At 37.0% G+C, this 72089-nt stretch overlaps 1 protein-coding gene across 2 annotated transcripts; it reads right to left on the bottom strand.

The window, feature by feature from the left end:
- Nucleotides 1–9282: 9282 nt before the first annotated feature.
- Nucleotides 9283–46012, bottom strand: MAP9 (microtubule associated protein 9). Of its 2 annotated transcripts, none has more exons than XM_044767066.2 (14): nt 45435–46012; nt 44466–44622; nt 43638–43722; nt 41928–42239; nt 35300–35529; nt 28688–28772; nt 26664–26911; nt 24493–24563; nt 23233–23401; nt 22385–22474; nt 20527–20688; nt 20255–20400; nt 19942–20074; nt 9283–13629 (listed from the first exon to the last, which is right to left on the bottom strand). In XM_044767066.2, exons 2-14 carry the CDS (start codon nt 44538–44540, stop codon nt 13507–13509), a joined length of 1929 nt encoding a protein of 642 aa, XP_044623001.2. In that variant the 5' UTR covers nt 44541–44622; nt 45435–46012; the 3' UTR covers nt 9283–13506. The 2 variants fall into 2 exon arrangements, with proteins under 2 accessions (XP_044623001.2, XP_014699439.3); XM_014843953.3 differs by having other exon boundaries at nt 35300–35532; nt 45435–45908.
- Nucleotides 46013–72089: the final 26077 nt, after the last annotated feature.

The raw sequence follows: 72089 nt of genomic DNA on the forward strand, positions 1-72089 counted from the left end.
ACCATCTCCACTCCCCTGACCCTGTGTCCAAGAGTTTTAAGTGAGTGAAGAATAAACTCCTACAGCATTGAGGCCACTGAAATTTGGGACCCCGCCTATTGGAACCAGCATTACTTTGACTAACATATTAGGATATACTGAATGCAAATATTGTGTCTATTGTGGAACATCAGCTTCACTTTTTTGCTGTGTGTATGAATAGCACAAGAGTGTGACAGTCAGAATTCTATTTGGTTCCAAGTAATAGAAAGTCTATTTCCTGCAGCTTTAAAACCCAGGGGTTTATTTTTCTCATGAGAACATAGATCCAGAAGTAGCAGTTATTGCCTTATTTTGGCAGCCAATATATCCTGGAATCTCTTGCTTTTCCTCATGACTGCTGCAGCTCCCACCATCATGTCTATATTCGAGGCAGGAAGAAGATAGAAAAGCTCACTGCGTCTGTCTCTAGTTATCAGTTATAAACTTCTCAGCAGATATCAACTCCAGTCTCACAGGCAGAAGTGTGTCATCTAGTCACCACCAGCCACAGGAAGGATGGAAGTCAGTATTTACCTGGGCACCTTGTTACTCCAGACATACTATGATTCTGTTATCAAGGAAGAATCGAGGAATAAATATTGGCTAGGTAAGTGGCATTGTCTGTAACTTATACGGGTAACAATGAACTCTAACTTGTCTGATTTTGGTTCTAGGTATTTGTCTATACAGGGGATACAAAAACTCAGAAAAAGTCAGAAAGAAGTCTACTTATACCAAATGCCGAAAGGTAACAAAAATAATCATATCTCTGGAAAGATTATATATTGTCACATGTTTGTAACTTCTGCTTCCATGTGGAAGACCACTTGCCACTGAAAACTCAGCTCTGTTCAAGTGCTTTGTTCCTGTTCTTCATACAATGAGAAAGTGATAAAAACAAATATGTGTACAAATGCTTTTAAAATGGTGGTGGAAGGAAAAGAAAAAGTACACATGAAAGTGTTCTGGGATAAAGCCTCGAAATCTCCTATGTATCTGTTCATTTAATCAAATTTTCCATTTTAATTTAACTTAATTTTAATTTTTAACTGATCAGTTAATAATCTTCCTGGTTACTTCGGGTGCATAATGGCAACAAAGAATACGCTAGCTTCTCTTTCAAATTTATCTTACCGGGAGTTTCCAATTAAGCAATTCTCCTGTATGATTCATAAATAAAACATACTTTTACCCAGTCAAAAACATCTGGAAGTAGCTTTTATATATTATATTTATGACAGATTTCACTTGCTTTCATGACTCATAGATGATAATTATCATTTATTTGAAAATTGACATTTTCTTTCTTTTTTTGATGTGGGGGTAGTTTAAGCTGAGACATTCAGCAACTAATGAAAATTTTAATGTAGTATGTATGAATACATAGTACTTATATATTCTATTTATTTTCCTTGTGTTTCTTTCAACATAAAAATTAATTGTGGATATATTTATTTAATACATTTTCTGTGATTACATGTTAATCTACAGTGAATTATAATTATTTAAATGAATTTCCAAATAGAAATATTTGTTACTTAGGGAATTTTATCAAAAGCTTTGCACTTTTTGTCTGTAAATATTTCAAGTAAACATTCAGTATTTCCAACTTTTATGGCTGATTAATATAAAAAAAGCAAGGACAGAAACGTGTAACATTGACTTGAAAGAACCTTGACAGACATCAAATCATTTCTATGATACACAGGCATTGCATTTTAATTTTATAACTCAAGATATTTTTTTTCTTATTAGATTGTGCTCGCTAAGGCGGAAAAATACTAACATTATTGTCAGAATGGCATGGATAATTTTTATGTAAATTAGTTGATTTCTACAATATGTACTGCCTGTAAAAGCACACGTCACAATTCTTTTCCATTTTTGTTAAATAATTGTTGCAAATAAGCTATAAATTCTCCATGATAAAAACAGATAAACCCAGGCTTGACCCCACATCCCCTTCAGTTAGGATGCTTCCTCCCATTTCTCTGGTCCTGGACACAGCAAAGCATACTCAAAGAGTGGTTTCTACTTCTAACCTAATGTCCTCTCTTCCCTCTTTTTTAGAAACATTCTAATCAGGTCTTCATCCCCATCACTCTGCTGACATCTTATTTTTTGGTCACACTGATTTCCCTTTTACAGGATAGGTCAATTGTCAGTCTCTTGATCCATCAGAAAGATTCGACGCTGCATCATTCCTCTTCTGGAAACATTTTACTCCATTGATTTCCAAGGAATCCACCTCTCCTGCATTTCCTCTTACCACTCTGGCCCGTCTTTCTCAGGCCCAGGTGCTGGACCTTTCTTCTTTCTGAGCTTGAAATGTTGGGTGGCCTTAGGGTCTAGTCTAGGACCTGCTTTTCTTTTTTATCTATACTCACTTTCTAGGTGATCTCACCTAATCCCATGACTCCACACCATACCATCTGTATGCTGATAATGCCCAAATGTACATTTCTGGAGCATCTCTCCTTTGATTTGAATAACCAAATCAAATAGCTACATGATCTCTCCTTTTGGAATTAACATTTACAGCAAAGAACTCTTCATTTCCCTCCCAAACTTGATTCTCCAGTGTTCCCATTTTGATAAATGGAAGCATCATTCACTCAGCTACTCAGCCCGTTCTTGATTCTTCTATCTTTTCCATATCCTCATCCAACTCGTCAGTAAATCCTGCAGCTTCTCCCTCTAAGCACATCTGGAATTTGATGACGTGGCACCTCTTTCAAGCACGATCATCTTTCTTCTGAACAATTGCAATAGCTTCCAAATTCTTCACTCTTCCCTCCTACAGTCCATTGTGCACCCAACTGTCTGAGGAAACTTTCCGTATCATAAGAACTTGTGAGGTCACTGTTATTAACTCTCCAATTTTATACCATGATACTTAATGTAAAACCAAAGTTGCTATCACGCCCAGTGAGTTCTTACGGGTCCAAATGCTGTTCCTCGAGGTACACACATGGTTTGTCATTCACTCCTTTTAGGTTTTTGCTCAGACTTCTCTTCAGACAGACCTCTGATAATCCTTCATAGCAGCCTCTATCACTCCTCTCCTTACCCTGCTGAGAGGTTATTGTACTTGGAACTGATGGATGTGACATTATATATGTACTTGTTTGTTCAGTGTTTCTCTATCCTATTATAATATAAACTACATGAGGTCACAAACTTTGCTTTGTCCATTCGGGTATACTCATTACCTAGACCAGCACTTGGCACATCCAGTCCACTTACTGGGCTTCCATATTATGTAGACTCATTAATATTACCCAAGACATCCCTATATCTCACAACAATGCTAATTTTTCCGTCTTTGTAATTTTTTATTGTTTGTCTATTACTCAGGGTGATTAAACATCTTCTCTTTCTTCTTTTAACAAAAAAAGTCACCATCGAAAACTTTGCCATCCACCTCTATAACTAGCATGGAGAAAATGAGTCGACCTGGACAGATCTTCTTTGTTCTAGAAGAATCACAACTCTGGTTATATATTTCTGAGACAAGAGACATCCAATCATGAAGAAGGGTAGAGCTGTGTTTCCCAAGATATTTCCTATGGCGTCAGAGACAACAGTATTATTATTCATGACCCTGAGTGTTTAAGGGTGCCTGTATCAGGTTTGGTTAACAAAATTAATTGTATTTTCTTTACATAAAAGTAAAAAATATAAATTAGAGAATAAATTAAATAATGAACTTGTATAAAGTTTCATAATAAAATGTTTTAAAATTTAAAATGAGAAACTTGAATTTGCTTTTGTCGACATGACTTTTTCCTGTCAGGTTTTATATTTGAGTTGTCCATATGCAATCCTTATGATGACATTTAAACAATCTCATCAAACTCTCAGTCATCCTTGTGGATGAGACATATTGTTAGCATAAATAGTTGATAAAATTTTTGAAAAGATATTTTGTGCCTTACAAATTGGTAATTATTTGTACTAATTTGATTGGTACATATCAAAATCTTACAATTGGAATTGTATTTAAAGCACCAAACTTCTTTTCGTTTTGAACAATTATAATGTTAAAATTTCTTGTTACAGAGTAAAGGGACTTCAAATCATATTGACTATTTTCATGTGAAATATAGTATATCAAAATAAACATGGAACTCTGGTTTGCAGAATGGCACCTGAGTGATTGGAATGGTCAGAGCCGTCACCCTGCAGTTAGATTGTACTAAAAGCTCACAGAAACTATGAAAGGGAGCATATAGTTGAAGACAGAACTGTGCCTCCAGGAGTCTCCAACTGGCCTCCAGGCACATCCAACTTCCATTGGTTCTACCTGGGCTGCCCACCATAGTTGTGCTTCTTGTGTACCCAAGATATGGTCTCCTCCAGCAGTTCATGGACTCTTGTCCATGGGAAGGGGCCTACTATGCAGCTGGCTACTGAAATAGATTCCATATGGCTGAAGATCTTTAGAGTTGAGACAGAGCAATGACTTCCACTGTTCCTCACTGTGTAGTAATCTGCAGGTACAGAATGGCATATCAGCAAACCCAAGTCATCTTGTGGCACCCTCCTAGAAGCCCATAGGAAGTAGTCTGCACTGGAGATGACTGCTCAACCAGTGTTCTGTCCCAAGACTCCGCTGACTGCCGTGACAAAGAGAGACAGACCTGCAGCATTCGTGCCACATCAGCGTGCTTTGGCTTATTCACATGTACCTTAACACACTAGTTTAGAATTTGGAAAGAAAACCACCAGAGCTCTTTCATTTGGACCTCACAGTGTTAATCAACTCTAAGAGTTTTGTTTGTTTAGTTGATGTAGTTGTTGATGTTGAAAAACACAAATTCATCAAATATGTAAAAATATGAATTCTGTTGCTGAGAAAGAGCCATGGTCCAAAAGTCACCTCATTAGCACAACAAAAGACATCTATGTTGCTCTCATCATTTAGTAAATCCAAGGGTTTTAGGAACTCTGTGGAAGAAATGTGAACTAAGACTGAATATGTATTTCTTATTATAAATCACAAATATCACATTTGTGAATTCAGTACTTTGTGAATCTATCAGCTATTAGCTCTGGAATAGGATGTTAAGTTTGTGTTTGTGTTTTGCTTGACAAACACTGATCTTCCCATATACTGATTGATATACAAAATTGGAAAGTTGCTGAAAAAAGTGAGAGTGAGAAAAATGCCACAGGGGCCAAGCAACTTTCTGGAAGTAAAAACATAGAGACACCATCTCTTTCATTACCCCTTGTCATGATACACTGAAGTGGCCCCTACTAAATATGGTGGGAGAAGACAGAAAAGGCTTACCAAACAGCAAGGGAAGTGGTGATTGGACTTATGATTGGGTTCAACACCAGGCATAGGTCGTCATGGGATGTGATGGCTCCCTGCACACATCATGGCCCAGGCTAGCAGTGCCCCTTGAACTGAACCTTCTGGAATTGTGAGTGTGTCATGGGGTTCTGCATGGTATGTAAAGAGCAAACAGAGTCAGCCATATACTCAGGTCAATCAACATCTCCTTCCCCTAATCTCTTCGCTAGACTCTGAGACTTCTAGGACTAATCCCCTCAAATCTGTTATCTGCTCCCCACTTTTGCACCCCAAAATCTGTCACCTTTAAGCCTATTTGAGTGAAGGACGTCACCATCCATCTATTCTCTCAGGCTATGATGAAACCTTGAAGTCATTGATGATTTCTCTTTCCTTCATATCTCATATTAAATCCATTGAGAAAGTTTGTTTTTCTATCTCCCAAATGTATCTCAAATCCAACCACTTCTCATTATCTTCACTGCCACAATCCCAGACCAGGACTCCATCAATCTTTACATGGACTGGTAAAGACGCCTCCCAACAAGCTATCCCCCACATAGTAACCTAAAAACTTTTAAAAGTATGAGTTAGATGACTTCCCTCCCTAACTACAACCCTCTCATTACACTTAGAATAAAATACAGACTCCTTAAAATGGCTTCCAACTTGCTACATAAGCTAGAGTCTACTTACCTCTCTGGCCTCATTTCCTTCCTCTCTGCTCCTTGTTCATCACCAAGCCACGGTGGCTTTTCCCTCCTTGAAGCCTTTGCACTAGATGTGCCTTCTGCTTGGACTGCTCTTCCAATGTGATCCCAGTGTTGTTTTTTCCTCATCATTTTAGGTCACAACTCAAATGTGATTTACTCAGAGAGGCCTTCTCTAATCTTAATGCTAAAAAAAACAATCTTCTACATGCCAATCATGCTATAACACATTAAACCATCTTATCTTCTTCATAAAATTTATCAGAGACTTAAATTATTTTATTTGCATGTTTGTTTAGTGATTTTTGTTTGTCTCCTCCCAAACTGATGTAAATTCCTTGAAGGCAGGGATTATGTCTATCTATTATTATTATTATTATTATTATTATATGGCAATCCATATCCATAAGGTTCATAGAAGAGCCTGGCACATGGCAGCTTGTTCACTGCTTGATGAACTAACAGTTTTGATATCGAACAATCAACGTCTAGCAGCATTTGTGGAAATCGCAATCACAAGCTTTAAAGGTATAATAACTCTGAGCTCAAGATCTAGTAATGAGATAACAGTAGCCACAGAGCGACCACGCTCTCCACTCACCAGGTTTGACACATCACAGCAGAGTCTGATTTCAGCATCCACACTTGGGCATATCTGAATTTCAGCTCTAGTCAAAAGATAATTCTACTTGGGATTCATTCTTTAGACTGAGCCGTGGGCTGGTCTCCTTTTTCCTTCCTTCCTTCTTTCCTTCCTTCCTCCCTTCCTTTCTCTTTCTTTCCTTTTCTCTCCTTCTTTCTTTTGTTCTTTCTCTCTGTGTCTTTTCTTTCTTTCTTTCTCTTTCTCTCTCTGTCTCCCCCCTCCCTTCTTTCCTTTTTTCTTCCTTTCTTCCTTCTTTCCTTAACTTTCTTGTTGCATAATACACCACAGAAAGAAGGACACTGAGAAAGAAAGAAAAGAGTTCTCTCAATAGGGCTCAATCTATTTAATTGCAAATATTAGAATATATGTGAGTTTTTCCAACTTAATGCAATCACACACAATTTTCCATTTAAAAAATTTTTGTTTTTGTTTAGGACTGAAAAAAATACGTAGTATTTAAAATAAAATTTTAAACTATTTGCAATAGTTATTATAATACTCAATTTGTAACACCATTCTTATAATTACATCAAATACTAGAGTCCTTGTTCATATACATACTATATAGTCATCACAAATACACGTGCACTCTTTCATATTCTATTTTTAACTTGCTCATTTATCAGCCACGGAATATTTATCCAGAGCCCACTGATAAACTAGAAATATCAAGATGTATAAAATACAGTTCTTGTCCTCATAAAGCTCTTATTTAAAATGAGGAAATACATACATACACCTACAAAGCTGAGGCATCCAATAAGTTATTTGGGGTGAGGACACAGTGTAGAAAAGAGAGTAACTAAGTTACTCTGGGCGAGTGTAGGATGGGCTGGGCTCACAGTAGACTTCCCCCAAAGGGAATCCATGACTACCACAGAGTTAATTATTTTAAAAAGTTAAACTGCTACACATACAAAAATATAAGTGAACTTAGCCTTTGGAAAGGGAGTGGTCTCATCCTACCTTTTTCAAACCAACAGATTTTCTTATTGTGCATGGTTACTGCAATTCTACTAAAAACCATAATTTTGCTTTAAAAGCTTAAAAAGAACTCTAAAGCTTATCTCAAAAATTAAGTGGGCAAGAATACCCAAGAAAAAAAACATTTGAAAGGAAGAGTTATTGAAAGCCTTAGTTGAATTGTTGCTTTCTTACTCAACATTCACTCTAGGTGTAAGCCATTAGCATATGATTCTTCCAGCAACTGTAACGGAATCAAAGATGTGTCATCTGTCTGAGCTGAGAAAATTGATCTGACAGACTAAAAGAAAAGACATATTCTATAATTAAGGGAGAAGTTTTCCCTGTATCCCTCCTATAGATGAATGAGTAAGCATTTTTGTTTGTTTTGCTGTGCAATTTTTTAAAATTGTGGTAAAATATACATAAGACAAAAGTTACCATCGTAACCATTTTTAAGGGTACTGTTCAGTAGTGTTAACTACATTGACACTGTTGTGCAGTCAATCTCCAGAACTCTTTTCATCTTGCAAAACTGAAATTCTATGCCCGTTAAATGACTCCCATTCCATGTCTTGTAGTTCTGGCAACTTAAAAAGGTTTCTAGTTTTATTTATGAAATTTCCCTTATTTATCTATGGCACTAATGTGATCTTACAAAGTGATCCACGACCTCTTTCTTCTCTTGCACACACATTGCAGCAAGAAGGTTAATCCTCAAAGTGTGAAACCTGCTGAGGGACTATCTCACAGCCTACGCTCCATAACCTGCTAGGTTTTCTGACATTCTAATACTAGATACAAGACTGTTAGTTAGTTAGTTAGGAGTTACTGTGACTAACTCCTTAAATATTATGAATTCTTTTTTCATTTTTGAGATTTAATGAGGTTCCTCACATCTTAAAACAAGCATACCGACTACAAGGATGATGAATGGATTGTTACTTACTATAGTAAACATTTGTAAGGAAACAAACTGCCCAAAAATAGGTTAGTTTCAGCATCAAAGATTATTAGAAAGGTATAATAACATGAAAATATGTTCAACATATATTGTTGAGTGGGAAATCTGGTTACCAAACATGTAGTTTGATCTCATTTTTATTTTAAAGAATAAAAATATATATGTTTGAATATATGTATATACGCACGTTTGTATTCTATATATACATCATATACACATGTATGCACACACACATATAGGTAGCATGGGAGAGACAGAGACAGAGACACAGAGACAGAGAGACAGAGAGAAAAATAGAGGGAGACGGAGTGAACTGTATCTCTATCCTTTTCACTCCCAGCTGAATTTGAGCTTCAGGGAAACATGCACTGGAAACTAAAAACTGGAAGAGTACATAATACATTAACTGTGATTGTCTTTGGGAGATGACAGGGCAGGTAATTTTTGCTATTTGCATTTTCTAATTATTTGATTGTTATATAATTACATTACCTTTGTAATCTGTGTACTGTTCTAGGCAAAAAAAAGTTTTATATTTAAATTTTCAGTCATTTCTACTAAAAGGTATATCAACAAAATATGATTATTTCATCTTTAGCCTACAAATAAAATTCATACCACATTTCCTATCATTATGAAATGAAATTTTGGCAGTCAATAAATAACTTCACCCAATAAATCCTGAATGGTTCACTTTAATTAAGCATTACATGAAAATATGCTACTAAAAAGCAGACATTAAGTATATCTCCTTGAATAATTCTTAAAACATCCTAAATTCAATTCCACGAATTTAGTTCACACAAGTTCACATTATACAATTACATGTAACATATATGTTTCAAAATAATCGAATCACATGACATTTTAAAGTAAAAAGAATTCAGAGAAGTCTCCAGTTAAGCATTTACATAGCATTTACTATTTTGTCAACGTACCTAGGAAGCAGGAAAGCTTGTAACATCTTTGCTTTGTGTAGAATGGAAGCCTATGGGTTTAAATACTTTTTAATATAACACTTGAAATCAGAGCCAAGATTGAATCAGGGAAATTTGTTTCCTGTACTACTTTATTCTTGGAAACTATTTTGACTAACATGCAATTTCTCCCATTTTGTGAAATTCCTTTTTTCTACTGTATTTTAGCCCATGACTCAGGATTTAAGAAACTTGAATATTTCCCCACACCTTAAGTAGGAGAGTAGGTGCCCAACCAGCTTAGATCCGTGGACAGTTATGGAGAAGGCAGTGGGAGAATAAGGAAACGTCTGAGAGGATAAAAATTAGCTGAAGTCAATAATGACCACAGTTACAAGAGCCGGGTGAAAGTTTTATCAGATTATCACATTTGTGGATGGTGGGCAGAGCACAACGGGGATGCCCGATGCCTGAGTTCTCACTCTTGATTTCTGATGCTAAGTCGTGTCTGAGCTTGAGCAAGTCAAAGGCTTTGGAAATCAGTTTCTTCAACTAAAAACAGAGTTTGGGGCAGGTTTGTTAAATTATTAAAATTCCTTTCTGATGCAGCGTTCTATCACTTTGAGGTACATACAACTGCGAACAACTATCAGGTCCTGCTTTGGCAACAGTGAAAAATAGCAGATTAGCGCTATTTAAAACAATGAGTGAACTACTCACATTTTCAAATGTGATGCGATACAAACCACTGGAATGTTGTTATCCCTGAACATTTCTTATTTTCTTTCATTAAGAAAACTTCAACCTTCTTTTGATCTAAAATGCCACAGTTTCTTTTTATTTACGTAACACTACTATTTTCTTCGTTATTATGGAACTTAAATTCTGTATAAAATTAATTTTTTTAGTATTAATATTTAAATTTCTAGGGAAATTGTTCTTTTCAGTAATAAAATACTCATTAAATTACTATTTCCTTTACTTTGAAGTGTCAGCATTCTTCAAGTTCAATACAATTTACAAAACTAGAAGTTTAATCTGAAAATCTATAGGTTTTTAGTGTCCTCAATTTGAATTAAAATTCCCTCATACTATAAATTAATGACAACTTAAAGAACAAATGTCTATATTGATATTTCATACTTTTTAAGGAAATATGGGGAAATCATAGCCCTTAAACAGAGAAATAGATTCAGAGAATATTATCAGGCTTGATTCTCCCCTTTGGATCCCAGAAAGTGAACAGTACTGCATTGTCACCCAGCTCTCAAAACTCAGTTTCCCTGCCAAAGGGGAAGAGATTTCATTCAATTACATAATTAAAGCAGCACAGGTTGCTGTAAACAGGAAATAAAATATTACTTATCATAGTAAGACAAAAATCCTCATTTGAGGGAAATGACTTGTTGGGTCTTTGCAAACACCTCAAATTCCCTTTTCATCCTTTCTCACAAGCAATGCTAAGAAACGAGTGTTTAGACTTCTTTTCAGGAAGTCTCTAATACAGGCAACCTCTCTATTCTCTTCTGAGTGCTACAGCCCAGATGGGCCAGAAAAGCAGAGATTTCTTCTTGCATGCTAAAAATGTGTAACATCAAATAACCCCATCATCAACCCCATCTATGTTTACCTTTTTTTCACACACATGAAAATGGGGAAATGTAGGGCTTATGGTGGTAAATAAGTGCAAACAATGAACATTTATCAAGTCATTACTATGTGCCATATGCTTTACGTTAATTAGCTAATTTCACTCAATTCTCACAAGTAAGAAGTGATAACGGTAAGCCACTAAATACAATAATGTAGAAGAAAATGATCAGAAGTTTAGGTAAATATTTACTGTGAAATTTATGATCTTACATCCCTAAAAGTAGTAGTACTTTCTTCCATTTTTCCTTTTACTTCCCTGGAATTTGAAAATGTCTTTTTAGCTCTGAATAGCTAATTGGATACAATCAGCATTGCGCTTGGCACTAAGGGGGACACACGGATGAATAAGAGAGGCCCTAAATCCCTTGCTGATAATACGTATTGTTGGTAATAATTACAATTTCATGAAGTATTCTAGTGTCAGCAATATAGAAAGGCTTCTAGTTTCATTTATGAAATTTCTATTATTTATCTATAGCACTAAGGTGATCTTACAAAGTGATCCATGACATCTTTCTTGCATACGCACTACAGCAAGAAGGTTAAACTCAGTGTGAAACCTCCTGAGCGGCCATCTCAAAGCCTCTGTTTCATGACCTCCTGGGTTTTCTGACGTTCTAATACTGGATACAAACTGTATGACTAGCTCCTTAAATAGTATAAATTCTTTTTTCATCTTTTAGATCTCATAAGGTTCACCATCTCTAATAACAAAAGCTATTTCTTTTTTTTTTCTTTTTGGTGAGGAAGACTGTCACTGAGCTAACATCTGTGCCAATCTTCCTCTATTTTATGTGGGATGCCGCCACAGCATGGCTTGATGAGTGGTGCACAGGTCTGCACCCGAGATCTGAACCTGCGAACACCAGGTCGCTGACGTGGAGCATGAACTTAACCACTACGCCAGTGGGCTGGCCCCACAAATGGCTATCTCTTAAGGGACAGATAATCTCCAGATAGAAAACATGATTTTAGGATCTGGGAGGTAAAATATGTTTGTAAGGTTGATATAACACAGAAGTCTGGACAGAACTTACAATTCTCTGAGGCCACATGAGAACATGAAAATGCACATATGGATTCTGGAGGGAGATAGACTTAATCAGTTCTAATCTCGACTCAGTCACATGCTAAATATGTGGCAAGTTATTTGATTTCTCTGAGTCTCAGTATTTTTAACCACAAAATGAGGCTAATAACACCTACTCTGAATAGTTGTTGTAAAGACGAGAAATAACACTTGTAAAGATCCAGCAGAGAGGATACAAGAGATGCTTAATAGTGACTGTGTATTCTCATCCATCATTGCATTGCAGCATTGGTTAAAGTAACTGTTTTACTCCGAGAGCACATGTTTGGTCTGTGCTAAACTAGCTGACCAGTTCAAGTATGAGTCCCATTAATACAAGGACATGCAGAGATCAAACAAATAAATGAAGATTCTTTGGATAATGTCTACAAATCACCTTCCCATACAACTGTCTTCTAAATATAAGCTATAAGACTCTGGATTAATTAAGAAGACAAAAATTGCCTTTATCACCTATTTATGGCTTTAGTCTGCAAAATAATAATAGTGATAATGATCTTGACTAATGCGAAGTATATTACTATCATGAAAAGGATATCTTTTGGTATCACTGAAATAATAAAGTGAGACAGAATTTAGAAAGACAAATTTCAGAGGTCTGCTCATTATATAGTGCCTATGATTGTCACGTAAGCCTGGAACAGATAAAATACACTCATATATAAAATGTAAGGCAAATTCTTAAACAAAATGCCTCTACAATTAGAGTTCTACTGAACTACTGCCTCAATTGACCAAAATTCTATCTTTCACAGTGCAAATGCAACTGCTTTGAGCTAAAGATCTGTTTTAGGAGAAATATACATGCATACTCCCCAGCAACTATTCATTTTAAAACCTGAAGCTAGATGCATAATTACTCCCAAATTCAATTATTTCTATAATTATGGTACCTAGATGGTTTCCTTTTTATTATTGGGAATAAACATACTTAAATAACATGCACAGCTTAGTGAAAGTGATCATGGATCATCCAACTGTAAGAATTATCAGGACATGATAAAGGTTATATATTAACGGTAAGAGCAATCTGATTATTAGCTTTTCATTTGAGGCAGTTTATCTACAGTTCAAAAAATGCTTTCAGTGATTAAACTCCAAAGCATCTTTTTCACTGTGAGCAGAAGTAGTTGGCATTTAATTAAAATAGACTCCTCTAACGGTAAATAATTGAATGAATAGTTTTAAACCTATGGCTAAAATTGGCAAATTGATAAATAACTAAATGTAAGAATTGGAATTATCAAAACACTTTTGAGAACACAGTTCTGCTTGGAGGGCTCCACGGGGGAAGTGCCTCATTTTCAAGAAAGGAATGACGTTTCTTTTGTTTCCGTTCAATTCTTCCCTGCCTTTCCTTCTTTTCCTAAAGAGAAAAATAGAAAACTATAAATTTATATACATATATGAACATTACTTTCAAATTAAGTTGCATGCTGAAGAATAAAATAATCTATTAGAGGATATTTAAATGTCATTTCCTAGTTTAATTGGTTATAAAGGAACAGCAGCTAGGGAATATGGCTAATTACCAAGTATACTACCAACAGGTATTAATGCACCGCTTAATTTTGTCAATATTAAAAGTGATATTTTAAAATAATTATGTAAAATAGAAACAAAAGACCTATAATTCCACACTGCAACAAAAATAATTATTAGAAGTTAGTGAGAACGTTCTGAGAACACATTCTCAGAATTTACTGAACGCAAAGCTTGAACATGCCACAGCAGCACGGGATACTACAAATTCTTTTACAAATAGTTGAAAATTGAGCTTCCTGTTTCTTTGCTTATTATTGAGCTTGAGCACATTTTCATTACTTTAGCCTTTTTGTGAAGTTTTTGCTCAATTATTTGGCTCATCTAACTGTATGTGTATGAGTGCTTTTACTTTTTAGCAATTTGAGTATTTTCATACAATAAATATTATTTTTGCAGGAAACATTTTATCTATATTACTTTTAGCCCTTAATTTTAACAATAAAATGAAATATTTCAGCCTAGACAACTGTTCAAAGAGTAATGTAATGAAAACCTGTGCACCCGCTGTCTGACTTATGAAATAAAATATCGCCGACACTTTCGAAGCTCCGCGTCCACTCCCTCATCGCACCTTCCTCTCTCCACCCTACTGAGGTAGCCATTACTCTGAAGTTGATGCTTATCATTGCAGTGCATCTCTTAATACTTTAGCTACACATGTATTCATCCTCAAACCACAAATAATTTTGTTTTGCAGGTTTTCAGAATTCGTACTAAAATGTATCATGCTATATATTCCTTGTAACGTTTGTCATCATCATATTTCTAACATCCATCTATATGGATCTGTAGCTCTAGCTTACTGATGTACTGAATTCCAGCATATCAACATACCACAATTTATTAATCTTTTTTTTTTGTTGAAGACCTGATATTCACATTTTTTTCCCCACACAAAGACAATGTCGCTATAAACATCCCTGTGTGACTCCTTGTGCTTAAAGGCCAAGATTTTCCCTTCATGTACATGCCTAGGAGTGAAATTCCCGGTTTGTAGGGTATGCATATGTTCAACGTCGCTGGACAATGATGATTTATTCTCCAAAGAGGCCACAGGAATTCACCCTTCAACCACCGCCTACACTGACTTTTTATTTTGCTATATGAGTGATTTTAAATTCAATATCTATTCATCTTTTCCTTTATTTCTTATAGCACTTCTAGGTTAGAATAGCATCTCATCCTCATGAGATTTGATAAATATTAAGTTTAATATTTTCGTTTGGTTCTTCCATTGCTTGGCATTTTATATTTAATGCTTTAATTTTTCTGGAGTTTCTATAGCTGAGGGTAATTCTTTGAGGTGATTTTATGTCCTAATGTCACACAAATAATCCCAACTGTTATTTCCTTGCACCCATTAATTTGTGTTACTTTATTATATAACACATCCTTACTTGTAATTGGTCCCGAGGTGTCCTGTGGGTCTATTATTCTACTGATACTATACTGTTTCAATTTCTGTTTACTCATCCGTCTGTTATGAGCTGAGATCCCACTCTGGGTCCAGCAGCATAGTGGGCGCCACGCATAAGGTGATTATAAAACCCAAACACACTGATACAGTCCCTGTCCCTTAGGGAACTTTCAAAATGGACAGTTGATAAAAAAGTAAATAAATAACAGATAATTTTAAATTGTGTGAATCGCTATGAAACATATAAACAAACTGTTGTGATTGATAACGAATAAAAGGGAGTACTTACTTTCAAAGAAAAGTGGACTCAGGGAAAGCCACTTTAAAGTGAGACATGATGGGTAAGAGAAGCCCCTCATGATATGCACTGAGGAGAGAGCATTTCAAGCAGAGAGAACAGTGTGGAGGGCTCTGACAAGTGGAAAAATCTTGGGATGTGAGAGGAAACAAGAGTGTCAGTGTGACTATAATCTGGTGGGAGATGGAAGAGGAGTACCACGGGAGACCAAAACGGTAGATGAGTAAGATTATATGGAGCCTTGCAGGCCACGGCAACATTTAGAACACAGGTAAAAGAAGAGACGTCGACAAGTGATTCAGAGAAGGAAGGGAGAGGGGTGAGAGAGAGGCTGCGGGAATATGACAGCCAGAGGAAAAACAGTTGCAAGCAGAAGGGAGTCAACTGTGCAGAATGCTCAGAAGTCGAGAAAAAGAGTAGAAAAGAATACATTTGATTGGCTAGAAGCCCTGACAAAACCATAACTTTCAAAGTATAGTTCTGGGAAAGAGACAAGACTGTAGTGCGTTGAGGATGAAAAGGATATGGAGAACCAAGAAAGTATAAGCAAAACTTTCTAGTTTAGCTATAAAAAGAGCTGCAAAATGTGAGACCATATCTGGAGGGAAAGAAGGAATTGAGAGGGGTTATTTTTATTTAAGATAACGTATCCTGGGACGTGATGGGAATAATGCAGGAGGGTAGAAGAATTCTGATTCACAGAGTGTGAGATGGTTAAGTTCATATTTTATTGTTTGATAGGAACAGTCTTGCTTCATATTATTTTGAAAATATTATCTTCCAAATTCTGACACTTTTATTATACCAGGTGAATTTCAAACCATTTTCTTCCCCTGTACATACTCCCTTCAAAGAAATGAGTATCTGAGGACTCATATGAAATCTGAACGTTAATCTAGAGTACTTGAAACTTTAATAGCATTTGGCCTTTCCATCCTGCAGCTTGGATTATCTCTTCATTTCTTTAAGTCTCTGCTAAAACGATAGAGTGGTGTGGTTACCTCGTATTGGTGATTTCCTCATAATCCTCAAAGAGCAGCAGTATCAGGAAATCTTGGACAGCCCTGCCTCTGCAGGCTGGATGACTTGGGAGGGGTGGTATTCTGGTAAATTATTAGGTGGCTGTGCTTCTTTCATCAGTACATATACAGCATTGATCAATGTCACAAGGAGACTTTGACAATGCAAGGTTTCCATTAGCATACAATGCTTCACATACAACAAAAGGAGTGAAGAGAAGTATGAGATTTTTTTTCTGTCTTAACATTTTGCTCCGTGTCATGAGAATGTTTGCATGGTTGCTACTCTTACAAAGCAAAGAGGGGGCCTCCTTTCAAATTTCCTAATTGAGGAAATAAGAGCTGTAATTGGATCATTGTCCATCATTTTAGTATTTGAGACAGAGGCAGACTCTCTAGCTAGGTGGGGGAAAAGCACTGACCAGGCTGTGTCCACAGAAACTAACTGAACACACCTCTTTCTGTCCATTCCATTTAACATGGGGAAAGGAACTCAAAAACAAGTTTGATCTTACAAGCAGGTGCTAAAAAAGGACACGAAACAAACAATTAATTATCAACCTTAATATCAATTAACATGGATTAATAATGTTATTTGGGGTAAGAATTAAAAGAAACTTGTTGAAAAGTCCTTCTGACTGTTCTCTGTTGGGAACAGAACCTTTTTTTTAATTTTTTTATTTTTTAAGATTTTATTTTTTTCCTTTTTCTCCCCAAAGCCCCCCAGTATATAGTTGTATATTCTTCGTTGTGGGTCCTTCTAGTTGTGGCATGTGGGACGCTGCCTCAGCGTGGTCTGACGAGCAGTGCCGTGTCCGCGCCCAGGACTCGAACCAACGAAACACTGGGCCGCCTGCAGCGGAGCGCACGAACTTAACCACTCGGCCACGGGGCCAGCCCCAGGGATAGAACATTTTACTTATTTTCTTATTAAAGCTAACTCTGAATTACTCCGGGAACCAGCACGAAGAAGAGACTCTTACTGATCTTTGGCTACAACTTTCCCCCAAATCAATGACTCATCAAATGCTCACTACACAGGCTAGGTTGTCCACCAAAATTTTGAGATATTAGTTTACATGAAAATTGAAGTCATTAGACTTTCTTACAGGGGTATTTTTCCATCCTATCTGTAAACGAATTCCAACAAGAAATTGGTAAAAGGGAAGTAGACCTGTAACACGTTGCATATGGATGCTTTTATAGGTAGCACTATATTTGTAGAGGTGATACTCCATATTGAAACAAGCTATTTTCGTCTTATGTCTGACAAATTTTTGTTCTCCAGAAGATTGCTTAGAATGAAAAAGTGACTAAACACTATAATAAAACATAATGTACCTAACTGTCACTTAGTCATTAAGGAAATTCTATTCCATTTTTAAGAGTATGTGAAATTAAAACTGAAAACTTAAACATTTACATTTAATTACTCTAAGTGATGCTAGCAGAGTCAGTACACGTCTCCTTAATATTAGAAGACTTCATTTTTCTTAGAACAAAGTATTATCTAAGAGCTTAATCTAAGGAAATCATCATGAAATACTACTTTCCTCATTTGGATCCCCTTATTTTATTACTATTTTTCTGCATGGAATTAGCATATGGCAGCAGCAAAGTCAACACATAAACAACAATAAATTCTGTTGGTAATTTTATTAGGATTACATTAAATTTTTAAATTACTTCAGGGAGAATTGACATCTTTATAGCACCATTATAAGATCGAGTGTTTTATCCAAGAGCGGTTTTGATCCATTTTTCTCAAGTCTTCATTTGTGTCCTTCAGGGGTGTTCTATACTTTTCTTCATATTGGTCTTGCACATTTCTTAAGTTTATTCCTAAGTCTTTCATCTTTTTATCCTACCTTTAAATAGCCTGTTTTGGGTCCCATATATATGCCTCTCTAGCTACTGTTGATTCTAAAGTTTATGTGAAAAAGTAAACAGTAATAGTCAGAAATACTTTGAAAGAAGAGCTATGAAGGAAGATTAACTCAAACAGATATGAAGACATATCACGAAACAGCATGGTACTGGAACATGTACAATGAGACTGATCAATGGAACAGAAAGTCAAGAAGCAGACCCCAAAATCTGGGAATGTATATATAATAAAGGCAGTACCTGAAATCAGTGGGGAAAAGATGAGCTACTTTATAAAAGATGTATTTGGAAAAAATAAAGTTGGAACCGTATTTCCCACCATACATCAGGATAAATTCTAAGTAGATCAAATGTTAAGATATTAAAACCATAAAGTTACTAGAAGAAAAATGGGAGGACATCGTTTAACCTCAAGTTATGGAGAAGGTTTTTTCAACTATGCCTGAAAGTCAGAACCCAAGACTGATAAATTTGACATCATAAAATAAAATAAAACTCTTCATGGCATAAAACACTATACGCAAAGCTGAGAGACCAACAAAACAATGGGAAAAAAATTTGTAGCCCATATCAGAAAAGATAGGCTAATTTCCCTAGTACATAAACAAGCTTCTAAACATCAGTAAGAAAAAAACCAATAGAAAAATGTGCAAATTCCATGAATTGACAGCTTAAAGGAAAAAAAAAATAACTCTTATACAAATGAAAAGATGCTCAACCTCGATCCTAAGAAGAGAAATGCAACTACAAATATCCTGGATAGTATTTTTTAACTAGCAGATTGGCATGAATTCAAAAAGTGTTTGATAAATCCTATTGGAAAGAAACCCCAATGGATCCTAAACCCTGTGGAGAAATTTTACACTTTTGACTGCTGAAACCTGTGATATGTTAACTGCAGTATTTTGCTTGACATCAATGAAAAGTATACATATAAGTACTCTGAAACAAACAAAAAAACATAAAAAAACAAAAAGTCCAGCTAGATATTTTCCTTGCAAACTTCATACTTGCCTTCTTTCATTAAAAAGCACCTAAACAAGACCTTCTCCTTGAGGTCATCAGAAAGATCAAAAGAGAATAAAAAGTGAATAACTTTCTTACCATTAAATTCAGTGTTAGTGTGTGTCGTGACCAAGTTCCACCGAAAATGATCTGGTGGAATGAATCTGTGACAGTGGTGCAGTTATCAGCTTTCTATGATTTTTAGATATGAGAATTGTTAAGAGGAAGAACGGACATGACAGGTAAGTGACTAAATGTGGGGATGCAGGTGAGGAAGAATATTATGACTGAAGTTTTAAGCCTGAGTGCTTTCAGGAATAGTAGAAGCATTAATAGAAATGATGAAAGTAAAGAAAATATGATATATGTAGGAAGGACGAATTCAACAAGACAGCTTCCAGGTAGAAATGGACAGTAGGCTAGGACAAATAGAATTGGAATTAGGGACAGAAAAATCCCCCAAAAATACATTAAAAAGACACAAGTGTGTTAACAAATAATACCTACCAGCCATTTTTCATATTCATCAATAGCTTGTTTATCTTTATCTTTTTTCTCGGCTCTTTTCAGTTCTTCCTTTCTTTTCTCATTTATTTTCTCCTTTTCTTTTTCTTTGAAAAAAGCTTCCTTTTTTTCATTCCTATGTAGGATAGTACAAAAAACTGGGAAGTTAAAGGAGAATTTATAATACAGATTCCCTAATATATCTTTGCAATAACAAGATTGAGAAGCATTAGTAAATTTCAAGTAAATAAATATTATAAAAGCCTAAAGTGTTGTTAATTTTAAATCTTTCAAAATATTCCCTATTTTGGAGTACCATTTTTCAACAGCAGTTAAGTTATCTTTCCTTTTCTCAGCAACAGTTTCTTCTTCTTTCTGTTTCTTTGCTCTTTCATATTCTTTCTCCTTTTTATTTTTCTCTTTAAGGTATTCCATCTTTTTCTCTTTCCATCTTTCGAAAGCCTGAAAAAGTTCAGAATGATTTTCTTATTTACTGTGAACATTACAAAATAAGTGAAAACACAGTCACTAATTGAGATTCCAAGTATTTAAAAATAATTAAGAAAGACATTCAAAGCTGTTGAATACTTGTAGGGCTTCTCCTCTTCTCACTGCATTTTCTTCTTCAGTTTTCTTCTTGTTTTTTTCCTCAAGCCTTTTTTTTGCAGCTATTTTCTTTGCTTCCTTTTCTTTCATAGCCTTCCAGGCCTCAAATGACGCTAATGCTTCTTCTCTCTTAGCAGCTCTTTTCTATTTTGGAAAAGTAATAAACAGATATATGTATTATAAATAGCTAGACAAATATAGATAGATATCGATATACACCTATGTATTTATCTTTAATTCTCTTGAGACTCATCATATATAGAAATGAGGTTTCAAGGCAGATAATTTATTTAGAATGGTTTAGACCAGTTAATTTATAAAAAATGTTATCTGAATTATTCATTGCCATTTTCAAATGTCCTTTTCTGAAAGCACTTACTAGATATTGATATACTACTATCCATGGGAAGAAAGTCAACTTTCTTTTTGGAAATGTACTAAACAAATGTTAGCAAAATACACTGTAATAGGCTAAGCGGTACTGTAAAATGTTCATAATAAACTATTTCAGTAAAGGAAAAACGTGAGGAAAGTTACAGGCCTATAAAGTATGTCAGAGGAAGGTAAATTGACCAAGTCCCTCAGTAAGTCGTAGCTCTTTGCATTGAACCTGAGTTTTCTTGGCCATCAAAGCATGAAATTCTTACCAAACACATCCCAAATGTTGAAAAGGTGTGCCAGACTGGAAAATATGTAGGTGAGGGTGAGTATGTTATTACTTTACTTACTTCAATCTAATCCCATAATATCCTATGTTTGCTTTACAATATTACTTAACGTTAAATATTACAAAGCCTTATTATGGAGATACATAATTTAGAAGTAAAAATACTGCCTCCCTCACTGAGTGGTGGCGATCAGAGGGAAGGAGTCTGGCCCTGACCACAGCAGTATAACGCTGCAACACAGCCACAGGTGCACAGGCACTCCCCCTAGGGCGGCTCCATACAGTGCCACGCATTTGGGAAATATGTTTCATTCTAAATCAATTTCAGTACTGAACAGCACAAGAAGGCTTTTTTTCAGATGATTTAGGGGAAGATGAAGAGGCTAACAGGCGGGAGTTAAAGGCAGAGACTGAAAGTTCAGGAGGGACTAAAACAAGAGTCAGGCATCAGGAAGGATATGGGTCCAGAGCTCAGGTAGGGGCTGGTCTTGAAGATACACATAAAATTCAAGATGGGAAAGAGGAAAACTGAAGGTTAATGTCTGATGACCCTTTATATTCTTGGCTAAGTTGTAAGACTGAAGTCAGTTTTTAAAAGTGGAGTAAGTAGGTGGTTACAAGCAATAATGAGTTCATACTCAGTAGTGCCAAAGCTATTCCACACATATAAAAAATAAAAATATCTGTGAGTCTGTGTTTCCACGTACAACAGGTATAATATATTCATATCAAAGTAAAATTGTTTAAAGCACCAGAGAAGTAAAAATAAGAAATCAATTCTTTTATATACAAATTACTTTGCCATTTAAAAAACAGTTAATTTATGGGGCTAGCCCTGAGGCGTAGTGGTTAAGTTTGCGTACTCTGCTTCGGCAGCCCGGGGTTCGCAGGTTCAGATCCTGGGTGCAGATCTAGCACCACTGGTGAAGCTATGCTGTGGCGGCATCCCACATAAAACAGAGGAAGACTGGCACAGATGTTAGGTCAGCGACAATCTTCCTCAAGTAAAAAGAAGATGGGCAACAGATGTGTTAGCTCTGGGCCAATCTTCCTCATAGACAAAAACACAGGAAAAATTTTAAAAACACAGCTGATTTAGAAATGTTAAATATTCAGAGATATTTTATTGACATAAAAATCCAGAATATTTTTCTCTTCTATATTTCAGAATACCTGTTCATTTTGGATCCTTAAATTTTCACTTTCAATCCTTTTAATTCTGTGCATTTCATGTAAATACACATTTTTCTTTTCTAACCACTCCTGTAAGAACAAGAAAAAGGCCATGTGATATTCAAAGTTTCCCAAATGTTAGAATTCTTATCTATGTTTGAAATATTTGATTAAAACTTTAAAGAAGCAAAACACAAAATTTATAAATTCTATATACATTAGTATCATTTTTATTTTTCTGATAATATCCTAAAATATAAAGAGTACTAATTAAGAAAATCATAAGCATGCTTTCTTAGTATTAACATACTTCAAAAATTGAATATAATAGCTATACATATTAACATTTTTCTCTGAAATTAGATGTACAGTTTTCTAAAGTGTACTATTCTGTATAGTAATACCAAAAAAAGACCGTTTTTGGAATTGTAAAAAAATTAGTAATACCTTTTCCTGTGTAAGCCTAATTCAAATACAAAGTATCAAATTTTAAACATTTTAAGTTTAAAACATTTTAAAATTCTTTTTGCTCATAACAATATCAACTATAAGGATAAAAAGTATAGAAGCATATACAGACTTTGATATATTTTCTTTTGCTAGATTTTTATAAATTGCCATGGCATCTTCTCTTTAAGGAAAAAACAACTATGATAAGTTAAACAAAGCCTGGAAGAAAACGATTTAGTAAAAAAAGCTCTGGATTGCTCATAAAGGAAAATCTTTCCCAATAAATTAAGTATTAAATCATCATCTCTGATGGGCCATTTTATTCCTTGATGAGCAGGTAACATTATGCAAGTGATTAATTCCTCTTATTTTTCAACTTGTAATATTTTCCTTTTTACCTGATAAACAGCTGCCCTTATGTTATCTGCTCTGTCAGGTTCCATGTTCTGTTTCTGTGAGAGCTTCTGGTCCAAGACTTTCAAAGTCCCTAGATAGTGAGAAGAGGTAGTTGTCGATGGAGATTTCTTTACAGAACTAGATTTCTTCAAAAACTCAGAGGTCATTAATCTGAAAAGACCCAAACGAATCAAGATAAAATATTACAATTGCACTCAGTAGAAGAAAGATTCATCAGAATTTGTAACTACTACTTTTGAAAACTACATGATAATTTAATAAATTATAATTACTTTGAAAATGATACGTGGTCTTTTCTCAGTACTCAAAGAGCCCTATTCAATATAATTTAAATTTTATAACTAAGTTATATAGCTCCAAAGTGATTGCTGTTTTAGGTGTTTGTAATTAGAACATTTAGAAGAAACATGGACTGTATCTCAAGTTACATGGAAAACAATATTAATAAAGTAGGTTTTAATAGTTTCTTGTATTATTTTGTTACATAAACCCTTCTAAACATCAAGTTAGATAGCATGCTCTATTCCAGGGGTTGGTGGGAAAATCTGGCCCACCGTCTGATGGGCAAGTAAACATGACCGCAGCACGGCTACCTTCATCCATCTATGTGCCGCCTATGACCGCTTTCCTGCTACAGCAGCAGAAGTGAGCAGTTCCAACAGAGACTGTGCGGCCCACAAAGCCTCACATGCATACTCACTGGCCGTTTACAGAAAAAGCTTGCTGAGCCTGGCTGTATTTGATTAATGAGCATTTGATTAATGATAATGTAAAAGATTCGGAAGGTTGTAATTAGCATGGACGAGTTAGGCATTCATTATCGTCAGTGTCAATGAAGCTATACAGATTCTCATCATTTTAATAAACCAATTTAGTCCATAGAACCTCAAGGCTTTAAGAACAACTTTTCATTGTTAGACAGAGACACTTAATAGAGAAGGATAATGCTGGATGTCAGCTGCATTGCCGTTTGATGTCTACCATGTCAGGAAAAACTGGAGAAAGAAATTCTATCCTGGGAGCAAAGCAGAGTATGGAGAATCCTTAATCAATTCCTTTTTATAAAAGAATACAATCAACTGAGGGTTTTTATCATGAAGTAACTACGCCACTCGGCTCATGAGATGGAAATTAAGAGAAAATAAGTAACAGCAAATGAAATCTACTTTATGGAAGTTATATTAAAACAAGCTTTGTTAGAATGTAAACCCATAAGTGAAAGATATTGATAACATTATTACCTGCCAGAGGCACTGGATGCTCTATTATTTGTTGACTTTTTATTCTTCATATTCCTATCTTCTATTGTTTTCTATTAAACAGAAAAATTCATAGATGGATTGATTACAAACCAGAGCTATCACACTTAGGCTTGGGGGCCAAACTGCCAGTAAATCAGTATTTTTTAAGCATCTACTACGTGTCAAGTACTGTAGGCAGTGGGAACAAATAAGTGAATAAACTGCCCTCAGGATATGACATTTCAGAGAGGGCTGACTGACAATGAACACACAAACAAACGTGACTCATGAAGGAGATAAACCAGGGTCCAGTGACGAGAGTGACTGGAGTGAGCTGGGGGCTCCTTTAGTGAAGGCTCAGGGGAGGCGACCCTGAGGGCTGACCTCAGAGCCAACAACACGATGATGGGTGGAGAGGGGCTGCGTGGGCTGCTGTGGAAAAAAAGAGTAAGTGCTGAGAGCCTGAGAGGGGCGAGCTTGACCTTTGTGAGAACCAGGGAAAGGTGAAGGATGCTGAAGCACAGTGCATGGCGGGGAGAGGAGGAATACACGGTCGGGAAGTGGTCTTTAGGAAGCAGTAAGGAGTTTGGATTTTATTCTCATGATGAAAATCCAACAGAGACCATAGCAGGGGAATGATTAGATTCCAACTTAAGAAAGATCACTCAGTAGAGAGTAAGAATAAAGCCAAGGATCCAGTTAAAAGAAATACGTTATGATTTTATATAAATTACATATAAATACATAAATTGTTATATACAAATTGTTCTAATTTAGAATTACCTCTACTAGACATTTCCAAGATCCTGTCTGTAAACTCCAGAATACTCTTCTTCCTTCTAAGGAATAACTTTTCTACTTTACACAGATAGATGCGTGTTAGATTAAAGTGACAGCACGGACGTAGACACATCCCTAATATGAAATTAGTGGGCTTTTTCTAAGCAAAACAGAAAGGACAATATACCTGGAATATGGTTTAATGAACCAACTCCATTAATTTTAATAAAAAGCTAATATTCTGTATTATAAAAGTCCCATTCAACCACAAGTTTTCAGCTATTATTATCGTCCTCCCCAAATACAAATATACACATAATCACCAGCTAACTGAGCTAGAAGAGATAAAGACTAAATTCAGGAGAAAGAAAGACTAAAAATGCTATGCTATAATTTTTTTTTTTGGTGAGGAAAATTGGCCCTGAGCTAACATCTATTGCCAATCTTCTTTCTTCTTTTTGCTTGAGGAAGATTGTTGCTGAGCTAACATCTGTGCCAATCTTGCTCTATTTTGTATGTGGGACACCACCAAAGCATGGCTTGATGAGTTGTGTGTAGGGCCGTGCCTGGGATCCAAACCCGTAAGCCCCATGCCACTGAACTTAACCACTATGCCACTAGTTGGCTCTAAAATTTAAAAGCATAGTGCTCAGGTGCAGTTTAGCATAGGGACAAGTAATCCTATACACCGCAAGTCTGGTTCTCAAGATCCATAATGTTCCTGATAATACCCTGTCCCTCCACTTAAATAAGCATGGATGTTGATAAACATTTCTTAAAGATTTTCATTAAAATTTTTTAAATGTTTAAAGATGATATCCAAAGGAATAACAAACTAATTCAGAACCTTAGAAATTGTTCCAGATAGCTTATTTTTATAACATGAAGACCCATAGAAACCTACACACTTATGGGTATGTATTTCTGAAATACTTAAAAGTATGTTATGGGGGTCAGTCCCATGGCCTAGTGGTTAAGTTTGGCGTGCTCTGCTTCGGCAGCCCAGGTTCAGTTTCTGGGTGTGAATCCACACCACTTATCGGTGGCCATGCTGTGGTGGCGTCCCACATACAAAACTGAGGAAGTTTGGCACAGATGTTGGCTCAGGGTGAATCTTCTTCAGCAAAAGCAATAAAAATAAAAGTATATTATGATCATATACCTCAGACAATTTTTAATGAAAACATTGAGTTTTATTGTATTCACTGCAAACCTTCCCTGAAGTTAAAATTCTATTGAATTAAATAATAGCCATTTGACAATATAATACCACCATCAAAAGATTAGTTTCCACAGGTAATTCAGAAGTACATAACTTGGAAGATAAAATATTTAGTGTTCTATTTTGAGTTTTAAGCTGGAGTATAAAAGGTGTAATTTGATAGAAATACCTTTGCAGATTCAGTTGCATTGGGAGATATTAAGATACTCTGAGATTTCAGTAGTGGTGGATTAACTGTTAAGTCATCATTCATAATCAACTCGGTTTTCTCCTTTTCTTCTTCAAGGTCATCAGTAGTTACTTGACTTTCCTTGGATTTTTCAAGTGCAGTAGTAGCAAAGTCAATCAAAGATGAATTCTCTTCATTTTCATTTGGTTTCAAAGAATTATAGTTTTCAGTGAATTCTTCATTCTGATCTATTTTGAGACAGAGTAACAGTACTAAAAGTCCCTTCTGAATTAAGAAGGTGGATAATAGATCATTTTCTTTCCACTAAATGAAGACTGTCTATAATCCTTTTTTTCTTGCAAAACAAAATATGAAGAAAACTATCATATTCAACTTGAATAAACTTTTTCCAAAGTGATCTATAAAAGAAAAAATAGCTACTCAATCTATTAAAGCATTTGAGATACCTAATACTTAAAAACAAATAACATATTAGTTGACAGAATGAAATAACTACCCTAAAATAAAGACACACCAAAAGAGCTTGTTGACGTATTATCGAAGTAAGCGACATGGCAAAAGGTTCTATTTGAAAGCCTGTGCTTCTCAGCTGGAACAAGAGGCTGTGTAAGCAGGATGCACACATCTCTATGCTACTACAGTTTCTGGCAGTGCAGTTATAAAATTGTATGGATGCAGAGAGAATCAAGAATTCGTGCAATTTTAGAAGAGTCCACCACCCAGAGAATAAACCATCCTCTAGTTGGCTGTATTCCCACTAAGACGCAGTGCTGCCTCTGATCCCACAAGGGGCACTGAAGGCAGGCCAACTACACACCTTCTCAGTGCTTCAAGGATAGGCTCAGGTTCTGGCAGGAGAGGATTCAGTTTTGCTTTTACAGAACTTCTAATTCTGCTTCTAATATTCTGTTTCTTATATTCTGCTTCTCCCACACTTCAGAAGGCTCGACAGAAATAAACCAGTGCTTTCCGTGTTGATCACCAAGTTTCAGTTCTCCCAGGATCCACCTCCTGCTCAAATCTGTATCTTCACTGCCAAAGTCTTAATTCTGCTGCTTTCACTACAGTCGTTTTTTAGAACTCGTTTTGAGGTAAGCTAGATTTAAAATCACTTTATAATCACAGTTATACATTCACATTTGGAGAGTACTTATGACTCAAAAGTATCACAATTAGATTCTTTAAAGCTGCTAACCAGTGTATTCAGTGAAAAGAACAAAGACTTTGGAGCCAAAGATTCAAATTACAGCTCCATCACTGACCTTGGATATGTTTCTTAGTATCTCTGCATTTCAGCTTCTCTCATATGTAAAATGACGAAAAGTATACTACATTGTAAGCACTTAACAAATGTTACATATCCCAGCCTTAGACACAGCCACGCCCTTTAGCTCTCATTAAGCTACATGTCATAGGACTAACGAAAGAAATAACTAACAACTCACACCTCCCACTTACTGTGTTCTTACTATGGTACTATTCGAAGTGTTTTACATGTATTATTAACTCATTTAATTTGCAGAACCACCCAATGAGGTAGGTTGCTCTTTTGTCTCCATTTTAGAGATCAATATACAGGACCAGACAGGTTAGCTACTTTGCTCATATAATTGCGTCTGGATTCAAATCCAGCTTAGTCTCACTTTAAAAGTCCACCCAACTGTTACGTTGTACTGCAGATGATCGCAGCAACACATGCATAATAATAGTACATATTTAGTGCCAGGGACTGGGCTAGTGGCCAAAATGCACAGCATCACTTCAATTTCCACAACAGCTCTATGAGATAGGTCTTACATCTTGGGGGAAACTGAGGCACTGAGAGATTAAGTTCTGCATCTGATATCACATGGTTAGTAAACTGCATAGCTGAGATTAAAACCCACGAAAACACAAACATATCATTCCTGTAACTTTGCAAAGTATTATTTCTTTTACAATGGGGATTCTAAGAAATACAGAGTTCACAAATAAAATAAGATACAATAATTAGGTATAACCACCTTTTATGGATGCTTTTTCCTCTGATCCTGGTGAAAAGGAATCTTCAACACTTTCTTTAAGGGATAATGATGATAGACTTGCATCCTGTTTTTAAAAAAATGTATTTACCATGTAAGTTTAGTTCTCAAGATTTGTTGGGGGCAGTAGCATTATTAAGACTATTTCTTAACTCTGAAATTTGCATTATTATGAATTTGCTGCTGAAATATAAAGGTGTTAAACCAATAGAGGCATACATGCTTTCCTTTCAAGCCTTGATGTTCTGATCATTAAAAGGGATCACTAAAAGAGCTATTCTAGTTCTTTAGCTGCCACTTCTATATTTGTTTTTACCAATTTTCAAAACTCCTGCTGCTTTAAAATCAAATCTTATAAATATTTAAGGCAAAGACGTGCTATCTTTTTCTCTAATTCTCCTCCCTAAGAAAGTATAGAGAAAACAGTAGTTAAAAACCTTTAGTTTCAAGCAAATGTTACTAGTTTTCCAAGTGAAGCAATTTATAAAACCAAGTAGACAACCACTATCAAATATTTTAGATAGGAAAAGCACAATGATTTCATGCACTTGAGTTTTCCTCAGAATTCTGAAATGAAATAATTATATTTGTATGACTAAACTAAACATCTTGTAGGACACTGTGGACATCACTCATTCATAGGGTCACCAGGAGTTGGAGCTGACTTGAGACGGTATGTAACAACAACAAATCTAGCCTAACAGTGATGACATTATAATGTAAGAAGCTTGATTTTGTTGCACAAATAATAAATTTTAATTTTCTTTCCTAACATATTTTATGGATACAAAGACAAGTATATGTCAAAGACAACAGACAGAAGTCATCTGAGAAGATGGCAGAAGGGCCAAGACATTGGAGCCTGCCTTGAGACAAAGCTTTGCCTGAGGAGATTTGCAAGTCAGTGGGTTTTTGTCTGAAGGCATTCCCCTAACTGTGCAGCTCAAGTAATAGAAGACTGCAGCCTTACTGTACTGGCTTTAGGGATCAGAGGACAGACTTTAGGACTGGAATATCAGCCAGGAAGTTAGGGGAAGAGCTGCAGAGGGCGTGACATTTAAAATCTGCATATAAAATTAATCCACAGGCCTTGGCTCATCTACACATGGCATGAGGAAGACCTCAGAGGGTCCTGTAACAATCATAGCACCCAGAAACTGAAACAACTAAGAAGAGATTTCAGTTGATATCCATGGCAGGGGAGACAGAGTGGGGAATTTGAGTTCAGCCATAATATCTGTGTGCTCAAACACATGTTCAGCAGAACACAAAAGAATCCAGAATCTCTACAACATATCATTCTTAATATCTAGTATTCAACTGAAAGTTACTAAACAGGTGAGGAGACAAAAAATGGTGACACATACCCATGAAAGCAAAAACAAAAACAGTTAACAGGAATCAACCCAGAGATGACCCAGATGTGCAATTAGCAAATGAGGACTTTAAAGTAGGCATTATAAATATGTTCAAGCACTTAGAGGAAATACATGTGTGGTGAAAGAACAGATGGAGAATCTTACCAGAGATCTAGAAAACACAAAAAAACCAGAGTTGTTTTGAGTTTTAGAGTTGAACACTACACTGCTGAAATAAAAAATTCACTGGATAGACTTAACAGCAGACGAGAAATAGCAAAAAGGCCAGTGACCTTGAAGACTGAACAATACAAATTATTCAATCTGAAAAACAAAGGGAAAAGATTGAAGCAGCACAAACAGAACTTTAAAGATCAGTGAGACATATCAAAAATTTCAATGCAAATATAATTAGAGTATTAAAAGGAGAGGAAAGAAAAATAGGGCAGGAAAAACTTTTTAAAAACTTCCCATTTTCATGGACAGTATCAGTTTACAGATCCTGAAAGTCAGTGAAGCCCAAGCAGATAAATATAAAGGAGACCACACTGAGGTACCTTACAGTCTAACTGTAACTAAAAGAAAAAAGACAAAAATCTTGAAAAAATTCCTGAAAGCAGCCAGAAAAAAACCCAACATGTTATATATAGGAGGACAACAAAATGAATTACTATGATTTCTCAACAAAGAAGAGAGGCCAGGAACAATGGAAATCTATAATGAGCTGGGGATAGGAGAGGGAACTGCCAGCCCAGAAGTATACATTCAGCTAAACCATCCTTCAAAAATGAAGATGAAATAAAAACTTTTTATATAAGTAAAGACTGAGAGCATCCGCCACTGGCAAACCTGCTACAAGAAATGTAAAAATAAGTTCTGAAGACTGAAGGGCAATAACACTAGATGGTAATCTGGGTCTACAGGAGGAAATGAAGAGCCCCAGAAATGGTAGACATATTTAAGAAAACTGTAAAAATTTATTTTTATCTTCTTTTAATTCTTTAAAAGTCCAAGACAAAAAGTTTAAAAGGCTATTTAAAGAAAATTTAAAACACTGCATTGTGGGAACTATACCACCTGTAGATGGAATATATAAGACAACAATGGCACAGTGGATGAGGGAGCGTATGGAACAATACTGCTGCAAGGTTTCCATATTAATCGTGAATTAATGAAATATCAACTTTAAGTAGATTGTGATAACTTACAGGTGTATCTTGTAATCCACAGAGAAACTACTAAAAATATAATGCAAATAGGTATAACTAAAAAGGCAACAGAGGAATCAAAATGGAAAACTAAAACATACGTGATTAACTCTCAAAAAAGTGGCAGGAAAAGAGTTACAGAGGAACAACAACAAGAACATCAATTTGAAACAAGAGATAAAGAGAAAACAAATAGCAACAAATTGGGCCTACACATACTTATATTAAAAGTAAATGAATTAAACACTCTGCAAGATCAGGGAAGAATTACCAGAGGTTGAAACATTTCAGAATGCTAAATAGGGTCAAGACATAATAATAATAAATGTGTATGTGCCTAATAACAAAGTTATAAAATACTGACAGAACTAAAGGGGAGTACAGAGAAATTCACAAACATAACTGGAGATTTTAACAGCCGTTAGTTGGTAATCAGTAAATCAACCTGACAAACTCTCAGTAAGGAGGCAAAAGATCTGAATGACACTACCAGCCACCTTGACCAAGCTGAAATTACAGAACATTACATGCAATGCCAGCAGAACAGATATACTTTGGAACTTTCACAAGAACCATTCTGGATGGGCCATTAAAAAAAACTCAACAATTTTTAAAAATGTGAAATCATGTAAGGTATATTCTCTGACCGCAATAAAATTAAATTATAAATCAATATAAAAGTATATCTAGAGAAGATCCAAATATTCAGAAATAAAATCATTCACCACAAAATGACCAACTGGTAAAAGAAGAGATCACAAGGGAAATTAGAACATATATTTAAAGAAATGATAATGAAAATGAAAGGCATCAAAAAAATTGAGGGTTGCTAAAGCAGTGCATAGAAGGAAATGTATAGCTTTCAATGGTTTTAATAGAAAGGATGACCAACTTAAAATCAATGGACAACTTGCCCAATATAAAGGTAAGCAAATTAAACCCAAACAAAGCAAAAGAAAGAAATAATAAAGAGTGGAAATTAGTGAAACTGGAAACAAACAATAGAGAAAAGTAACAGAGCCAAATTTGGTTCTTAGAAAAGTTTAATAAAACTGATAAATGCCTACCAACATTTAAAAAGAAAGAAAGAAAACACAAACTATATATTAGAAATAAAAGATGAAATGTTAGGATAATCCTATTGTCCTCCTAAGGACAAAGGAATATCACAAACAAACTTTGTTTATATATTCAACATCACACATGAAACGGACAAATTTCTCAATAAACATAAATTACCAAACTGATGAAATAGAAAATCTGAGTACTGAAATATTTATCAAAAAAAAGATTTAGCGTCCAAGACCTCTCCACAAAGAAAATTCCAGACCCAGATCATTTCACTGCTGAATTCTCTCAATTAAGGAAAAAAGGACAGCAAACCGTTTTTTTTGGTGAAGAAGATTGGCCCTCAGCTAAAATCTGATACCAATCTTCCTCTTTTTGCTTGAGCAAGATTGTCCCTGAGCCAACATCTGTGCCAATCTTCCTCTACTTTGCATATGGGACACTGCTTCAGCATGGCTTGATGAGCAGTGTGTAGGCCTATGCCCAGGATCCGAACCCACGAACCCCAGGCCACCAAAGTGGAGCATGCAAACTTAACCACTACACCACCGGGCTGGCCCTCAAACTTTTGGTTTCATACCCAAAATACAGATCAGAAGTCTTAACAAAATATTAACAAATCAAATCCCACAATAAAATCTTATACCATAACCAACCAGATTGTATCCCAGCAATGCCAGGTTAGTTTATCATCTGAACATACATATGTGTCATCATACACACACACACACACACACACACACACACACACAAAGGAAAGGTGGGAGGTGAGGATGTAGTGAGAAAGCAAATGCCACCCTTCAATATCTGGCTGTGACATTTCAGGAAGATAAGGCAGTAGGGGGAGAGGTACAGCGCCAAGTGAGAGTATATACAAAATTAAAGAGGTTTGAACACAGTTAAATGTGGATGGGAACAGACCCTTCCAGTCTCGATTGCAAAAAGACCCTTCCAAAGACTCTTCAATGGAAGAGCGAAAGATTACAGACACAGGAGAGAGAAGAGTTGAACAAAAAATAGATGGGAAATCCCTGAGAAGGTGGACTAAAGAAGATTCAGTGCACAGTCAGCATGATTTTTACAATGAGGAATACAGAAAATTTAAATTATTAAAAATAGAAGTATCCAATATACCCAACAATAAGATAATAGTTCTGTTACAGTCATTAAAGTGAAAGTAGTCTGAAGATCACCCAGCAACATGGAAATACGTCATGATCCATTGCTAAGAGACAAAGAAAAGGCATGATACCAAACATTATTAATGTTATGATGACAAATATGATAAAACAAGTATAGGAAAACAGGCTAAAAAGGGGAAAAGAATAACGAGTAGTTGTTATTACATGGTGGAATTATGGGTAGATATTTTTCAATTAGGTCTTCTTTCATAATATGTTACTTTAATAATTTTAGAAACATTTTTTTTCTTATTGAGGGACATAGAAATGCTAGCAAAGAGTGTTTAAAGTTAGGTATCTGTACCAGTTTGAATATTGTCCCCTCAAAACTAATGTCTTTCTAGAATCTCAGAACGTGATCTTATTTGAAATGAAGGTGTTTACAGATGGAATTAGTTAAGACGAGGACATACTGGATGAGGCTAGGTCTTAAATCTAATGACTCATGTCTTTTTAGAGAAAAGAGAGGGTGACACAGAGACACAGGGCAGAAGGCCACGTGATGACACAGGCAGGGACTGGAGTAGTGCAGCTACAAGCCAAGGATTGCCAAAGATTGTTGGCAACTGCCAGAAGCTGGGAGAAGCAAGAAAGGATTCATTCCTACAGCCTTTGGAGGGAACACGGCTCTGCCTACACCTTGACTTTGGACTTCGGCCTCCAAAACCTAGAGAATGCATTTCTGTTGTTTTAGGCCATCCAGTTTGTGGCAATTCACTACAGCACCCACAGTAAACACAATATCCTCTTCACTGGATAATTTTACTAAACATAAAATAATGGTTTGGGTTTGATAACACCCTCTTTTCTTCTCCTGATTTTCAGAACAAATTAGGAAACAGCACAGTGCAGTCAGGTAGATGTATATATCAAATTGTCAACTTTACTGGTAAAACTGAACTACAGAACAAGGTTTGAATCAGCTGCCCATTGTGCTCGTACTTCCGGTCTGAACGAGAGGGATTCAGCCATTTAGCACAAGTACCAAAGAGTTCCTCCCAGCTCTTTTACCGCCTCCCAAGGAAATCCCTACCCACCAATACCACAGAGGAATGAGCAGAAAAAGCAAGCAGCTTAGCAGGTACCATTCAGTTCCTTTTCCCTGAGCTGCTCAAGCTGATTATGGAGGAGGAATGTTCTTCTGAAACTTATTCCTCCTGAAATGAGGGGTGGAAGTTCAGTAACCACAGCGAAATGTACAAAGAGGGGGCCAAGCGTTCTCCCCCAATAAGAATACACAGTAAACTCCCTGATGAAAATCTGAAGAATCACGTTTACTCCTATTTTGGCACACACCAAAGAATACAGGCCCCTGACTATTCAATACACATTTGCTGAGTGAACGAAATCAAAAGAATGACAGACTTTACTGTCCTTAGGCATAAATTATAGAATTCAAAGATACCTAAATAAAACTATAAATTCTTACAATTAAAGATGTACAGTACTGCATAGATTCAAAACGTGACCTTTTTTTTGCATTTTACTTTCTCTGAAACCGGACGCATCTAATTGCTGGTGTGTTACAGCTTAGTTGTCAGTTTTCTTCTTTCTTAGCAGCATGTAAAATAACTATCTTACAAATGGAGTTTTAGACTGAATGGAATACAGTATATTAAAAAAACTTAACATTATTTTCTTATCAAGCGTCTGAGAAAACAAGTAAAACACATGCACACATGCATTCACACAAATATTTATTTTCTTTCTCTCTCTCAAAATCAGATGCAAAAGCCTGAATTTAAGAACACACTGCAGCAGTTCAGCCGTAGTGCTAACCTCAGGATCAGGGTTTTCAGAGAAGGCCTGCTTCTCAGCTTCCAGGTGTCCGCCATTCAGCCTCGGGAGGGGTAGAGGCGCAGAACGTGCCGCTAATTCTTCATGGAGGGCCGCTTCTTTGTCTTCTCCCAGCCCTGCTTTCTCCTCCCTGAGGCTACGCTTTTTCAACATGCTCCTTGGCCGAGGTGAAGGCTTAAAGTGGTTGTCTGCCTCAAGGCTGCTACTATTTTCTGCTGAAAAGTAAAATGTTTTAAGGTGGGTGTACAAAAAAATGACCATGGCTTCAACTACACCCCAGCATACCACCACACTTCCCTCCTGTGCCCATGCACCTTGGCCCTCTGTCCTGGAGAGTCCAGAAGCACAAAACCCTTCCCTACACAGAGCTCCCATAAGCACAAATAAGCCATAGTTCAGAATCAAAATTTAAAAATAGCTGCCATCCTGGAAATAACTAGTATACTTTGGTTGTTTTTTTTTTTTTTAAGATTTTATTTTTCCTTTTTCTCCTCAAAGCCCCCCGGTACATAGTTGCATATTTTTTATTTGTGGGTCCTTCTAGTTGTGGCAAGTGGGACGCTGCCTCAGCGTGGCTTGATGAGCTGTGCCATGTCCGCACCCAGGATCCGAACCGGCAAAACCCTGGGCTGCCGAAGCGGAGCACACAAACTTAACCACTCGGCCATGGGGCCGGCCCTTGTGAGAAGTTAACTCTTCAACTTTATGAACTCTCCTAATATTAAAAAAAACTTTTTTAAATAAATTAAACAAAATCATGTCCCAGTTTGAACCTCTATGAAATGAGGGGTTCATCCATCGAAGCTCTGCTGAGTATCTGCTGCTAGGTCCTGTCCACATTACTCACACTATGGACCTCATAATCAAGACAGTGACAACGGCCCTGTCCAAGGACTTTACAGGTTGGAAAGGGTGACAATTCTAAAGAAATAAAATGGCAAGACAAGGGTAAGTGCCGCTGTAAGTATGAAGATGACAGTGTCAGTACAGAGCATCAAAGTGCTAACTCCGACTGGAGGGAGGAATGAAGAACCAGATGATTTGTGAGTCACTATTCATTGAGTCCTTACAACTTCTTTAGCAGTTATTAAAATTTCTCAGTTACTGTTTCCATTCCTTCAAAGTTTAAAACAAGAATCTAATGCTGGTACGCTTCCAGCCTTCAAAACACTATATGAAAAATTTTCACATAACCTTTTTGCATAAATTTTACCTGTTATACATATTCATTTCTCCATTATTTTACCAATGCGTTCTGCTGACAAAATTTCACAACCAAACTAATTAAAATCTTCTTCCTTTTACCTATAAATGGGCTTAGGAGTGCTGCTAGAAGAGCCAACCACCATACCAAATCGTTACCACTATCAATGCTTCATTGCCAATTTTAGTGAAGTCCTAAACTCTGGCCAAAGGTTCAGTCCCAAATCCAGAGTCAACCTAGAGTCCACCCTCTGTTCCCTGCTATGCCCAAAGCATCACTATACCCTACTGATTCTACTTGCTAAATTTCTCTCATTTACCCCGCTTCCTACATCCCCACACTCAGCTCCTCATCCACTCTTGCCTAGATTACTACCGCAGCGATATTTACAAAATGCAAATCAGCTCACATCACTCCTCTCCACAAAATTCTTCAATGGCTCCCTATCACCCAATCCTACAGAATAAAAGCTTAATTGCCTCTGAACAATATAAAAGGTTTCGTGGTTTTGTCCCTGGCTACACGTGCTGCCTTGTTCACTGGCACACCCATTTTGTTATCTGTGTTCCTGAAATGCTGTGCTAACTGCTGTTTTCAGCTATGCCACCATCCTTGCTGCTGTCACACCTTTACCCAAGCTGATCCCTCTGCCTAGACTGTCCGCCTCCTGCTTCTCCTCCTGACAAATGGGTGCATGTCTTTCAAGCCTCACTTTAAGCAGACTACTGTAAAATGTCTGAAAGAAGGTATGGAGTCAATTTTTTTTATTGTGGTAAGAACACTTAACAAGAGATCTTCCCTCTTAAACTTTTAAGCGCACAATATACTATTGTGAACTAAAGGCATAGCGTCGCATAGATCTCTAGAACTTACCTTGCGTAATTGAAACTTTATACCTGTTGAACAGCACCTCCCCATTCCCCCGGCCCAGAGCCCCTGGCAACCACCATTCTACCTCCTCTGTGTATGAGTTTGACTCTTTCAGATATTTCGGATTTCAATCTTGGCTGTGACACATTAGCACTGTAACCTTACACAAATCATAACCTCCACGTACCTCAGTTTTCCCATTGGTAAAATAAATTCATAATTCCTAAGATGCCTGTGTGACTTGAGTGAGATAATATATATAAAGTGCACAGCACAGTGCCTGATACATGGTAAATGAACATTAACTTTTCTTTTTACTGGTTTGTCTATCACTCCTATTTTCTTTGGGCAAGTCTCTCCTTCTCTCCATCCATGTGATTCTGGTGGATTAACAAGTATCTTCTCCATACCTCAGCGAGAAGGGTGGGCCCATGATGCACACCCCTCCCCCAGCTTATCACAGAAACTTCATTTCCCCTCGCCACAGCAGGTGGTCAGGCGGTGAGTATTTTTCTATTTGGAGTCAAAGGATATGCCTTCATAGTCATGGAGCTGGAAGGATGTGACTGGAGACAGCTAGTGGCATTCTCCCCTGTTGAGGGAAGGGCTGTTTGAGACATAGACCAAATGACAGAAAAATAGGACCCAGGGATGGAGTAACTTGGGAGTTGACAGTTGCGGGAGGAGAGAATGAGAGGGTCAGGGAGTCAGGGAGGGTGGGCAGAAGTAAAGAGAGAAAATCCAGGTGACATGAAAGTACTGAGTCTCTAAACTTAATGACACCTAAAGCAAGGCCTCCTGACATCCATGCTCAAGAAGGCGATAAATTCCCCCTTCCACTGAAGTTTGCTTGAGTTGAATCATTTGAAACCAAGAGTCCTGACTACAGATACTATTATTTGTCAGTTATTGCTAATACGGCCATCTCCTCTAGGAAGCCTTCCCTGATGCCCTCAGGCAAACTTAGGTGCCTACTTTCCTGTGTTCTTACTAGACCTTTTGTCCACCTCCCCACTAAACTGTAAAGTCTTTGCTATGGTCTGAATGTTTGTGTTCCCCTCAAACTCTTATGTTGAAATCCTAACCCCAAAGGTGATGCTATCAGGAGGCAGGCCCTTTGGGAGGTGATTAGGTAATGGAGGCACAACCTTCATGAATGGGACGAATGCCCTTATAAAAGAGGCTCCACAGAGCTCCCTTGCTCCTTCGTCCACGTAAAGACACAATGAGAAGTCTGACCAGAAGAGGTCCCTACCTGACATGCTGGCACTGTGACCTCAGACTGCCAGCTTCCAGAACCGTGAGATATAGGTTTCTGTTATTTATAAGTCACTCACTCTGTGGTATTTTGCTACAGCAGTCCAAATGGACTAAGACAGTCTTGGAGGATTGGTACTGAATCTTTTTAATGTCATATTCTTAGTTACCATCACAATGCTTCTAACATACTGAAATATATTGTATTCACAACAAAGATGTGTGGATAAATAGAATGATCTGCTTATGAACAAACACTAAATAATGAAATGAATAATAAAAACATTTATAGAGTGCTTAATTCACACCAAGATTGTCCTAAGCACTTCAAATATATGAATTCATATAATTGCTTCAAACCCTTAGTGGTGGCTGAACTACTATCCCCATTTTACAGATAAATAAAACGAGGAACAAAGAGGTCATGCTCCCACCATCATAAACTCTACCTTATGCAATTAAAGGAGCAGCATCCTGACTCCAAAGTTCATGACTTTAGTCAGTTTAATGTGAAAATAAAAACAACATATCCTATAAAAATCACTTTCTACAATCACTACCCATGTGACAGCTGCTCAATAAAGTGAAAGAGTCGGCTTATTGCACTTTTTACAAAAGACAAGCGAGAACAAGGGGAACTTTCAGGTTCTAATATTCTTATAAAGTATTAATTGCTACTCAGCAATATCTCACCATATTAAAAATATTAACTTCCAAACTCTGTAAGAAAAAAAAAGTCTAAAAATTTAGAGAAGAATAAAGCATGAAATACATTCCTTCTTTCATGAATTATTCACTTATTCATTTATACATTCAAATACTTAATGAATTCTATATGCCTAACACTAACCACTAGCCTCAATTCTTTTCTTCAACCTGAAGAATCTAGGAATAACGATTTTAATATATTTTATACTAAAATTCCACTTCCAGAAGTACGGTTGAGTTTTCAGAAAGAAAAAAAAACATGCCTGTACTCTTTCAACATGCTTTGTCTTATAATCAAACATAAACAATTACCTGTTTTGGTGATTATTTTTATATTACATATACTGAATTGCAAATGGCTAAGGATTGTTTAAAAATACAGTATGTACTGCATATTTGTGTATAGCATTTAGAATCCTGGTGCCATCTTGTGGTTAAAAAACAGTATTTCTCTCTTCATTTTAACTTGCCACAGGCTAAAAAAAATGGTATTAAACAGGTGGATTATTGCCGATTATCTACCATAAAGTTCTAATTATATACTTCTACCTATATCTGACCAATTTCTAGCTTCTATATGCTCACATTTTATTAACCTAATGAAAAGATTTTCAGAATCAAGACGAATAGGATAAATAGAATCCACAAAAATAGGTTTCTAAACTCACCTAGGACTAGGAAACGCTGCCTATTCTGTCCTTCTTGAAGAGTCACTGTGCATATTTCTTTATTAATGGTTCCATGAAGTTCTCTCATAAAGAAATCAGTTTATGGGGCTGGCCCCGTGGCCAAGTGGTTAAGTTCGAGTGCTCCGCTTTGGCAGCCCAGGGTTCGGATCCTGGGCGCGGACATGGCACTGCTCATCAGGCCATGTTGAGGCGGCGTCCCACATCCCACAACTAGAAGGACCCACAACTAAAATATACAACTATGTACTGGGGGGATTTGGGGAGGAAAAAACAAAAGAAGATTGGCAACAGTTGTTAGCTCAGGTGCCAATCTGAAAAAAAAAAGAGAAATCAGTTTAAAATTTCTGTAACTTTGTGATTTCCCCATAATATCAATTAACAAACTGTGGAATGCACTTTGGGAAATGGTGAACTATTGGACTACTCACCATGTTCCCCTTCTCTCCATTTTTGATTATACTCTATAAACTGGAAAGGTACATTTTAGCAAGTTAATTCTGTTTCATTATGCCTTGCAAATACATTTTTGGAGAATTTTATAGTTTATGCGACATACCTCAATAGAGTCTCAAAAAAATTCTTACAGCAGGAAAAGCAGGTTTTATCCTCCTCCTCACGAGAACAGTAAACTTACACTATTTGCTGAGGTCACACATAATTAATATACAGTGGCTTTTTTCCTAGTATTCCCTGCTCTGTTCATATCTTCTCCTCATTTGAAAGTTAATGGGAATATGGGGGGATGGGAAGGAAGGAGTGGTTCCCTAATACATGTCTGAAAAAGTTTTGTCTGATGTTACCAATGATATGTAATTTGCCAAGTACAAAATATTTACCAGTACAATATTTAATGATGATGTAAATGGAAGAGATTTTTATGAGGGTTAGCATCAACTAAAATTTTTCTATAAAATAGAAAAAGAGGGGCCTGCTCCATGGCCTAGTGGTTAAGTTCAGTGTGCTCTGACAGAGAGGCCCAGGTTTGGTTCCTGGGCATGGACCTACACCACTCGATGGCTGTCATACTGTGGTGGTGACCCACATATAAAAAAAAAAATAGAGGAAGACTGGCACAGATGTTAGCTCAGAGAAAATCTTCCTCAGCAAAAACAAAAACAAAAACAAAAAAACCAGAAAGAGAAAGACAGGAAGACACCAAACTCTTAACCCTCTATACCCACGTGTCTGTGTGGGGGTCCAAGGGACCTTGGAGGGGTTGGCTCTTGCTTCACTCCATTTTTGCTCCATTGTGCCTAGAGTTTAGAATAATTCTAAAGAAACTACTATGATCCCAGATCTCACCAGGAAGTTCTCCTCAGGAAAGAGAGTTTTGGTGGATTTTCCTAGGGATAGAGAAACCGAATGGAGATTCTCTTTTCTTAAGGAAAGTCTGGAGGGTTAAACGACAATGGCAACAACAAAACTCTCTCCCTTTAAATATACAAATGTCAAAAAAATATTCTGGCAAATAGCGGCACGGAAATGACTGTTTTAAGGGCTAGTCCCCATGCTGCTATAACTCTAACCTCTGGAGTGAGTTGGATCCGAAAGGATTCCATTGCAGTTCTAGCCTTAAAAATGAAACTGAAGCTCACAGGCCTAGGCAAGGCTGGACCTAGGAGCTTCGGGGGCCCCAGCTGTGGACGACTGAAGGTAGTCTGGCCTTCTACCAGCACAGATGCAAGACTGAACACACAAGTGTACATCAGAATTATGGGTTTTCTCTATGGTTCTATTGTCTTGATTTATATCTGTAAAATTGAAAACTTAAGTCCGATTTTTTTTCTTAAATACTTATAAGCTACCATATGAAGGCATTTTGTGATTGATTATCTTAAAAGAAACTTTCAAGAAATGCAATTATAGGAACCTAAAAAATTACCTGAAGATGTGCTTTTGACTGGAAGAATTCGGGGTTTAGGTTTCATTTTAATTTTCTCTTTCTCAATTGCTTGACGTTTATTTTGAGATTCAGATAAGGGATTTATGACCACGTCTTCAGAACCAGCAGGTGCCACTTGCTCATCATTTTTGATGGAGAATACTGGCTCATCTTTTGTTACGTCCCTGTTCAATTTTTTGGTTTTCAAAAAAGACCGTTTTGGAGAATTCTTTTCTTCATCATCTGATATATGGAAATCATTCATTTTTTTCTTAACTGAATTTTCATCTACTGAGGTGTCAGAAAAATCACCTAAGGAAACCGCAAAATGGAAGAGAAAAAACGTTTTCATTAGCATATTTTAAAGTTTTGAAGGCTACACTAATGAAAAAGATTACCTTAAGGACTAGAAATGAATTTACAACCATGAATGGGTGCATTTGTAAAATAGATCTGCAGCTCTGAAAAACAGCTGAGACAGTTTTTATTGGCTATTTATGAAATAAAAATTTCAATTTCATTAATTTATTCAAAACACACTTATTGAATGTGAGCACTGCCAAGCACTGCGCTTACTCGAGAAAAACCATCCAAAGGTTCATGAAAATAACCTTCAGCCATGGGACAGTTAAATAAGATTCTGGACTGTAAAGCTCTTATTTGCAAACTTCATTACATAACGTCAGGAACATTTGTAAATGGACGAATTTAACTAGTTATTTGCTAATTACATTTTTTTCTGTAAAAACTTTGGAACTACAACTCCATCCATACTAGAATATTAGATTTTACTATGAAGGAATAAGAAAGAACGCTAACTTAACTACATAGCAATGATTTAACTATTCTTCTGATTATTTTTACAGAGAATATTGAGTTATTCACTGAATATTAAAGCATAAAACACTGAATTTCAAGTTTAGAATTCTGCATTCTTACACCTGAAATCTAATATGTTAATATTTTTATATAATCCAAAGAAACTCAATGAACCATATCAGTACTAATAGACTGGGTTATTAAAACTGAGCCCCTATCACAGCCAAAAACTCTGATTCATCAAAAGCACTATAAAAGTGATTCTGATGTGCACCTAAGTCTAGTTCTACCGGCCCCAGTTATTAACTTGCTGTAGGGTCTCATAGGGTTGATCCTAAAAATGAACTTCTTGTCTCCAATGTGGTTTCCCACTGACTGGCATCCTTTTACTGCAAAGCTGCTGTCAGTTAATGTACACATTCAGAAACAATCAAGGTCAATCATACAACTTTTAGAAAATTATAAGTGGCTTTCTACTCATTAAAAATTTGGAAATCAGGCTGGCCCTGTGGCATAGTACTTAAGCTCAGCTCAGTTAAGCTCAGTGAAGCTCCACTTCAGTAGCCTGGGTTTGCAGGTTCGGATCCAGGGTGTGGAACTACACCACTTGTCAGCCATGTTGTGGTGGTGACCCACATACAAAATAGAGGAAGACTGGAAGAAATGTTAGCTCAGAGCTAATCTTCCTCAAGCAAAAAGAGAAGAAGAGTGGCAACAGATGTTAGCTCAGGGCAAACCTTCCTCAGCAAAAAACCCAAAAGTTGCAAATGTAAAGTCAGTGAATTCACAGGTATTATTTTAACCCAGTGATTTTTTTTGGAGGGATGGGTTAAATGTAACTAAGGAAACAGAAAGAAGAAAAGTGGTTTACTTTTCCATATTCTCACATACCAATCTCATCACTGTCAAAGTCATCAGAGTATTCGGAACTCCTTTGTCTGGCTGAACGAGCTGTAATTGCTTTTATTAGCTCATCCTGAAATGAGAGAACTAAAATCAATTTCCACCCAAATGTGGAGGCCTCATATTTAGGGTTAATTCTTTAAACAAATGCTTGATTAATAACTGCTTCCAAACTTAGGTTTCAATCATCTAACTAATACCCACCAAAAGCCTAGCTTATGCCATGCACCCAAGCCCTCAGACTCATCAGGGCAGAACATCACAGACAACATCCCTCTCCTCAGGGAGCTCACAATTAAATTGGAGGAGACAGACAATATCAAATAAATTAACTGAGGGGACTCAATTTAGAGAGATTTATTATAAACTGACATTTCAGAAGAAACTGCTACCTATTAAGATCTTTCGTTTCAACATATTGCAGTAACGGATCTCTTCAAAAATGCAAATTTAGAGGCTGAGTTCAAAATTATAGTCACTGGGTACAGAAAACTTAAATGTCATTAAGTTACAACAGAAAAAAAAATAAACACTTTATATGGAAATAGCAATTTAAAGTTGCTATTTAACTTGTAAAAGCTGATTTAACTTCTAACTTAGTAAGAACCTAGTATTGCAGCTAGTTTGATAGAAAGCCACACAGAAGAGTTGGTAACACTGGAGCTCAAACACCATCATCTACAAAATCTCAAAAGGAATGCAAGATTTACTCCTGCTTGATAGAGACTGTTCCTAGAATCACTCAGGCCCAGCACTCCTAATACAGTGTTTACCTTGCGAAATCATTCAAAATAAAAACGCTTTGAAATACTTTACCTGGAAAGTAGTTCTCTTGGTGACTTTTGGACTCTTTGTATATGCCAAAGTTGTGCTAAAAACTTCATCAGACATAGTGTTTTCGGTTTTTGTTTTAACTCTTTACCTTTATACAACGGCTAACAAGTGACAGGAATAATTTAACTTCTGATGGGAGCTGAAATATACAAAAAACAAATTAAACTTTTTTGCATGCTTGAGAATTTCTATTACTACACTTAGTGCCCCCCCAAAAAGCCAAACGAAAACAAGAAAAGCATCACATGAACACTGAGCTACATCTTCACTTAAAAATGTAAAGCGAGTTCTTGCAGAGAAATATAAAATTCTCCCGAGTTTGTTTTCAAAAAGAAATTTTAATTGAAGTTATCCTAAAATAATGCTGCAACTGCTTTACAGATGAGCAAATAAATGACTGCAATAGGTTAAAACAATAAAATGATGCCAATTCAATTAGAAACTGTATTTTTCACGTCTCTGCTATTCAAGAAACATAACATTGCCTCGGAAGCAGTTATACTTACTCAAAAGGCTACCACGAGGATAGTCCTCATAAAAGATATAACTAAAAGCACCGCCAAAAAAAGGAAAAACATTGCTTGCGTACAGCGCTAGGAAAGAAAAAGATCATACTGCTAAACCACAAATGGTAATATTCTTTCCCAGTCACTCTTCCCTCTCACCAAAGTGTTCATAGGACTAGATAAAACACAGCGAAGCCTCCGCGATGAGCTGCATTAAAATCCCTGTGCCAAGGGGCCCGCGATCATCTCTTGCGCTCGGGGCGGAGGCCAGGGGCTCGGCCGCCCGCCGCAACGCGCCCCGGGGGCCGCTCCGGGCCTGGCCGGTGGCGCCCAGGTCACCGCCCGCTCCGCATTGCGCTCCGCCGAGGACCCGGCGCTCTCAAGCCCAAGCTCACCGGGCGCCGTCCCCACCCCGTCCCTCCCCGACTCCCCGTCCCCTGCTCACCCCGCCACTCCTGCGGCGGACTCCCAGCGCCCGTGATGACTGAACAGCTGGCCTTGGGCAGGAACCCCGCGCTCCGGCCTCGACCTGGCGGCCCCGGGAGACGCAGCCCGGGACTGCGCAACGGGCGGGACTAAAAACGGAGGTGGGAGGCGGTTGCTAGGAAACAGCGTCTCCGGGAGGAAGTGACTTCCCCACCGCCAGGTCTCTCAGGTACCCAACGCAGTGCTTCTGCCCAACGCGTCGCCCGGCAACCACCCAGACGAAGGAAATGACATCACCGTTCTGAGTCTGCGGAGACGGGTGCTTTATCCGCCGCCTGTGCTTCAGCTCTGGCCTGGGAGCCGGGACCCGGCCAGCACCGCCGGGGCGCCTGGAGCCTCTCGCTCTCCGGCCGAGTGAGCGTCTTTATCCGTAGAGGCCGCGTAAGCCAAAGCACAGTCATCGTTTTGCCACAGTTAAGACATGAAGTTCTGTGAACAGGAATAGTGTACTGACAGATGGGACAGAATAGCGCGATAGCGACGTTTGCAGGCTCGGGAGTGAAACTGCACGTTTGGATCCTGGCGCCCATTCTCTATACCCATGTGATGTCGTGCAAGTTAACGTCTCTTTTGCCCTAGTTTCTTCTTCTGAATACAGGGAGATAATAATAGCAACCTTTAGGGTTGCTGTGAGTATTGAATGAAGTAATACAGGTGGAATACTTGCAAGAGTGCCTGGGACTGCAGTCAGTCAATAATAGATACGCTCTTTACGCAACTCAGCCGCAAAAGACCGGGACGGAAGTCGTCCCCTGTCGATATAGCTGAAAACCCATTCCAAGTGTTTCTGTAGTGTGAAGATTCTCTCTTTGTACACGCAGTGGATAATGTAGTTAAAATCAAACCAGTCAGCAGACAAAATGACCTAATAGCCCCCAAGATCGTGTGTTACTAAAGTCACCAAAATTAACATCATTTAATTAGTATAGGTAATCCTTAAAAAAATAGACAAAAACTCTTCTTTAAAGACTTTGAAATAACATGGATTTCTACTATTTTTAATTTAAAAGAAGCTTAATCTTAGCTAAATTGTCTGAATGAATTCATTGACTAGTAATTAAATTCGCTCCTGGTATTTTTCCCCATATCTCTAAAATTTATTAATTTTCACTTATTCGACAATTATTTATAAGCAAATCACGTTGAGATATAAATTTAATAAATCAAAATATTGAAACTATTGTGCGTAACAGGAAATGTGAAATTTTGTTGAAAATGTGCTTTTAACAATATTCGCAATGCAACTTTTTAAAACGTGTTCAGTGTATGCTCCACTTGTTGTTGATTGGAAAACTGTTTGATCAACATTTGCTAAATTTTGATGTTTTCAAACATTTTTGAGTCTCTGTATAAAAGAAAGATTTTCCATTCTCACCAGTTACTATCTTTCTGATCATATAAATTGTTAATCAACAAATATGATTCTGTCATAGTACCTGTGCCCAGAGTGAGAAGACAACAGCTATGTTTTCCTTATATGTGAAATACTCATTTACTCATGTTCAAATATTTATGTTTATTCAAAAAAATCTCTGTTCTATTCATTTTTTTCAATCATTTAACTAATATAGTTTTCCTTTAGATATGACTTAAGAAAATAGATTCAAAAAAGTTAATGAAAAAAGCCTTTAGTAGAAGATTCTGTCTTTTCTACAGAACCCACTATATTTTTATTTTCAACTTAATACAAAATAATTAATAAGTGATATCAAGTTATGCCTTACAAAGCTACAGTAAACAAAAACAGTTAACCTGAGGTAGTTAACTTCTCCACAAGACCTAAAGAATGGTCTTTCTACTATTCTCCTATCTTAAGCAGAAGAATATTAAATACTTTATTAATATTTTCAGGTAGCTTCAGTATAATATGTTACTAATAACATTGTATAATACCTGAATTAATAGTATGATTTTGTCTAATGTATAGTTTGCAATAAATATACAATTGCTGAATAAAAGAACTCGTGAATAAACGAATAGAATTTTAAAGTGAAAAATGATTTCTGAAACATTCCAAAAGAAATTCACAGATGCTCACTTAAAAAAAAAACACACACACACAACATAAAATTTCAGTGACTTATGTAACATTTCCTGTTTGTTTTATTTTTCATTTTTCTAGTATATATTTGATCTCAGATCAAATTTTTGAGCAACCGTTTTCTGAGTTTAATCCCCTTTTCATTTCTGAACCTTGCCTTCACTCACTCATTCATTCATTCATTCGTTCGTTGAGTTCACCTATGTCAATAATATTCAGGGTCAAAGTTCACAAGATTGAAGGTAAATGAGATGAGATCCCTGCCTAAGGATTTTATAGACTAGAGATAGCTGGAAGGCTAAACAAATAATGACTACACATTTTGGTAATTTCTCTGTAGAAGTACAAAGTAAGAAGCTCTCAAGAGAGAGGGAAGAATTCTTCCTGGAGGCTCTAGAAAGTTTTCATAGAGAAAGTAAGTTTGAGTTGGTAAATGAGTTTAGGAAGGATAAGGAAGAAGATAAGGAAGAATCAGAAGTACGCTTAAACCAGAGGAAATGGCCTAGGAATATTGAGCCTACCACAAGCATTGTGAGTTTAAGTGTTTGAGCAGAGAGATGCTAATGGTGCTCAGACTGTGCCGCCTAATGGGCATGAGAGGAGACTGAGAAGATCCGTTTCGATATCACAAAGCAACTGAGAAGTGACTCTTCTTCAGAAGTTCCCTGCCCTCACCTCAGCAGGAAAATTGTTTATTGTCCTGTGACTGGCAGCACACTTAGAGACAAACAACCTTGTGCCCACAGGCAGCCCTGGTTGAAAAGATGAAGCATGTGTCTAGCATTTTGAGAAGTGCACTACGGAAGGCAAATCCCCACGGGTGTCAATTTATAACGACTATATTCACATTAAATGTTGAATGCTCAAGTCAGAAGAGAATGAGAGTAAGCACCCAGATACAAGTGCATTTACCAATACCAATGCCGACTTGTGGGATGAGAACAGCAGGAGATTTATTATAGAAGGGAGACATTGAAATCTTGAGGAAAGCCAACCATGACCAACTACACCAGTTAAAAGTGTTTATCAGCTCCTTGTGAACCATGGAATACTGGCCATTGTCAGTCAAATATAAAATGTGTATTCTTTTGGGTTGTTACATAGAGATACATGAATTATTATACAGCAAGAGAAAAATGATTCTTCATTCAAACTCAGAACTTGTCATTCTGAACAAATTGTTTTTGCATCAGAAAAATGTCTTCAGTTAAATGCTCCCTACAGATAGTCTTCTAGACAAAAATGCATGATGTGGGTGGACACTGTCTCTACTACCTATGTATTGCTAACTATACTGTATCTAGTATATTCTTCAACTGTACTCATATTATTTAATTTAGTCTTTATAAAACTCTGTAAAATTGGTCCTTTGTGTCTACATTTACAGATGGGAAAAGGAAGCTATAGAAAAATTAATATTTTTCCCAAGATATTGCAGGTATTAATTGACAGAACCAGAATTTGAACCTGGGCAGGCTGACTCATAACCAGTGCTCTTAACTAACCCCTGTGGTAGGCCCCCCAAAGTCCATGTGCTAATCCCCAGAACCTGTGAATATGTTACCTTACACGTCAAAAAGGATTTTGCAGATATGACTAAATAATCTTAAAATGAGGAGATTATCCTGCATTATCTGGGTGAGCCCAATGCAACCACAGGGGCCCTTACAAGAGAGAGGCAGGAGAGTAAATCAGAAAGAAGATGTGATGACAATGGAAAGAGAGGTTGGAGTGATGCAGGCCCATGCACCAAAATCTGTGGGCAGACTCTTAGAAGCTGGAAAAGACCAGGAAAACACATTCTCCCCTAAAGCTTCCAGAAGATGCACAGCCCTAGTCACCCTTTTAGACTTTTGACCTCCAGAACTGCAAGAGAATAAATGTGTGTTGTTGTAAATTTGTGGTAATTTGCCATGGCAGTAATAGGAAATTAATACAACCTCTATGCCATATTTTTCTTTTCATATCCATGATATTTTCAGGCAAGTTTCTTCTTCTCAGAATGGAAAAAACTAGGCAGTATTTACATAATTCTATGTTGTTATGTCTTATTTCTGTTGGCACCTGCTACACACTGCAGGACAGCAGGGACAATTATGACCTACTCTGGGGCTAAATGCTAGCGTCAGTGTGAAACATGGCTCCCTAGGACATTGACTAGATAATTAATGAATTGCCTTGAAGTAATTGCTGTGGAATTAATATTTTAGTCCATAAGAAAATAGGAAAAACAAGAAAATATCATCACTTGACTATGCTTAAAAAAGGTAATTTTGGGGGTCCAGCCTATTGGCGCAGTGGTTAAGTTCGCATGTTCTGCTTCAGTGGCCTGGGGTTCACCAGTTTGGATCCTGGGTGTGGATCTACGTACTGCTTATCAAGCCATGCTGTGGCAGGCATCCCACATATACAGTAGAGGAAGATGGGCATGGATGTTAGCTCAGGGCCAGTCTTCCTCAGCAAAAAGAGAGGGATTGGCAGCAGATGTTAGCTCAGGGTTCATCTTCCTCAAAAAGAAAAAAGTAATTTGGGCAGTTAGTTGAAGGATGAATTAGAGGCCAAAGAACTTAGAAGGAGGCAAGAAGGAAGATATCACCCAGGAAGCTACAGCATTTACTCAGGAGAGATGTGACATGTACATGAAATAAGGCAAAGGCAATGAAAATGGAAAAGAGTGGATACATTTAAAAAGTATTTTAAATAATGTGATTGAAAATTTAGCAAAAGGTGTGTGTGCTGGGGGAAGCAAAGAGGAAGGAAGGGCAATATGATGCTGGGTTTGGACTTGGTGAGTTTGAGATGTCTGCGACATATGGGAGTAGGTGTGAGGCTGAGATAATGAGGAGTGAATACAGAAGGGAATGGAGGCTGGTACCCTGGGGAACATCAACCCAGCATGGACAGGGGCTGTAGGAAGCATAGGAAGAGAAATGACTGCCAGAGAAATCGGGAAAGAAACAAAGAAGGAGAATGGTTCATGAATAAGGTAGTGGCCAATGCTGCCTAATAGTCACATAGCTAGAGGTGGAAACTATGAGTTTGCATTTCTCAGTTAGGAGGCCACTGTGACCTGCACCATGCATAGGGGAGAGCAGTTTCAGGAAAGGGTGAGACACATGTGCTGGGACCTGCTCTTACCTTCTCAGGAGAGTCTATTGTGCACATTTAGTCCCAATTCTGTGTTCAGCAACATCAGGCTGGTAGCTTGAAATCAGTCATGACAGAATTACTTAAAATTTGCAAATGCTACAATGCTACAAATCAGGGCATTCTCTCTTACCCACCCACTCCCAGAGTTAAACATTTACCAGCCCTCCACTGGGTGAGAAGGCAGGTGAACCATAATTACATTAAATCTAGAAATGAATGGGAGATGAGGAAGTGGGGTGGAGAGAGACCAGTATTTTTTCCAGAAGTTAGTGGTAAAGAGAAGGAGAGAGGTACAGTAATATCTCAAAACACAGGTCGGTTTGAAGAAATATTATATTTGTTTGTGAAATGTCCCAGCAAGACTGATTTGGCGTATAGTCTTCATTATGTTTTGAGGTTTTAAGAAATCTTCACATTTAATAGCGTTTCTTATATACAAAACCAAATTATTCTTACTTAGCTCATCTAATGTTTCCTTTCTTTCCTAGTAGCACATGCTGCATAAGATTTCTTTATGTGGTATTTCTTCCATGTCCTCCTCCCCCTTTCAGTTACTTTTTTGGAATTGCTTGATACCTTCCTCCTTTGTACACTGTCCCTTTGAGACAAATCTGTTTTTGGGATAGAGAAGAAAAATCACTCATTTTCATGTTTTTACACAAACCTTCATGAGTTTTTCTCCTTTGGGAAATCTTTTCCAAAAGGGGAAGGAAATCCTATGGCATGCATTAAAAACTAAGTACCAGAAGATGGCAGCAAAAGATTTAGCACCCGAGAATACAACAGGAACATAGTTATTAATATTTTAAGGATATTTTACTTTGTTAAAAGTGATTAAAAATTACATTGAAAATAAACTACTTTTAAAATCATTTCACTTGTCAAGACGGCGGTGTGAGCAGACGTTGAACTCATCTCCTCCCAAGAACACAACCAGGTTACAAGTATTTTTGGAAAAATGACCCCGGAGAGAAAACTGAAAACTGGATAAAAAGAACCCCCACAATAAGGGACAGTCCTGACTAAGTCAGAAGAGGCAGAAATTCCTGCTGGAGAGGAAAAAAGCCACCTTTGGGAGCAGCAGAGCTTCTTAGCTGGCAGGCGGGAGCCACCCTAAGGTACACAGCCCTCCCTGGAGGAGTAAGGTCCGGAGCTGGGGCGATACTGCTATAAGCATCCTTCAGATGCAGCCCAACTGAGACGGGGGTCTTACTGTCTGGCTTTGCTGGCTGTTAACTGCAGAGAGGATACCCCCAGAAGAGCTATTGGCTGAAAGCTGAAAAGACCCAGGTCTTAAAGGGCCCACGCACAGACTCACTCATTGCAGCAACCTAAAATCACCAGAGAGAGGGCTGACAGTCCTTTGGTGAAAGGAGACTCACCTGGTGGGTTCTGGGGGCATCTTGGTCAGAGGAGGGACCTCTCCGGAGACTGAGACATTGGTGGGAGCCATTGTTCTGAACTTCTCCAGGCGTGCTGACACAGACCCCGGTGGGCACCATTGAGGTTCACCCCTTGGCCTGTTAGCCCAGGGGTCTGCCACGCCCACTAGAGCACAGATTTAATCCAGTTCAGCCAGGGCCAGCAACCTGCCCTAGGGACTGGCCCCACCTAACAGCAAGCCCTCAGGCTGCTTTTCAGCCTGCATTGACTAGGTGTCTTGATCCTCTACAGGCAGGCAAGGGTGTCTGCCTCTGTGGGGCAAAGCCTGTGTGAGGACCAGGTGAACTGTGGGGGGCATTGGTGGAGAGGTGGGGGCCTCTTCAGTGCCCCATTGGGGTATGCTCCAGGGGGTTGAGAAGTGTGCATGGACCAGGACTATGTTGACAGTGTGTGTGGTCCTGTGGGGGATGAGGCTTATCAGTGGCAGAAGACCTGTGCTTCACAAATAGCCATAAAAAGGATCAGCCCCACCTTCCAAAGCCTGAAACAATTGAGTGCCTAGGGCCAGCCCCACTCAGCTGCACTCCTAAGAGAACTGACAACAGCCTTGTAGGCCTGAGGCCTATCACAACTGTAAGCCCCTGAGCCTAGCAACCAGCTACACTGGATACCAACCCAATTAAGAGGAAAACTGCAATAGGAGTGTGCTGATAGACTTTGTAGCCAACAGTGCTGAGGCTCCCCAAACCAGATTTACAAACAACTGGCCAGGGAAGGAAAGACTAGACTCCTGGGTACCTGCAGTGGGAGCAACCCTGCCACAGCAGAAGAACACAAGTAGCCCACAAAGGGGTCACACCTGGATCTTCTGGGCTGGTGACGAGAGCACAGCACACTGCTGGGCCTCATAAGGCATCTCGTACATAAGGCCACTTCTCCAAGATCAGGAGACATAGCTGACTCACCTAATACATAGAAATAAGCAGAGAGAAAGAGGCATAATGAGGAGACAAAGGAATAATTTCCAAGCACGGGAACAGGACAAAACCCCAGAAAAAGGACTAAATGAAACAGAAACAAGTGACCTACTCAACAAAGAGTTCAAACAAAATATGAGGATGTTGACAGATATGCGGAGAAGACTGGATGAACACAGTGAGCACATCAGCAAAGAACTGGAAGATATTAAAAAAATTCAGAAATGAAGAATACAATACTGGAAATGAGAAATTCACTAGAGGGACTCAATAGCAGAGTAGAGGATGCAGAAGAATGGATCAACAAGCTAGACGAAAGACTAGAGGAAATCACCCAAGCTGAATAGAAAAAAGAAAAAAGAATTAGACAGAATGAGAACAGTCTAAGGGAACTCTGGGACAATATCAAGAATGCTAGCATTCAGATTATAGGTGTCCAAGAAGGAGAAGAGAGAGACAAAGGGGCAGAAAATTTATTTGAAGAAATAATAGATGAAAATTTTCCTAATCTGAGGAAGGAAACAGACATCCAAGTTCAGGAAGCACAGAGAGCTCCAAACAAGATAAGCCCAAAGAGGCCCGCAACAAGACACATTATAATTAAAATGTCCAAAATTAAAGATAAAGATAAAATCCTAAAAGCAGCAAGAGAAAGGCCACAAGTGACATACAAAGGAAAACCCATGAAGCTATCATTGGACTTCTCAGCTGAGACCCTATAGGTGAGAAGAGAATGGCATGATGTATTTAAAGTGCTAAAAGGAAAAAACCTACAGCCAAGAATACTCTATCCATCAAGGTTGTCATTCAGAATAGAAGGAGAGATTAAGAGCTTCCCAGACAAGCAACAATTAAAGGAGTTTATCACCAAGAAACCAGTTCTACAAGAAATGCTGGAGGGACTTATTTAAGTGGGAAAGCAATGACCACAAACAGAGATTAAAAAAAAATTATTATAAGAAAACAAAACAAAACAAAACAACAGGCAATAAAATCACTTGTAAAGGTAAAAATATAGTAAAGGCAGCAGATGAACTACCTGTGAAGAAAATATGAAGGTTAAAAGACAAAGGTACTAAAATCACCTATTTCATTGATGAGAGGGTAATGGATAGATATGCACTAAAGAAGAGACTATATATGATTTGAAAAACAAAATGTGGGAGGAAGGGAGTGAAAAAGTAGAGCTTTTAGAAAGAGGTCAAGCTAAGGAGTCGATCAACTTGATATAGACTGTTCTATACATAGAATATGCAATAGGATCCTCAAGGTAATCACAAATCAGAAACCTATAATAAGCAAGCAAAAAAGTAAGACAAAAGAAATCAAACGTATTACTAAAGATAGCCATCAAACCACAAGGGAAAAGAGCAAGAGAAAAAGAGAGGAACAGAGAAGAACTACTAAAACACGCAGAAAAAAAAGGTAACAAAATGGCAATAAATACATATTTATCAGTAGCTACTTTAAACATCAATGGACTAAATGATCCAATCAAATGCCATAGGGTTGTCAAGTGGATAAAAAAACAAGACCCACGTATATGCTGCATACAAGAGACACACTTCAGACCTAAAGACACTCACAAACTGAAAGTGATAGGATGGAAAAAGATATTCCATGCAAATGGCAAAGAAAAGAAAGCAGGAGGGTAGCAATACTTATATCAGACAAAATAGACTTTAAAACAAAAACTGTAACAGGAGACAAAGACGGGCACTACATAATGCTAAAGGGAACAATGCAACAAGAAAATATAACACTTGTAAATATCTATGCACCCAACATAGGAGCACCTAAATATATAAAGCAATTATTAACAGACATAAAAGGAGAAATAGACAGTAACACAATAATAGCAGGGGACTTTAACACTCCACTTACACCAGTGGATAGATCATCCAAATGGAAGATCAATAAGGAAACGCTGGCCTTGAAGGACACATTAGACCAGATGGACTTAGTAGATATATACAGAACATTCCAGCCAAAAACCACAGAATACACATTCTTTTCAAATGCACATGGAACATTCTCCAAGACTGATCACATATTAGGACACAAAACAAGTCTCAGTAATTTAAGAAGATCAAAATAATACCATGCATCTTTTCTGACCACAAAGGTATGAAACTAGAAATCAACTACAGGAAGAAAAACAGAAAAGCCACAAAAATGTGGAGATTAAACAAAATGCTACTGAACAAAGATTGGGTTAATGAAGAAATCAAAGGAGAAATCAAAAACTTCCTGGAGACACGTGAAATTGAAAATACGACATGCCAAAATCTGTGGGATACAGCAAAAGCAGTTCTAAGAGGGAAGTTTATAGCAATTCAGGCCTGCCTCAACAAACAAGAAAAATCCAAAATAGACAATCTAAAAGCGTATCTAAAGGTGCTGGAAAAAGAACAACAAACAAAGCCCAAAATCAGCAGAAGGAAGGAAATAATAAAAATCAGAGCAGAAATAAAAGAAATAGAGACTAAAAAAAAAACAAAAATAGAGAAAATTAATGAAACCAAGAACTTGTTCTTTGAAAACATAAACAAAATTGACAAACCCTTAGCTAGACTCACCAAGAAATAAAGAGAGAAGGCTCAAATAAATAAAACCAGAAATGAAAGAGGAGAGATTACAACACACATCTCAGAAATACAAAAGATAATAAGAGAATACTATGAAAAGCTATACACCAACAAATTGGATAATCTAGAAGAAATGGATAAATTCTTATACAAACTTCTAAAACTGGACCAAGAAGATGTAGAAAATTTGAATAGACTGATCACCAGTAAGGAGATCAAAATAGCTATCATAAACCTCCCAAAAAATAAAAGTCCAGGACCAGATGGCTTCCCTGGTGAATTCTACCAAACATTCAAAGAAGACTTAATATCCATCCCTCTCAAACCCTTTCAAAAAAATTGAAGAGGAGAGGATGCTTCCTAACTCATTCTACAAAGCCAACATTATCCTGATACAAAAACCAGACAAGGACAACACAAAAAAAGAAAATTATAGGCCATGATCACTGATGAACATTGATGCAAAAATCCTCAACAAAATTCTAGCAAATAGAATACAACAATACATTAAAAAGATCATACATCATGATCAAGTGGGTTTCATTCCAGGGATGCAGGGATGGTTCAACATCCGCAACTCCATCAACGTGATACACCACATTAAAAAATGAAGAATAAAATTCACATGATGATCTCAATAGATGCAGAGAAAGCATTTGACAAGATACAGCATCCATTTATGATAAAAACTCTCAATAAAATTTGTATAGAAGGAAAGTACCTCAACATAATAAAGGCCATATATGACAAACCCACAGCAAATACCATTCTCAATGGAGAAAAACTGAAAGCTATCCCTTTAAGAACAGGAACCAGACAAGGATGCCCACTGTCACTACTCTTATTTAACATAGTATGAGAAGTCCTAGCCAGAGCAATCAGGCAAGAAAAAGAAATAAAAGGGATCCACATTGGAAAAGAAGAAGTGAAACTGTCACTCTTTGCAGACAACATGATTTTATATCTAGAAAACCCTAAAGAATACACTAAAAAGCTTTTAGAAACAATAAAGGAATACAGTCAAGTCGTGGGATACAAAATCAATGTAAAATATCCGTTGTGTTTCTATACACTAACAACCAAGTAGCAGAAAGAGAAATTAAGAATACAATCCCATTTACAATTGCAACAAAAAGAATAAAATGCCTTGGAATAAACTTAACCAAAGAAGTGAAAGATTTGTGCACTGAAAACTATAAAACATTGTTGAAAGAAATAGAAGAAGACACAAAGAAATAGAAAGACATTCCATGCTCTTGGATTGGAAGAATTAACATTGTTAAAATGTCCATACTTCCTAAAGCAATCTATAGATTCAACGCAATCCCTATCAAAGTTCCAACAACATTTTTCACAGAAATAACACAAAGAATCCTAAAATTTATATGGAACAACAAAAGACCCTCGAATAGCCAAAGGATTCCTGAGGAAAAAGAACAAAGCTGGAGGTATCACACTCCCTGATCTCAAAATATGCTACAAGGCCAAAGTAACCAAAACAGCATGGTACTGGCACAAAAACAGACACGCAGATCAATGGAACGAAATTGAGAGCCCAGAAATAAACCCACACATTTATGGACAGCTAATATTCAACAAGGGAGCCAAGAGCATATAATGGAGAAAGGAGGGTCCTTCAATAAATTCTGTTGGGAAAACTGGACAGCCACATACAAAAGAATGAAAGTAGACCATTCCCTTACACCATGCACAAAAATCACCTCAAAATGGATTAAAGACTTGAATGTAAGACCCGAAATCATGAAACTTCTAGAAGAAAACTTAGGCAGTATGCTCTTTGACATTGGTCCTAGCAGCATATTTTCAAGTACTATGTCTGACCGGGCAAGAGAAACAAAAGAAAAAATGAACAAATAGGACTACATCAAACTAAAAAGCTTCTGCACAGCAAAGGAAACCATCAACAAAACAAAAAGACAACCTAACAATTGGGAGAAGATATTCGTAAACCATATATCAGATAAGGGGTTAATATCCAAATTATACAAAGAACTCATACAGCTCAACAACAAAAAAAAACAACAACCCAATTAAAAAATGGGCAAAAGATCTGAACAGAGATTTCTCCAAAAAAGATATACAGATGGCCAACAGGCATATGAAAAGATGCTCAACATCATCAGCTATTAGGGAAATGCAAATCAAGACTACAATGAGGTATCACCTCACTCTGGTCAGAAAGGCTGTAATTAACAGGACAGGAAACAACAAATGTTGGAGAGTGTGTGGAGAGATGGGAACCCTTGTATGCTGCTGGTGGGAGTGCAAACTGGTGCAGCCACCATGGAAAGCAGTATGCAGTATCCTCAGAAAATTGAGTAAATCTACCACGTGATCCAGCTATCCCACTGCTGGGTATTTATCCAAAGAACTTGAAGATGCAAAGGCATAAAGATACATGCACCCCTATGTTCATTGCAGCATTATTCACAATAACCAAGACTTAGAAGCAACCTAGGTGCCCATCAAGGGATGAATGGATAAAGAAGACGTGGTATTTATACACAATCGAATACTACTCAGCCATAAGAAGTGATGAAATCCGGCCACTTGTGACAACATGGATGGATCTTGAGGGTATTATGCTGAGGGAAATAAGTCAGAGGGAGAAAGTCAAATACCATATGATCTCACTCATAAGTAGAAGATAAAAACAATGACAAACAAACACATAGCAATGGGGAATGGATTGGTGGTTACCATGGGGGATGTGGGGGAGGGCAAAAGGGGTGATTAGGCCCACATGTGAGGGGATGGACTATAATTAGTTTTTGGGTGGTGAACATGACAGAATTCAAAATGTGTTATGATGTGCATCTGAAAGCTATATAATGTTATAACCCTATGTTACTGCAATTAAAAATAAATAAATAAAATTGAAAAAAATCATTTCATAAAGCTTTTTAAGTGGTCAGGTTTTTTTAATATGTGAAAATTTGAAATTTAGTAGTTTAAAGTGACAAGAAAATTTTTTTTTTTGAGGAAGGTTAGCCCCGAGCTAACTACTGCCAATCCTCCTCTTTTTGCTGAGGAAGATTGGCCCTGAGCCAACAGCTGTGCCTATCTTCCTCTACTTTATATGTGGGATGCCTACCACAGCATGGCTTATGCCAAGCGGTGCCATTTCTGCACCCCAATCCGAACCGGCGAATCCCGGGCCACCAAGAAGTGAATACATGGGAACTTAACCGCTGTGCCACCAGGCCAGACCTAGAAAATTTTTTTTTAGGAGATATTTTTAAAAAGCTTTGTAGAAGCTGCTCACTCCCTAATCTGTTCCCTTCACTCCCAAACTCAGCCATGATCGTGTTAATAGTTTGGATTCTTTTCCATACTACTTTTTCTATGCGCAGAAAAATGTTCACATTATGTGTATTCTTCTATAACCTGGTCTTTTCACCTGAATATCCTTTCATGTTAATTAAAATTTGAATTACTCTATGCGTTGCTCTATGGTTATATAATCGTGTATATTTTAAAACCATTATTGATGACCCTTTACGTTGTTTCCAATTTTTCTGAGCAGCCTTGAGTAAACATTGTGTTATACTTAATCATTTATTTTGAATAAAATCCTACAGGTGGAATCACTTTGTTGGGCTGAAGTATATGCACATTAACTGTCTTTATATATATTGCCAAATAAGAATAGTTTTCACCTAAAGTTATTCATTAGATAACCTTATTGCATCCTTATAAGATATAATTTTGTTTGCTAAATTTTTTTGTCATTTTATTCCGTGCAACTCTATTTATTATCTCTTTTATAATTCATTCATATATTGTCTCAAAAAACTACATATCAAATAAAAACATAAATATAAAATATTATTTTCTTCCATTTTTAAAAGGCAGCATTAAGGGTTAAAAATAAGAGGACTTATTTAAATGTAACTTGAAAATGTTTCTTCTGTGGGTAAACATTAAAAATTTCAAATTTTCTTAATTATGTAATTATGCTTCCAAGCACTAGGAAGATACTATTTAATACAGTTCTCTTAAGAAAATCAATTAGGCCACAGGAACTACAAAGAACATAAATGAAAGTTCTTCATATGTACAACAGACCATGAGGAATGCTAAGGCGCTGCTGAATATTTTAGGGAACTTCAAAGCCCTACACTTGCCCAATCATGGATTCAATTTTAGGCATTTTATACACGTGTACTGTAGCCAAACTTAGAGTAAACTTTGATAAGAACTTTCTGTTATGCAAATTTCTTAACCTTAAAATGAGCTTTTTGTGATTCCTGAGTAAATATCTAGGGTGATGCTTTTATTCCCTGGCCTGGATCCAGATGGCAACTTTTCATTTAATAGCCTGTTCATACAACCTGTAGTCAACTGATTTTTTCTATTATGGAGACAGAATAAAGAATGTACCCTGTAAAAATCTTATACAGACTCCTTTTTCCTGCATTAGATATTACACTGTCTCTTTTCCTTCTATAATTAAAGCCCACAAGATTTTCCCTTGAAAAGCCAATACCATATGTGTTAGATAAGACAAATTTTACCTATTAGGTGTTAGTGAATCTGGTTTTATTACTCTTTTTTGTTATTTTTTTTGTTTTAAATTTTGGAGGAATGTATGTCTGGGATTGATAGGTCTTGGATAAAAAATTAGTGACTTCTGAGAAGTTATGGATAGTAAAGACTTTGGGTTTTTTTTGAGAGAGCTGATATTGTAAAATCCAAAGCTTTTGAAAGTTTGGACTCACCTTTTTAAAAACGAAATTTCACTATATTAGATGAAGTGAGACGATGAAGCAGTGAGATGATTTTGCATCTGGCTTATGAACGTCAGTTTTCAAGTTTATCTTCAAGTGTGTTCTAGACTATTTTCTTTTAGACAAGCAATTCAAGAACATCACGTTTCTATGAGAGAGCTCTACTGTCTAGTTGCAGCCATACTACTCTTGTGAGATACAGTTAAATCCCAGAATACCATAGAAATAATAATGTAATTCTTGGTGCATGAATCCTTTTGTCAATGTTATGGGAAAACACCTGTTTGAATACTTCCAGTGACACAGACTCAACGTATCAGCATATGATGTGGGTGTTCCATTGTTGCACAGCTCTCATTATCACAATTTTATTCTTCATATTTAATCAAAATATGCTTCTATTTTCTATACATTGATCATAGTTCTATTCTGTAGAGTTACAGAGAATAAATCTAATCCTCCTTTCACATGACAAAACTTCCATTTTGGAAAGATTTAGTTCTCATAGTTTCAGAAACCCATTATCATCCTGGTTGTTTCTTTCTGGACAATATAATTTGATTTGTCCTTCAAGAGTTTTGTCTAAAGCTGAGCAGAAGAACCTGGACGTAGTTTAATCTGTGCAAGGGAATAATCTCTTTTTAACATATGAACACTGCTAATACCGTCTGAGCTTATGTTAACACTTTTCTAGGAGATGGATTCCACTCTTGGTTCACGTTGTGGCCTTATAATCAGCCAAATACTGTGGTTTTCCAGGTACCATATGACTCAGAAGATTCTTGGAACCTACATTCGGAATTTTATATTTTAATGTGTTAAATACCATCGTCTGATTTGGGACATCTGTTTTCAACCTTCCAATCTATAGAAAACTTCTTGAGTTCTATTTTGTCATCCAGCATACATTTTTCATTTTTGTATTATCCTTAAATTTAGCAAGTATAAGTACTTGGCATGTGTTCATACAAGTCGTTACTAAATATCTATTATTAAGATATTTAATTTATCTGCATTCATGGATGCCTTTCTAACCAAGGTCAATGCAAGGTGATTTTGTTATTTCCCTATCCAGCAGGGTGTAGGATTAGAGAAATGGACTCTACATCTGAGCTACACTCTTCACTCTATTTCCCAAGGCAGCAGTAACCACATCGGGGCTCCCTTAGATTTGGTTCTCTTGTTCTTCAGCAGCCACTGCCAATGGCAGTTATAATATTTACTTAAATGATAGTTTGTTAATAGGTTCAATAGTCACATAATATGAGTGGAATCTAGAACACTGTTTAGAAAATTATAAATGCCCGTTAAATGAATGACACCTCAATAGGAATTAATGCAGCATGGATTTTACCTCTCTGCTGTGATTTATTGAAAATTGTTTTTCCTTTCTAAAACTTCCTCAACTCTGCTATATTAAAATTTGATTAAGATGATTTGGGGAGCAGAACTGAATTACGAAAAAAATCACTATTAGCAGACATGTCAATTTTTGAACTACTAAGAGAAATATTAACATTTTTTATTTTAGCAGATAAAGAATTTAAGCATAGAGTTAAAGTGAAAAAGGAAATAAATAGTTCTAAGATCAATTTGGAGACGTTGATAAATTAGGCTGACTAAATTTCATGGAATGTAAGCATTCTACTTTTGAGTGTTGTGCATTGAATTATCCAAAATCCTAGGATAAGCTTGCGTTTCTGTTATGAGAAAAACCAATAGACATATTTCCATTTATTTTATTTTTTAACTTTAGACATTTAGTTATGATGCAAATATTTATCTCTGCTTGACTTCATGGCTAAGCTTTTGTTGCACACACACACACACTAACACACACACACACAGATTTTAACAGTTTTTGAATACGATTCAAACTCTCCTTGAATAAGGTCTGTTGTCACTTTGGGTGTTGTTTTTTTATTTTCTGGAATTAGATTCTGCCATATTGCTATTATACTCCTCTCACCACATTTATTCCTCTAAAATCTCAACCATATGTTCTATATCCAGGTCAATATAAAGCTAAATCTTGAAAGAAGGAAATATATGGGCGATTTCCATTTCCTAAACACTTTCAATGTGATTAGAGTTGGGGGGTATGCAAGGAGAACCACAAGATAGTTGCTGCTACACAGTTTGGTAGGGCAATGAGGTCATGTACAGAAAAAAATAAACCCGAATTGATAATTACATCAAATGTTGAACAAATAAATTTGAAATTAGATTAGCCTGTACATTTCTAAAATGGAGGCAGTGTGAGTATATGTAGAGAGGAGGGGCATGAAAACCACGCAGTGATGCCCAGAGGGTGGAAAGAATGAGACACGGAGGGCAGTAGCAGGTGCTTTAGACGAAATCAGTGGGTGTTGGGCGAGGAGCTCCAACATTGTCAGACTGTGAGCCGTGGTGCACTAGTGAGTCATCACGTGAATTTTATTGCAATCAAAATTAAAAAGAAATTTCTGGCATAAACTGGACTAGAATAGTACAAAAATACATACTACATTAACAATTGGGAAGATACGTGCTATTTCAGGAAGGCTTTGTTTCTGTATAGATTGTATATGGAAAATAGATGATGTATATTTATATGTTTATATAATGTATTTTTTGTGTATATGTATGTTGGGGTTGTGGTATAAAATATATTTATAAAATACGTTTTACAGTAGGTAGTAGCAAAATTTTGACCACCACCAAGGTGTTGAGTCTAGACTGCTCTTTTAGGAAAGAGAGCCAGAGGGAGAAAGATGAGAATCTCCTAAGGTTCTTGTGAAACCTGAAAAGTACTGTCCCTAAAACCACAGTACTTAATTTATCCACGTTTACTGGAAGACACTCCACTTTACATGACATCTTTATAATTGAAAATGGATTAAATACCCTAAATAACTAATTTTGCAGAAGTCGATATAATTAATACTAATAAAAGTGTGAGGAAAAGTTAAAGAAATACAGAACTCCGTGACTCCACAGCTGCTTCAGAGCCCCCTTTGCACTCTATCCGGGCAAACCTATGCTTTATTATTACCCATGCACTTCATTTGGGAAGCATCTTTTGAACAGAAATGTCACTTCTTCCAATCTTCCCACATACCATCATTCAAAACCCTTTCTCAAAATTTCATCCTCCACAAAACCTGTTTTAATTAACCAACTGCAATATAATAATTTCTCATTGTGTATCTACCTTTATTCCTCCCTGCCCTGATCTTAAAATAGAGAGACTGCATCATTTACTTTCTAATATAGGTGGGCATTTACAGAAGAAAGTAAAGTAATTCTTGCATATATCTTATATGCATGCTAAGTTAGGGATACTGTATGCTCAGGGTGTGTGTAGATATGATATAAATCTCATATAATTATAAAGGTCGCATTTATTTCCATTTTTGTATTTTTTGTGGAGAGGGATGAAATTCGTTTAACTAAAAGTCTTTTCCAAGGATAATGCAATAAATGTAAGAGAGTTTCAATACTTTTTGATTCTAGTAATGATAATAATGGTGCTAATTTTGTCGTCAAGAAACAGATTGTCTCTTGAATCAGCTACTATAACCTGTTTCAATATCGTATTCCAGATCTTTTTCAGCATGGAGTATTTTACAGTTTTTTTCACTATTCTCCAAGAATAGTACAAACCTTGACAACTTTACGATGTATTAGAAGTACATGCTAATGTAATATTTAAAACACAGTGAGGAAGAGGCTGCTTCAAAAATTTCATGCATTTATGTTAGAATAAATCTGTGAACTCACCTTTGCATATCTTCTTGTATTCTGGCTTTTTCTTCTTGGTTCATAGGTAGTAATATTACTCTTTCTGTGGGTCGAGATTTTACAAGACTAAAGTGTGCGTGTGTGATTCAAAGATGGCACTAATTATTGACATTCCCTATAAGTTTAGAATATTTTTATTGTTGGACATTTACAAATGGAAGATAAATAGAGGAAATACATTTTTGGAAGAGAAAGAATTCAAAATATATTTTAGAAAGGAAAAGATCAGAAGCAAGATAACATGCAAGGATGGGAATCAATTCAGTGGGGGAAGAATTTTAGTCAATCAACAGGAATAATGTTGTATTGATTACATTCACACCTGTGGCCCTCTCATCAGCTTTTTTGTTTTAAATCATTGAGCAAGTCTCATGAATTTTCTTAATGCCTGTTCAAACTACATACAAACTATCAAATTGTATTCACTCAGAGGATCATCTCTTAGATTTACTGTCATTTTTGTGTCCTAATTCATTAATTTCTGCTTTTGTCTTACTGGATTTAAATCTTCTGTATTCCTTATGTTTGTATTTTCTTTGTATAATTTCTATAGTTAAATGCCTATTTTGTGTTTTTACTTTTCTTTACATCTTTAATTTTAATGCAAATGTTGAAAGTAGATGTTGCAAGTTGGTGTTGTGTTTTATGTCTTGCACAGTGGAATTTTGTTTAATTTATCAATTAAATTTGGGCTTTAGGATCAGAGCTCTGTTCTCAAATCTTGGATCTTCCACTTAATAGCTTTGCAACTTTGGATAAGTTGCTCAATATGTGAGTTACAGAGAACACTGTTGTTCTCTGTAAAACAACAAAAAAATGGGAATATCTATATCCAACAGCTGTTGAGATTAAGAGATAAACATGTAACATATTTATCCTAATGCTAGCACATAGCAAACAGTCAATAAGCATTATGGAGCTATGAATATATATTTGTATGTGATATACTTACCATGTTTTAGATTATATATTCTATCACCTATAATGTTCTATAATACATACTATGGGTTTCAGATAAACTCCTCCTTGTAGAAGCAACTCAATTTCCCCTTAATAATCAAGATCAATCACTCCAGTGCTTGTGTGGTGGCAAAAGGAGCCTAAAATGGCAGGACACATTCTCAATTTCTAGTTCAATGGGACCATTGTTTTATCTTTCAGGGGAAGCATTAACACCTTGGGAAACAAGACCTTTGTATGAGCAGAACCTAACATTTCAGAGATGAGAAGCACAAAGTTTTCAGGTTATTCATTTGGAATAACAGTAAGAGGAGCCTTTTCTACTTCTAATCTTTGTTCCTGAACCTGTCTACCTTTGGGAGAGCCAGCCATAAATCAGTACCAGTCATAGATTAGTCATAGATCAGTACTAGTTCAATGTATGCACTGCATCTCATAGGGAAGCCCTTTACCCTGCCAATCCAGTAAATGAGTCTTCAATAAGCCATTCAACCATATTAGGCCAATTGCTTCTGAGTAAAATGGTACATGATACAACCAGTGAATTCCATGGGGTCAGCCCAGCACATCACTTCTTTCTTCTGTAAAAGGAATTCCTCAGTCAAATGCAGTGCTCTGATGGATACCAGGATTGTGAATATGGCATTCAATAAACTTTGGGGGGTGATGCTGGCAGAGCAATCTAAACAGAAAAGACAAACCTTTACGCAGATTAAGTATGTATATTCTAGTGAGCACAAATCTCAACTCCTTCCATGGTGAGTGCAGTTCAATAGAATCAAACTGCCTAAAGGTGGCTGGTTAGTCCTCTCTGCATCTGGTACCCTAGCAAGGGCTTGGTGTTGATGTCTGTTGTTGGCAGGTTAGACATTCAACAGTAACAGTAGCCAATCAGTCTGGATAAGGGTAAGTTTAATTTGTTGAGCTCATGTATAACCTCCATCCTTGCTGCCAATGCCACTTTGGGTAAACACTGGCTGAAGAAAGGCTGACTAGCATTCACAGAACACCAGCTAATCCTCTCCAACTGATTAGTAACAGTCCTTGGCTTTCCTATACAGCATTCATTTAGGACAACAATGTACTAAAGATGTGTGCCCATTCCAAACGGTCCATTCACGAGCCTTCTTGCCACCAATTCTCTAACATTCTTATTTCCAAGAAGTAATAAGACAAATCATTAGCTCAGCGTAGAGGAATTCTCATTCTTTTTTTACTCCAAGAAAAGAGAATAAGGGATCAACTGCTTACAGTTCTGCCCACTGGAGAACTTCCCACCCTCATGGTCCTTCAGGGCCTGTAATGCTGCAGCAGTCTACTCCTGACTGACATCAGCATATTGCCTGAATTTTTTTCCCCATAGTCGGTTGGTCAGAGGGAATTCCCCTTGTGGTCTTTGTTTAGGTTGAGGAAGAGGTGAAATGCAGTTGGAGTAGGTGCTGTGGAAATATGCAGCACCTACTCGTGTTAACTGTTTTTGCTTTCAGGACTTGTTTGAGCCCAATCTTGTATGAACTGCTTCCACTTGATAACAGAGTGCTGCTATGTATCCTCAACTTAATAACTGGGCAGGTCAGACAATGATTCATGTCTTATAAGATGATCAATTGCCACCAGGAGCCAGAAAAAGCCAGGGGCTCTTTCTCATAAGAGATTAATTATTTGCCGAAGTAAGCATGGCTATTGGGTCTGTGCTGTGGTTCCTTATCAAAACTTACCAGAAACTCCATAAAACCTATCTATTTGCTTCAGATACGTTGAACACCACTGCATCTACTGGGTGATTATGTTAAATTGCAAAGTAGCGTGTAAATACTGCAGAGTCTTTTCTAGCTCCAGACCCACTCAAAACTGCCAGCCCTATAGGTTACTTAGTGAATGGGTTGGAGCAGCAAACTCACTTGTTTTACGTGTTGCTTCCAAAATACACAGAGACCCACAGAACATAATACCTTTTCTTGGTGGTAAGTGTTACAAGATCCTGCAACATGTCTTTATGTTTGAAAGGAACATCCCAATATGTCCAGGACACTGAGCTTCTAGACACTTCCCTGAGGTGGGGAATATTTGTGGAGATATACCACCTATTTCCTGGTATGCATGTGTTTTACCAAGATATCAAGGATATTTGCCACTTCCTGATCATCAGGTCCACTCCATATGAATTCATCGATATGATGGACAATGTGGTAATTTATAAGAAGGTAGGTCTGTCAATTATCTTGTACACTAGATTATGACAGAGATAGATCATGTATGCTTAAGGTAAGGCAGAGAAGTATGATGCTCTCTCCATCATGTGAAAATAAACTGTTGCTGATGGTCTTTGCTAATCCTTATATAGAAAAAAAGGCTCTTAACTCCTAGTAGCTCCAAACCATGTCCCATGAGCTCTGTGGGTTTCTTTCTGTAAGGGGATCACATCTGAAACAGAAGCTGCAGTTGGAGTTACTACCTGCTACGTCTACAATAAACCATTGTTTTTTTCTGAGGGAAATATATCTTCCACACAGACTAAATAGGTGAGTTAAATGAAGATTCAACAAGAATCACTTCCCCTATACTCTTCCTGTCTTGGGAGGATGCGGTGACATTTACAATTACCTCAGGTTTGTAGTGTCATTTTTGATTTATTATTTGAAAGAGAAGGCCTAATCCAGGGCTTCCTCTTAACCCTTCCTACCACAAAAGCCCTCAAGCTACACTCAGCGAGGCAAGGTGAGGATTCTGCAAGTGACAAAGTATGTCTATGCTAACTGCAAATTCAGGAATCAGCAGGAGATTAATTCTCAGACCAAATGGGCCGACGGTGAAACAGACTTGGGTAAAATATTTACTTATCACCTGACCTCTGGAAGTCTTCTCTCCAACTAATGGAGCATTGTGACATTTTTGGATGCCCAGATAACAACTTCATCTCAGAGCCAGCATTCAGTGTTTCTCTTTCCCCAGTGTCTAGTCACCACGGTAAAATGGCTACAGGTTCCTTTGAGAAAGACTAGAGGGAGATTTAGAGTTCATATTTGTGGCACTTTTGCCTGGTCTTCAATGATGTCCGTTCTCCCCTTCAAGTCGTTTTGGATCTGTGAACTGGCTCTGGTCTGGGAACTGACTTAGGGGCTGTTGTGGTGCACATATCTGGTCACTGCTCAAAAACCTAGAGCTTTGTTGTTTGTTTTAATCATAGACATCAAGCGAGACTTCTATAGGCTGCCCATCTAACTGACGTCATCAATTAGCTGCCTCTAAATATCTCTACATGTTCCTTCATTCTGATTACTGCTCCAACTTTCCTGCCTGTTACAGAATCCATGCCCAACTTGTGTCTAAGAATTATGTGCTGCTACTTGGACTCTTCCACTCTCAGATCCACTCCTCCCCAATGAAATTAGGGAGTATGCTTCGTGGTATAACATCTACCATCATTCCTGGCCTGCAAAGAACTATTTTAGAGCTCTTCAAGGATACTGGAGCTCCACTCAGCAATATGTCTTAGTGCTGCAGAGGGAGTGCCCTTCCAGATTCCTCAGGGTACATAGTAGAAGTTGGGTAAGTAAGTTACATGTAATAAAGCTACTCCAATATTTCTATCTCCTTATTCTTTTGAAACTTTCTTTGATTATACAAGGGAAGTTCTGGAGTCTCAAGTTTGTTAAATGTACAGCACTGTTGATTCCAGATTTCCATCAAATAACCAAGTAAACTATTAAAACTACTCCTAGTTGCTCGAGATAGCACGTTTACTAAAGAACCTCTGACAAATGTACCCTATCAATAAGTCCTGCCTGATAGAGGGTTAAGTTAGCTCCTTCTCAGTTTAACACCCATCGAATCCATTCCCAGAAGTGTTCTCAGGTTTGTGTTGAAATAAATTGAAAAAAATATTGTGATTTTTTTATATTCACGCTTTTTCTTTTCCTTTTACATATTTTTTATTTGATCACATGGAACATTCTGGAATCTAAGTCTAGTTATGGATGTAGAGGTAAGAAGAGGTATGGAGAACACATTTTGTGGAGTAAGAAAAGTGCCTCAAATAAAGACAATAAAGAGTTTCTAAGAAAGGAAATCTAACACCCTGAGACTAAGGCAGACAGGCTGTTTCTTCTGGACAGGCACAGTGGAATTTGAAGAGTAAGGTCATCAGATCATTCTGAATCCACTCATATTTCTCAAGTCCAGTTTTTCAGGACCCACACTTTCCCAACCATGTTCTAATTTTCACAAAAAAGACCTGATCAGGCTACAAATTCAACTTTCACTGTCATTCAATTTGGAATGTAATTATAAGAAGCAGGATAAAATTTAGATTTGCTTTAGTAAACAATGGCCTTGGGGCTATGAGAGAGAAGATAGTCTTTTTGGGTAGTCATGGGAGCTCTCTCATGGGCTCAGAACTACTTCTGGTAGAAAATATTGTATCAGCCAGAGTTTGGGCAGAAGGGAAAAAAACCACTCCAAGTATCTAAAGCAGGAAGGGATGTAATCTAGAGATTTAGAAGCTTACACAATTATAGAAAAGCCTTTGAGTAGGAGGAGTAGGAAAGCTATCGTGAGTATTAAGGAACTCAGGTGGTGCAGGAATCATCAGGAACAGTTGCTCACACTCTGTGCTGCCTTCAACTCAGAGATGGCTGCTTCGCAGGGGGCTCCCAGAAGCGCACCAGGCAGGCAGTCTTCTCCAGATATCGTCTAGTACTTCAAATAGTATGCTTCAAAGGAATTACTTCAACCATGAAATGTTTCTGTTTGACTCCTTTTAATGGGGTAATCAAGACTATTTATTGTATGCCTCCAGAAACAAGCACATAATTATTTTGATTGACTAAATAAACAAAAAGACTAAAAATAAAAAGAATTCAAAAACACAAAACCAAATACAAGGTAAACATTTTCCATTGTGGTCTATTTTTAATTTTAGCCCTTTAACTCTTACCATGGTTACATAGAATATTATAAATGTTTAAGCTAATAGTCAATGTCTTATTCATTTTAGGAATGCAATCTAAAAAACAAAAGGAAAAGGATTGTGGAAAAAGCATCTCAATATTTAATAAATGCCAAATTTATGTGGTTAAAATAAATGAGCAACTTTAAAATTAAAATAGTTTTGTTCTGAAAGTTCAAATAGGGAGATGATTTTTCCCCACTTTCTGCTTCCTAAGAGGAAAAATTTTCCTTAAATTATTGTGGCCCCTTAACCCATACCTTACTCCTTTCCACAGAAGTGGAATGAGTTACTTTATCTAAGCCATTGGTCCATATTTTTCATGTGATTGGACATAACAATTTTTCAAGTCTAAAGTAAGAGGCATTTGATCTCTTTCTGCCCACTCCATTCAGTATTGTGTAAGACAGCAATTCTGGATAAGAGTGTTGCTCTGTAGTCCCAAAGGTCTTGGGTGAGCTATTGTAGGACTAGACTGGAGACGGAGGCAGGGAGAGTTGTCTTAACTCTCACATTTAAGCCATATTCTCCATCACGGCTTCATCAATAACAAGGCAGATCTGCTGTCCTCCAACATCTATCTCACAGGTGGTTCTGAAATCAGATTTGGAAGGAGTGTGCAAAAACTCTACGTCTGAACTCAACAACCAAAAGACAAAATAACCAATTAAACAAAAATAGACGGATGTAATGTACAGCATAGTGACTATAATTAAAAATACTGTATTATATGTTTGAAGGTTGCTAAGAGAGTAGATCTTAAAAGTTCTCATCATAAGAAAAATAGTTTGTAACTATGCACAGTGATGGATGTTAATTAGACTTATTGTGGTGATCATTTGCCAATATATACAAATATCGAATCACTATGTTGTACACCTGAAATGTTATATATAAATTATATTTCTATAAAAAAATGGGCCAAGGACTTGAAGAAACACATTTCCAAAGAAGATGTTCAAATGGTCATAAGCCAATGAAAAGATACTCAATATCATTAGTCATTAGGGAAATGCAAATCAAAACTACAAGACACCACTTCACACCCAGTAGTATGTCTATAACAAAAATTGGAAAACAACACATGTTGATGAGGACATGGAAAAACTGGAACCCCTGTATATTACAAGTGGGAATGTAAAATGCTGCAGCCATTGTGGGGAAAAATTGGCAGTTCCTCAAAAAGTTAAACATAGAATTACCATATGACCAAGCAAACCCACTACTCCGCATATGCCTGAAAGAGTTGGAAATAGGTATTTAGTCAAAAACTTACACACAAACGTTCATAGCAGCAGTGTTCACAATAGCCCAAAAGTGGCTATTGTGGAAACAATTTAACTGTCCAGCAACTGATGAATGGATAAACAAATGTGGTATATCCATACAACAGAATCTTATTCAGCCATGAAAAGAATAAGGTACTGATACATGGTACAATATGGATGAACTGCAAAAACAATATGCAAAGTGAAAGAAATCAGATACAAAAGGCCACATGTTGTACAATTTCTTCTATGTGAAAATCAAGAATAAATAAATCCATGGAGACAGAAAGCCGACTCATAGTTGCCAAGGGCTGGAGAAAGAGAGTAATAGGGGTTGACTGCTAGTGGGTACCAGGTTTCTTTTTGTGGGGATGAAAATGGTTTGGAACTGTGTAGAAGTGATGGTTGCCCAGCATTATGAACATAAATGACACTGAATTATATACTTTAAAATGGTTAATTTTATGTTATGCGAATTTTACCGCAATTAAAAGAAAACTCTACACAAAGTTCATTTAAATGTGAACCTTAAGAAACAAATTAAGAGCAAATTTTGTAAAACAAAACAGCACATGGGGAGACTTTAGTGTGACTAGCATGTATGGCTTTGGGCCTTATGCTTTAGCTAGTGGGCAATGTGGGATTTATAAAAGGCCCTTCCAGGCCTTAAGCAAATGCGCATGGGCTTACTGAAGCTTAATGAGCAGGCAGTTGAGGATTCTGTAATAAGGAAACAATAATCTCTACATACCAGCCTGTTTAGTA

This window comes from Equus asinus, chromosome 3 (genome assembly GCF_041296235.1).
Source record: "Equus asinus isolate D_3611 breed Donkey chromosome 3, EquAss-T2T_v2, whole genome shotgun sequence".
Taxonomy (NCBI): Eukaryota; Metazoa; Chordata; class Mammalia; order Perissodactyla; family Equidae; genus Equus; species Equus asinus.

What these genes read in the sequence shown, in the direction of transcription:
- MAP9 (XM_014843953.3), bottom strand. Translation starts at nt 44,540, where the DNA reads ATGTCTGATGAAGTTTTTAGCACAACTTTGGCATATACAAAGAGTCCA. An exon ending in CCAAGAGAACTACTTTCCAG is followed by an intron (nt 43,723 to 44,465) that starts GTAAAGTATTTC and finishes CTCTCATTTCAG; the next exon opens with GATGAGCTAATAAAAGCAAT. An exon ending in TAAGGATCCAAAATGAACAG is followed by an intron (nt 20,689 to 22,384) that starts GTATTCTGAAAT and finishes TTTCCAAAATAG; the next exon opens with AAAAGAGCTGCTAAGAGAGA.